Genomic DNA, 67040 nt, shown 5'->3' with positions numbered 1-67040 from the left:
AATCTGAGTGGAGTAATTTCCAGAAGAAGCATCGATCGGGGTTTGGAGGCTGAATCTTCTCTGCTGTAGATTCTTAGTACAGGCACTCTCTTGTATTTGTCTTTTGTTATCCAAGTGAATGGGAAATGTAGGTCACACACACACAAGGATTATGGTAACTTGTGCTTTTAGGTAGTGAAAAACCTTGAATCAGATATCTAATATTGATATTTGAATCAGATTTCTGTTATCTGATATCTGATATTGATTTGATGATTTCGAATTTGAATTGCAAAATATCCGGATATATGATTAACTAATCAAAATTCAAATTTAAAAACTGTTTTTACTAATCTGGTGGATAATCATAATCGAATTCAGATATGGATTAGGATAATCGTATTCGAATTCAGATAGTGCTATATTCAGTCTGTATTTGTTCTGTTTTCATCTCTTTACAAATTTTTCACAAGGATATTTCAGTATTTAAAGTCTTAAGGGAGAGTGATGGGTATAGATGGTGTGACAGATTGAAGGGGAGTGTTTGTAATTGAGCAATGCTATAGGACCATGGGGTCAATACTTACCCCCTGCACTTGCACATGTTATCCTAGTTTGGCAGTTTCATTACTTATTTATTGGAACCATTTCTTTTTTGGGGTAAAATTTACTGGAAACTTTTCCATGAAGATCAATCCAATGTGAGGATCCATGGTTTTAAAAATTGGATTAGAATCTGCCGATTCGCATTAGATGCCTGATTGTTAAAGCTCTTTTAGAATTAGTCGTGAATGCATTTAGATTTTTTTTAATGAAATTTGTATATTTTTTTGATATTGCCTTTTCTTTTAGGAAGTAAAATAGTGCAAATTTATTACATTTTTTTGAATAAAAATCTCTAAAAAAGCCAAAGACATGTACAAATTATAGCTTATTTCTTGGGTTTTGACCGAATATGATTCTAATCCAAATCAAAATCTATGGAAGCTAGTCACGTGCCTGATTTTAGGATTTTAAACGTTGTGAGGACCATCTTAATGTGGACCCGGCTCCTGTCTAGCCGTGGTAGGAGCTGGACGGTCCAACACCCCTTCATATAATTACATGTGGCACTAATAATATCCAACGGTCTGGAAAGATATGAAAATTTTTAAGCAAAAAAAAACCCAACAATAGCCTTCCCTTCCACCCGATTCAATTTTATTTCTCATTTCTCTTCCCCCTTTCGAACGGCTATACCCTGCCCATGGAAATCAAACAAAAACACTAGAAAAAAAGAAATACAACTTGGCAAATGTGGATTGCAAGTGTTGGACGAATATTGTAAGTAATGGAGCATTTGTTTGTAGCTTGTAGTTGAAATGTCAAGTGTTGGAGGAATACTGTAAGTACTCAGGGCAAACTATTAACATCAACAAAACAAAAGCTCATTTAAGTCCAAATGTGGATTCAAGGGTTAAAAGGCAAATGAGAGAGTTTTTCCAAATTAGCCCTTCTTCTTCAATCGATTTTTACCTTGAAATCCCTTCTGTTGGAGGAAAGTTATCCAAGAGCCATTGCTTGGACCTAATCTCTCGAGTCAATAAGAAGCTCCAACATTTGAAATCACAAATCCTGAGTCCGGCAGACAAATTAGTTTTGGTCCACTCAACTTTATTAGCAATGCCTCTTTACGTAATGTCTTGCTTCAAGATTCCGGCAGCGGTTCATAAGACGCTTGATGCCACGAGTAGGAAATTCTTCTGGTCCAATGGAAGCAACAGCATGATCTTGACAGTATCCTGGAGCACTATTTGTGAGCCATAGAGGTTTGGAGGTCTTAATGTAAAACAATCAGTTTCAATGAATCAAGCTCTACTAGCTAAGAAAGCTTGGGAACTTCTCACTTCACCTACTTCACTATGGGGTAGGTTGATGAAAAATAAATACTTTCCCGATACAACCTTTCTCAGTGCCAAGTGTCTGACAACAGTTTCCTGGGGATGGAAATCCATTTGTTCTGCAAGAGAGCTGATTCGGAAAGGCCTGTTCATGCAACTTGGTAATGGGCTCTCCATCGATCCATGGTTAGATTATTGGATACCCTCTTATCCTCCATTAGCTGCCCACTTTCCTTTGCAGTGAGAGGCTCCCAAGCTGGTGGCAGATTTTATAGATTTTCACTATGGCACTTGGACGAGAGAACTGATTTTCCAATGGTGGCCTCCAGATATTGCTAATAGAATCATTTCTATTCTAATTCCAATCTTTCTGGTTGGGGATAAATTCATTTGGGCAACAACTTCAAATGGTGTTTTCTCAGTGGCCTCAGCATACAACATATCCATCAACAGTTATATTCATTCATTTCAAAAGCATTAGGTCAAGTTATAGCATCTTCCTACTATTCCCAAGGCTCAACATCTTATTTGGAAGATGCTTCACAATAAACTTCCTCTCCCTGATCTTCTTCACATCAGAGGTCTGAACATAAGTCCGATCTGCCCCCTTTGCCAAAATCACATTAAATTTAAAGAATGAGTGAAGAGGTGGACTCCATTTAACCAGCCTTGTAGATTTTCTACTTATGAAGTAAAAGTGATTAACCACTTCCTTTGCACTGGTAATGGCTCTAAGAAAGATCTCCCTTGGGTTAAAATTCTGTTGTCTAAACATGAAATCCCAATAATTGATCCATATGTTCCAAAGAAGACTACAGCATAAGGCTATGAATAAGATATTTTCTCTGCTTGAATTGTTCTGCCCCATGATGAGATTGCATATACCCGATGAGAAAGATTGATTCATGAACATGTAAAGCAAACCAGCTTGCTTCCACACACTTGTTGAGTCCAACTGCAACCTACAAACAAATGCTCCATTGTCAAGAAGATTATAATTGAAAGCGACAATCTACTTTTTATTCGTTTCTTAAGCGGTGCTACGGATGCCTCCCCTTGGAGGATAAGACCGATCTTATTTAACTACTTTAGTTTGATCCCCTTTTTTGAGGAATACAGTTCTTGCTTGTATTCAGGGAAGCCGATTCTGTGGCTGACTCCTTGCTTCTTTGACTACTATTTCTCAACTTTCTCTCATTTGGGGCTCCTCTCCCTCTCTTTCTATCTCTGCCTTGTTGTTTGCTGATTTGGCTGAAACATTGTTCCCTCGTTAATAAATTGCTTTTATAAAAAAGAAAAAGTGTAAGGTCCTTGGGAAGTGCAGCATCTGAGAAGTGTCATTCCATATTTGGTGGATAGATTGGTTGAGTCTTTTTCTGCATGTTTGGTAACAGACGAATCAACCAATTGACTATATAGCTTCTATGGATTCAAGAATGGATGAAACTATTTTTTATTCTTCGTATTGGACAGTAGAGAATCTTTTCTCCTATTGGGCAGTAGAGAATCCGCTCTCCATTGATCACATGTCATATATCACCAACCTCACCTACCTCACCAACATTCCTTAATTGTGCATGGCTCATTTATCACATGTGATATCACTCAAGAGATATAGTTGGTAATCCTCCATATCACATGTGATATGAATCCAGCCTTGTATGGATCTTCCATATCACATGTGATATGAATCCAACCTTGTATGGCAACCTCATCCTCACCATTGATCACCTTCACCTTCCATTTATTGTAAGGGTCTATAAATACCCCATTGTACACTACATATCAATTAAAGATATACAATTCAAATTCAAATAATTTAATATGGTATCAGAGCCAAATGCTCCATTTAGCACTCAAAAATTCGATCCCTCCTACACTCCTCAAATTTGTCTCCTCCTTGCTCCATCACTATAAGCTTCATTTCTCATTATGGGTGACTCCATCATCGACAAGACCACTTCCCCTCTCACTCCCTCTTCTAATGTTCATCATGTCCTTTCCCTCAAACTCACTTCTCGCAACTATGTGTATTGGAAGACCCAAGTCCTGCCGTTTCTCAAAGGTCACAGATATTATGGCTATGTCAATGGTACGAAGCCTTGTCCTTCTGATTCTGCTCAGGCGGAGACTTGGATGGAACAAGATGCAGCAATTATGACCATTCTCATTTCTTCCCTTTCTGAAGAAGCCCTCCCTCTTGCGGTTGGCTGTGAAACAAGCAAAGAACTATGGGATGCTCTCCATAATGCCTACAGTTCAGCCTCCACCACACGCCTATTGTCTCTCAATGTGGCGCTACAGAATCTTTATCAAAATCCTGATGAATCTATCACCCTATTTCTTCAACGTGCCAAGGCACTATTTGATGAGCTTGCCGCAGCGGGCAAACCTTTGCCCCCGGTCGACTTCAACATTCACATTTTTAGAGCTTTACGCTCCAATTTTCAAGTTATGGTTCCCACACTTATGGGGTGTTCTGACGCCATTCCCTATTCGGAACTAATGAGTCTTCTATTAAGCCATGGACATTTACAGGCTTCTCGACAGGCCATTATTGATCCAACTACTACTGCGTTGGCTAATGTTGCTCAACAAGGCCGTGGCCAGCAACCTTCATCTGCTGGCTGTGCTTACTCAAGGGGGCGTGGACGTGGTGGAGTTGGTGGTCGTGGTCCCCCCACAAAGCCAAGTGGGTTTGGTCGATCCAATGCTTTCGCTCATAGTCCGTGCACCATTTGCAGCCGCACAAATCATCAAGCTGACACGCGCTATTAATAGAATCAAAATCAAGGACATAATTCCAAACCCCTACTACCCACCCCAACCCATAACCAGCCATACAACCGCCCAAATCAAACCCCTACCACTTATTACCCTTCCCCATCCACTCAACCACCTACCCCTCACGCCCATTATACAACTCCATCTTATCACCCACCTAATAACCCATCTCTTCCTCCTCATTGAATAGCCGATACAGGGGCTAGTCATCATGCTACACCCGATCTTCAAGCATTCTCTTCCTATGAGCCTTACAAAGGTAACAATGAACTCATGGTTGGCAATGGTAAATTCCTAGCCATCTCCCATATTGGTCAGTCTCTTATTTCATCCCCTTCCCATTCTCTTTCTTTATCTAATGTGTTACATGTACCAAGTCTTACAAACTCATTACTTTCCGTTCAAAAATTCGCCCGTGATAACGATGTCATTTTTGAATTTCATGCATCTTATTTCTGTGTGAAGGATCGGAAGTCCAAGCGCATTCTTCTTTCGGGGCAGAGTAAAAATGGTCTCTACTCCATTCAGTCATCTCAGTTGCTCTTTGGCACCATCGTTTGGGCCACCCACATGATCGGGTTCTCTAGCTTATCATGCGTGACATCAAGATTCCAAAATCACCATATTTGTGCCCAGCCTGTCAATTGGGCAAATCCTGTCGTCTTTCTTTACAGGAAACTCATTCTAGAAGCACTTCTCCTTTGCAATTAATTTTTAGTGATGTATGGGGTCCATCCCCCACATTCTCAACTTTAGAGCATCGTTATTTTGTGTTATTTGTGGATGATCATAGCAAGTTTATTTGGTTTTTTCTACTCAAGGCCAAATCGGACGTTTTCTCAATTTTTAAAAAATTTCAATTACTTGTGGAATGTCAATTTTCATGCAAAATAAAATCTGTTCAAACCGATTGGGGGGGGGGGGAGTATCGTCCTCTTGCTCCCTTCTTTGTCTCTCTTGGCATTCAACACCGGCTGTCATGCCCTCATACCCATGAGCAACAAGGTGCGGTCGAACGCCGCAACTGTCACATTACTGAAACAGGCCTCACCTTGCTTGCTCACGATTTTGTTCCACATGCATTTTGGGATTATGCCTTTGAGATTGCTGTCTACCTCATTAATAGGATGCCCTCCACAGTTACTAATGATAAGTCTCCCCTTGAAATCCTTTTCCAACGTCCTCCGGACTACTCCTTTCTAAAAACATTTGGTTGTCTATGTTTTCCATTCCTCTGGCCATACAACAACCATAAGATGGAATATCGCTCCACCCCCTGTGTTTTCTTGGGCTATAGCCCCCCTCATTTTGGCTATAGATGTCTGCACATTGAGACCAATAGGATTTACATTGCCTGCCATATGCGATTTGATGAGAATGTTTTTCCTTTTCGCAACACCAAGCCACCATGCCCTCCACAAGATCCAACACCATTCACCAACCCATGGGTTTCCTTCCCATTACAACCTGCCCCTTTACCCCCACAGGCTGCTCCCCCTCCCACCATACCTGAACCACCAAACCCGGTTAATCCCCCATCCGCTACCTCCACGGCCTCACCCTTAACACCCACCACTGGTTCCCACATTTCCACCCCACTACCGGCTCCCGCTCTCTCCCCAACACCTACACCGCCCACCAGCCTCCCACGTCGTACCCGGCTATTAACGGACATTTATGCCCTCTCCAAACCCCAACCCTCATCCCTTCAGGCCAGTTTATTACCTTCTATACCAGATGAACCCACCACCTACACCCAGGCCAGCTGTGACCCAAACTGGCACTTTGCCATGTCCGAGGAATTTAATGCCTTATTACATAATAACACGTGGTCCCTTGTTGCACGTACCCCTAACATGAATTTGATTGGTTGTAAGTGGATATACAGGATTAAGCGGAAAGCAGATGGCTCTCTTGAGCGTTATAAGGCGAGATTGGTGGCCAAGGGCTTCCATCAACAACATGGGATTGATTATGATGAGACCTTCAGTCCAGTCATCAAACCCACAACCATTCGGACAGTTCTTTCCTTTGCCATCTCCAATGGCTGGTCTGTTCACCAACTGGACATAAAAAATGCCTTCCTTCATGGCATACTAGATGAAGAAGTATACATGACACAACCACAGGGGTTTGAAGACCAATCTCAGCCTAATCATGTCTGTCACCTTCACAAGTCCTTATATGGCCTTAAACAAGCACTGCGTGCCTGGTTTCAGCGGTTATCTCAGTTCTTGATCTCCTCTGGCTTCACCCCATCTTAGACAGACACATCATTATTCATCTATAAACAGGGGTTGATGACTACTTATGTCCTTGTGTATGTGAACGACATCTTGGTCACCGGCAATGACCCTTCTCATGTGACTAGACTATTGTATGGCCTTGCATCTGAATTCTCCATCACTGATCTGGGCCGCTTAAGCTTCTTTTTGGGCGTTGAAGCTATATATACCACCACTAGGGTTATTCTCTCACAAACGAGATACATCAAGGATCTACTTCAAAAGGCCGGAATGAGTGATTGCAAACCGGTCCTCACTCCTATTGCCACCTTCGTCAAAGCATCCTCCACAGGGGGTGCCCAGTTCAGTGATCCCATCAAATACAGGTCCATTGTCAGAGTGTTGCAATACGTAACTTTGACCCGTCCGGATATTACATATTCCGTGAATCGTGCCTGTCAATACATGCATGCTCCAACTGATGACCACTGGTCCTTGGTCAAGCGCATATTATGGTATCTTCAACACACCAAGCACTATGGGCTGTCTATTAGCCGCTCCAGCTCATAAGACCTTCAGGCTTTCACTGATGCTGATTGGGCAGGTGATGATACTGATCGTAAGTCCACAGGTGGGTATGCCATTTATATGGACCCAAATCTCATTTCATGGACCTCCAAGAAGCAAAAGACCGTGGCCCGTTCATCCACTGAATCGGAATACTAGGCCTTGGCCGATGCTTGTGCCGAACTCACATGGTTGCAATCCCTATTCGGGGAACAGGGTATTCCCCTCACTCAGCCACCAGTGCTATGGTGCGACAACATTGGAGCCACATATCTGTCCTCAAATCCGGTATTTCATGCGCGTACAAAACATGTTGAAATTGACTTTCATTTTGTTCGCGACAAGGTCGCGAAAAAGGGACTACCGCTGATCAGGTCGCAGATATTATGACCAAAGGCCTCAGCTCAAACCGATTTGCATTTCTTCGTGACAAGCTGAAGATCCGACCCATCGAACCTCCACCTTGAGGGGGTGTATTGGACAGTAGAGAATCTTTTCTCCTATTGGACAGTAGAGAATCCGCTCTCCATTGATCACATGTCATATATCACCAACCTCACCTACCTCACCAACATTCCTTAATTGTGTATGGCTCATTTATCACATGGAATATCACTTAAGAGATATAGTTGGTAATCCTCCATATCACATGTGATATGAATCCAACCTTGTATGGCAACCTCATCCTCACCATTGATCACCTTCACCTTCCATTTATTGTAAGGGTCTATAAATACCCCATTGTACACTACATATCAATTAAGAATATATAATTCAAATTCAACTAATCTAATACTTCGGAGTTCCTTGAGGAACTGTGTATTATTGTAAAAACACAATGCTGATCAGTGTACTATCTATAGATTGTGATATATCTTTTTTTCAATAAATTATTTTTACCTATAAAAAAATTTGTAGGAATCAACATTAAACGGAATCAGGGTTATCTAATCCTTTGGATTCAGATATGATTTTTGAAACCATGGCTAAGCCAATATTGAGAACCAATTTGTGAGACTGCTTTACTGGTCTCCCGTGCCATAGGTGCAAAATAAATCTCAGGGTCTTACATGTAATAAATTAGCATACACAACTTATCTCTAAGCTCTTGACTACCAAAACTATCGGGTTAAATACACATACACCCCCTAAGTCATCCGAAAATTCCACTTGCACCCCCTGCTCTTCTGACAATTCCACGTGCACCCCTCATGGTTTATGTGCATTTTATTATTTGCCTCATCGGTAAGCTTAGAAGCCATGGAGATCAGATCTTGGAGAGAGAGAGAGAGAGAATCTTGCACCTTTAAGTTCTCCTTTATCTTTTGGAGTAGGAAGTAGAATATGTGCATTTATTATTTGCCTCATCGGTAAGCTTAAAAGCCATGGAGATCAGATTTTGGAGTGAGAGAGAGAGAATCTTGTGCCTTTAAGTTCTCCTTTGTCTTTCAGAGAAGGAGGAAGTAGAAGAAGGGGAGGAGGGATTTTCATCCTCTCAAGTGCAGTGCACTGTCCAGTACACCACACTTAAGAATCCAACAATTAAAACATGATTCAGATCCTCTACTGCCAAGAAGTTACCTGCCATCGTCCTGCCCAGGTCTATGAGAGTTACACGTGGCATTATTACAATCCAACAGTCAACTTTAAAATAATTCAAAATCACTTGCCTATCTGATTTATTCTCAGATCAAACCCACACCGACCGGCCACAATAGAGCAAACCCGACCGGTCAGCTTGGGTTTCAAAACAAACCATAACTTAGGTTTTGTTTTGAGAGGTGCGATGGAACAAAACCTAAGATAGTCGTCTTCCTCCTCTCGCCATCGTCTTCATCTCCTCAAGATTCAAGAGAGACAATATGGGAGAGAGCTTTTAAGATTTTATATTTGTAGTCACTGGAGTTGAAGTGCTTCTTTGGACCTTCCCAAGAGAGACAACACAGTTGCAGATATGTGCCTTGAAGAAAGACCTGCTTCTTGAATCTGATCTTGTGGGAATCCATGGTCAATGTATCTGTCAGGTAGCACCATTGATCTCAACTGCAAAGAAGCCCCATAGAATCAAGGTCCAGGGGAAAAAATTTGGAAAAAAAGAATAACATTTCTCAAGGAATTTGAAAGTTATGTGAAGGGAGATTGATTAACTTGAGATGCCCATCTAGAAGTCCATTCAAGCTTAGAAAGTGAGACACATGAGATCCAAGTCCTCCAATAGAACCTTCGTTCACTGTAATGAGGATCTCATGCTTATTAGCCAGATTTCTTATTAGCTCTGTATCAAGAGGTTTGCAGAACCTAGCATCAGCAACTGCGATGGTTACGTCGTGGGAGTTTAGTACATTTGCAGCTTCATTACATTCCTGAACTATGGAACCAATTCAAATCCTAGAATAGTCACTCTGTTTCCTTCCATTAGTATTCTACCTTTCCCAATCTGTTAAAAAAAATCCAAAGAATATGAATTTTTTTCTCCATAGTTCTTTTGCCCATTTCAAATTGGAAATTTTACAATTGTTGCTTGTGATGCTTACCTCAAGTGGAGTACCTTTGTTATTGGGAGGGAGTGCTACTCCAACTCCATTACCCCTTGAAAACCTAAAGCAGCTTGGCCTGTCATCAATGGCTGCTACTGTGGCAACCATATGCATCAGCTCAACTTCATTGGAGGGAGCCATGACAATCATATTTGGCTAGCAAGCCATGTATGTAAATATCAAATGCACCACAATGAGTAGGTCCATCAGCGCCAACCAAGCCAACTCCATCTAATGCGAATCGCACTGGTAGTTTCTGAAGATCCACATCGGGCACCACCTGAAATCCATTTAAAGAAGCGCCTTCAGAAATTTCAGGCACACAAAATAAATGACCAAATATAAATAAATTCGAATTTTAATTGTTCTTAATGGCTTGCCTAATCATATCCTTGTTGCGAAAATGATGAATAGATGGCACAAAACGGCTTGACACCTTCTGTTGCTAGACTTGCTGCAAATGTTACAGCATGTTGCTCTGCTATTCCAACATCAAAGCATCGATCTGGGAATCTCTTTTTGGAAGAAATTAAGACCAGTTCCACAATCCATAGCAGCAAAAACACCCTTGGTGAAGCTTTTAAAGGAAACATTACCAGTAGCTCTCACGGAGTGAACCTCAAAGTGAGCAAACTTCTTGAAGAGCCAGGAAAGGATATGCAACTGTTCCTGGCAGCAGTTCTCGGCGAACTGACGTCCATAGATGAGTCCCGGCAGTGCAGTCTGGTAAATCGTTGATCCGATGGAAACACTTCTTTATTGTGCTTTTTACTTCTAGGGTTTTGTTTATGATCCGGACTTTTTTTCCATCTTGTTCTTCTACAACTACAATGGATTTTGCATTCTGGAGACTTCCTGAAGTAATATGGAATAGCTTCAATAATGATATTGATCTGATGATCATGATATTATTAACAACAAGAACAATAGAGTGGTACTAGGAGATCAATGAAATTATAAATTAATATATTTGTTAGACTGGTAAAAGGATCTTCTAAATCAATGATACTGAAAACTTAGTAGTTCCTGAACCTATTACAAATTAATATATTTGTTAGACTGGTACTAGAAGATCAATGCAATTTGTCCAACATTAGAAAGTGATACCACATGATATAAACCCATATTCAAAGAAAACATAGATTCGTTCATGCGGACACTGGCTTAGCCTGGTGGTTTCTCCTTGCTGGTGATTTGCAAGGCCGAGGGCTTGGTCCCGATAATGAGTCTACCCTCCTACACATTGCAGTATTGGTTGTCACTGCCCCCTCCATTAGGTCCCACCCCCACAACCCTACCCCTTCACTCCTGTACCCCAAGCTGCCCCCTTGGGCACCACTCAATAGCCTACGGGCCTTTGAACCAGAAAAAAAAGACCAGTTCATGCTCTTTACTGGAAAATAAAAATCTGATAAAGGAAGCTAAAGAAGACATCCCTCAAAGCCTATTGACTGCACTACGATTAACATAAAACAATCCTAAAAAAATGAGGTTTTTTTTTTCTTTCTCAAAATCGATACTCATCATTGATTGTCTACAAGAATGTCAAGAGTTTTCAAGGTTCTTATATTTATGTAGACTTCAAGATTCAAGAGGAAAGAAAATAGAAGAGACTTATAATAAACAGGATGAGGGGGTCCATTTTAGTGACTTTATGCATTAAGTGTAAGAAAAAGGTTCTCTAGTCTGCAAAAATCACAAAACTTACCTGGTTTGCACACCTAGTTGGGCCAAGTGGAAGGAGATGACCTAGTTGGGCCAAGTGGAAGGAGATGTGGAGATTCTTGCAGTTGAATATTTAGGATATGATATGTATATGCCACCTATCAAATTTCAATATCCTCTCAAGTATGTACATGCATCCTTTTGGTAACCCAAGCAACCTCTTCGTAGTCTGAAATTTCTTAAAATTTATTTTACCATATGATAAACTCCATTTTAGTTGAAGCTTGACATGTGGGCAGGGGGCAATATTGGGGTCACCTATCCACTAAATTTCAGCCTCATATGATTATCACAATGCAAGAAATGAGTGCAGACTAGGGGAGATTACATGGTCTTCATGGACCAAAAAACCCTCACTCTTAAATGTGAGGAAAAACTTTATAAATGAAGTGCAAAATTTTAGTCTGTGTTGTAAATCTAATAATCAACCTTCAACATTTCTCAAAATGTTACACTGATGTGTTGGTTGCTGACTTTTTCCACTTTTCACTATAATAGCTTCACTCACAACTCTAACAATAGGGTTATAGGAATCAACAATTTTAAATAACATTTAACTCAACAGGATAAAATTATGAATTTGCTTAAGCTAGGATGTTATAGATTCAGGATATTTAAGCCATTTATAGGAGCCAATGTGATACATGAACTGATGGGTTAGATAAAAAAAAACCCATTGTGACTAGGGATGTGTAACCGGGTAGAAAAAGTAATGGACTCAGTCTTTGTGGCTTATAGATTGGGTTGTGATAAAGGAATAAATTCCTTAAAATGACTTTCAACATGATGGATAACTTTCACAGTTATTAAGTTATTACTAGTATAGTATTTATATGTTTGTACTTTGTACTACTATAATTGCCTATAGACCCTTTTATCTTTTATCAAGAAGCATATGTAAGTGAAGAAAAATTCTTAGGATATGAAACTTTAGCAAGTCATTGATACAATGGAAAATCAATAATAAAAAAATTAGGCTAGCGATGCAAATTGACAAATATTAAAAAGAAAGAACATACAGTTGAATCTGAACAATGTGATATACTAGTAAACAAATTATAGCAAAATGAGAAAGAAAAGGATAGCATTTGCCTAAAAAAATGTTGAACGAAAAATGATACACAAATAATAAGTCAAAAAATAACAAAAAAGACATAGGGTTATGAGAACGATTATTTTGGAGAACATAGATACATAACTTAATAAAAAGAAAGAACCAGAAGAAGAAGAATAGAGCAAGACTACAAAGGAGATCTTACCCCAAAACATTATCCATTACAATAGCAAGGAACTCTAGTTGTGAAATGAGAAAGGAGTATTATATAGAGGAATTGTCGATATTTTCCATAAAACGGTTGTAACGTATAGTAACGTATCTGCCTGTGTTTTTAATTGTTTTAATATGATGAGGAGGAAACGTCGATATTTTCCTTAATATGGTTGTAACGTATAGTAACGTATGCGCTTGTGTATTTAATTGTTTTAATATGATGAGTTGTATCCTAGCTAAATAAGAAAAATGTATTTATGAGATACAAAGCCAAAATCTAACAGTAGGCACCATATATATATATATATATATATATGTATATATATATAAAATAAATCGAATCCAAACTGATAAGAGGAAACCAAGATAAACCAAATTTAAATCAGACCAAAACCGACAGAAACCAAACGTTTCCTTATTGGTTTGGTTTCGGATTCACCCATTCCCACACTGAAACCAATTCAACCCAACAAAAACCATTCAACCTGAACAAAATCGAACTAAACCAAACCGAACCAATGATTGACATCCTTAGGTCTAGCCTCTAGTCTGTCCACATGAAGATGAGAAATAGATGGAACATAATTGATGACCTTTAATTAAAGATTTTGTTTTAACCGGTCACATATTCTACCTGGGCCACCAACCACAAAAGTAAGATAATGGGAACTAAGGGTGTCAAAATCTAGCCCGAATCGATAAGACTGGCCAAAAAAATCTAGACCGAATTGAACCATCAATATCGGGTGTTAGTGTAGCCAAGTATAGCCGAGAACATAAAGGAACTAGAACTAAAGGATTTGACAAAACTTTGCTCAACAATAGGCATGAGTGGAGTATTGGGTCACCGAATGTCCCCTCCGTTATTGGGTGTGAACAATAGGGATCCCATCAATGTTCCTATTTATTCTAAAGTTGAGTTTGATATTGGAGAACCGAAAGTGAAAGTCAGCATAGGACAAACCATGTAAGTAAAATGTAGTACAGATCCATGACATTTAACCCAAGACAATAGGAGTGTAGATACTAGATAAGGTACATAGAGATAGTTGGATCTTTCAATTTCTAGTGGTATATGTTCAAAGTTTGATTTTTATGGATCCTTCTGTATACTGAATTTTGGGTCTATTGAGCCCGGAATTGATATAGACTTGTGTAAAGATGGATATTATTAGAGGACGAATCAAGGTAGCTCAGTCCAAGCAGAATAGCTAAGGAGATTCGAGGTGGAAGATCCAAGAGTTTAAAGCAGATGAAAAGGTATTCCTAGGGGTTTCACCAACCAAGGGAGTATATATTTCTCTTTAACAAGAAGGGCAAGTTAAGCCTTAGATTCATTGGGTCATAGGAGATTCTGAGCAGAGTCAGAGTTGTGGCTTTTAGGTTGGCACTGCCCCAGCTTTGAAAGATGTTCAAAATGTAGTTCATTTATCGATGTTGAGTAATAAAGTAATGTGAGAGAGATTGAGGATTAGAGAGGAAGAGAAATGACACAAGGAGAATTAATGTGGTTCAGTCTAAGATAGACCTACATCCATAGTCAAGGAAATCTTTCTTATCTCTTCTTCCTTGTTTGACAATCCTTATAAAAGGATGCTGAAAAATTCTTTACAAAAATAGGATCTTTAATTAAGGAAACAACCTTGTTGTTATTCTCTTGATTATTCTTTTGATTGAGATCCCAATTGCTATGATTTATACCCTTGCTATATATATTCGTTGAGATGATTAACATGATTCTCTTGATTGATATTCTTGTCTAGTTGATTGATTTCTTTCCCATCTTTGGATGATATGATAATCTCATGGACCAGTTGGTTACTAGATGATGACTTGGAATCTCTATTTTTAACACGCCCCCTCGAACTTAAGGGGGGTGGCAACACCGAGGTTGACCATAAGAAGCTGAAATTGCTGAGCAGACAAGGCCTTTGTGAAGATGTCAGGCAGTTGGTCCTTGGTGGATATAAATTTGACTATCAAATGACCCTTAGCAACTTATCCCGAATGAAATGGAAGTTTATTTCAATTCGTTTGTACATGCAAGAAATGCTGGGTTGGCAGTCAAGTATGTTGCGCCAACATTGTCGCACCATGTGAGGATCCGTCCCCCTTGGCGCTTGGCGCGCACAGAGGGTTTTTAATTGCTCCTCTATTTTGGGAGGGAGAGAAGGAAATGCGTCTTTTCAAGAGTATGGTGTTAATTTATCGGGGGATGGGGGTCGTACAATAAAATAAAATGGAGTCGTCACCTAGGGTTAGGGCCTAGGACCCATTGGTGTAGCCTTAGAAGGGCTACGAGACTTCGGTTGATCTGGTCAGAGATTTGGGGTAAGTGGTCATGTTACGAGAGTGGGAAGGTGTTAGGCACCCACCTCGCCCGGATAAATCGATCTTTCTACTGGATGCTTGTTTTCAAATACTCTCCCTTTATGAATGTCCTATTCCGACATGTATGGCAAAATAATGATGCACAAACTATTTAATTAAATTAAACTATGTTACACTAACTATTGTGCACTACACGAGAGTACTTGAAAGGACTATATTGTACTAAAATTAAAATTAACGAAAGAAATGTATACCTGTACGCTTTAAATAAATGTAATTATGCAAAACAGACAGCATCCCCCATCTCAGGTGGAGGCAAAAGACTGACTTTGACCCTTCGTTGGATAGAGTAACGGCTTGCGGGTGTCGAATCTTACGACTTTGGACAGAATAATAGCGTTCCAAGGCTTTGGAAACTAGGGGCTCAAAGGCCGGACAAAGTGGCTACGCCATGGGAGGTTTCCCAGATTTAGGCAAGAAAGGGTTGAGGAAGCCGGACTCGGATAGTCTGAACTTCAGACAGAGGGGCGAGACTCGAAGGCTCGAAATAGGATTGGCTAAGAGTCTCGAAACAAGGAAAATAAGGAAAAACTGGAAAATTGGAGCTCTGAGGGTGTCTCCTCTCCCAAAAACTTCAATCCTTTAAATGAGGGGGGTGACCCCTTTTTATAGGCAAATTTTGGGTTCAGGGGTACTGCAGAAAATGTGCGGGGCCACGACAGAGCAAAAATGAAGAAAAATTCTAATTTTGGGCTCCCACAGGGCTGCACGACAGGGTTGAGTAGGCTATGGTGCTGTGTGGTAGGGCCTCGTAGGCCGCGACGCCTCGCGACAGGGCCTCATAGGCCGCGGTACAGTGCGACAGTCCCGCACAGGCTGTGGCACTGCGAGGTAGGGCCGTACAGGTAGCGGCGCCGCATGGCAGGTTTGCACAGGCTGCGACACCCCGTGGCGGGGCTGCACAGTGCAAGGCACTGCCTTACGGGACTGCGACCTTGATGTTGCCTTGTGGGGTTGTGTGGGCCGTCTGGGAGTGTCTAAGGGTGGGGGATCATGTGTACAATGTACGCTTTATGGGACGGGGGGAGATATTCTCTGATACTATGTTTGATTTTCAAGGACATTGTCAGGCTTCTGCATCAGATTGTTGTCATCATTGGGGGGTGATAAAATTCATTGTCTACAGTTTGCCCCTCTTTGGGTGAGGCTTGTGCCAATAGCTGAAGGGCTAAGATAAAAGATCACCTGATTTTGTCACTAGGAGCATGCATCACCGCCACTTTGCTCATAGGTGACAGAGTTGAATGATAAAACCTTGTTTCGAATAAACCATTCGATGAATGAAAACTACCGTCACTTTGCTCGTGGGCGACGGATTTTTGAACACTCCTTTGGCAAACCATTTGGTAAATCCTTTTTGAGATTTCAGACGGCATTACCTAAGCATGTACTTACCTGATGGGGCAACATTGATCAGCTGGGTTTCTCCCTGGCGTTCGAACATTTGCCTGCAGGGATTCTGATGTTTAAAAATTGCTCGATCGGATTTCCTCCTGGTGTTCGAACATTACTTGGCAGTAACCTGATCTTTGGGCGTTTCTTGGCCGAATTCCTCCTGGCGTTCGAAGATTGCTTGGTGGGAACCTGATCTTTGGGCATTGCTCGGCCGAATTTCTTCCTGGCGTTCGAACATTGCTTGGCGGGAACCTCATCTTTGGGCATTGCTCGAACGGATTTCCTCCTGGCGTTTGAACATTGCTTGGTGGGAACCTGATCTTTGGGCTTTGCTCTGCCGAATTTCCTACTGGCGTTCGAACATTTTCCTGTAGGGATTCTGATCTCTGAACATTGCTTGGCCGGATTTCATCCTGGCGTTCAAACATTGCTTACCTGTACTCTTGGTGATGTGATAGTATTGCAACAATGAGACGACATTGTGACTGAGTGATGATAGTGTAACGATGAGGCGGCATCGCGATCGAATTTTTGAAAATGCAACGATGAGACGACATCACGACCGAATTTTTGGAAGTGTAACGATGAGGCAGCATCGCGACTAGATTTTTGAAAGTGTAATGATGAGACGGCATCGCGATCAAAAATTTTGAAATTATGACGATGAGATGACATCACGACCAAAAATTTTGAAAGTGTAACGATGAGACGGCATCACGACCGAATATTTTGGAATTGTAACGATGAGACGACATCGTGACTGAATTTTTGAAGGTGTAATGATGAGACGGCACCACAATCGGATTTTTGAAAGTGTAACGATGAGATGGCATCGCGATCGAATTTTTGAAAAGTGACGATGAGATAGCATCACGTTCGGATTTTGAAATTATAACGAAGAGACGACATTGCGATTGAATTTCTGAAAGTGTAACGATGAGATAGCATTGTGACTGAATTTTTTGAAAAGTGTAACAATGAGACAGCATCGTGACCGAATCTTTTGAAAGTGTAACAATGAGACGGCATCATGCCCGAATTTTCAAAAGTGTAACAATGAGGCAGCATCGCGACCAAATTTCTGAAAGTGTAAAAATGAGACGGCAACGTGGCCGAATTTTGGAAAGTGCAACGATGAGACGGCATCACGACCAAATTTTTGAAAAGTGTAACAATGAGACTGCTTCGCGACCAAATTTTTTTAAAAGTGTAATGATGAGATGACATTGCGACCGAATTTTTGAAAAGATAGGATGTTTTCGAAAAGAATAGTTTAGGGTATGGCCACAAGGCCCAAGGGAACATGGCATGGAGGTCCCAATTTTTTTTTTTGAGACCTTACCTTCTTAAAATGAGACCAATCTAGAGTGGCCAGCTTTGTGATATGAGGGATTCTTGGGATTACCATGAGAACTACAGCCATAATCAAGCTGAGGAGAACAAACATCTCAGGAGGCAGTTTGGCATTTGTAGGAATCACCCCTGTCCCATTCGTGCCATATGATGATGAGGGTAATGCTGATGGTGATGACGATGAGGTGGTGTCGGATGCTGATCGACCTTATCCTCCAGTGATGAGAACTAGTCTCGTCTCCTTTCTTATATATTACATACATTTTCCTTAAATTTTATAAGTTTTTAAATATGGGAATGTTGGTGGAATGCTTGGACGATGTCCTTTTCTTTTATTTATTATGCTTATGGAATGGGAACAATATTTTAATCTACTTAAGACACTTGCTTTTTCCCTTGCAATGCACAATTCCAGATATTTTTATTTAATCCCTGATCATTACACGCATGGAAACTATAGAGGGATAAGAAAAACTAAAAAGGGTGGAGAATTGACACTTAGACCACAATGTCACCCTGCAATTACATATTTTCACCACAGTGTATCCAGTAGATTCACAATCTTCGGCGTCAATTCTTCTGGTGGCTGAATTTTCACCTCTATCATCTTGAACAGAGACTGGTACTATGTTGGCACTAGATGGGCAAGTAGAAAATAGTGTGAGTAAAACCCATCAACCTCACAACATTGTAGCCTGGAGTCTCGAGAACTGGGGTTTTCATGTCCCACCAATGGCAGTTCTATTGAACCTGTTCGTCTGTTCTTTCTTCCAAATACTTCTTCCAGTCCTTGATTGCACGAAATTCCTCCGTCTCTCTTTGAATTTGGAAATACTTTGGCTGAAATTTGGCATCTGCTATAGGTTTGACCAACCTTAGTCTCTCCATCAACCATATTTGTAAGATCGTGGGTGATCCACGCAATAATCTGTTCCATATCTTTGGGAAGCACTCATTTCATCCAGACCTTAAAAGTCTCCTCCAGTATGGTGGGGACGATGTCGCATCCATCCAAGAGCTACCAATTGATGTCTGCAACCATAGGAGGAACACCCCTTTTTGGAGCTCGTACCAAGTATCTTCCAATCATGCAAAAGAGATATGCTCTCCTTATGTTCTTTTGTTGAGTTCCTCTGGCTCCTGTTTGCCTAGAGAAAATCTCAGCCACCTTTAAAATATCTACCTTTTCATAATTCATGATTTCTTTGACTTCCCTCTTGGTCCATCCAAATAAATCCTGTAAAACTTCTTTGTAATTGCTGCGTAAGGGGGGGGGGGGGCAACAGAGTCTCTTTGGTGGTGGTGAGAGCATGCAAGCTCAAAATTCTTCAACTGTGGGTGTTGTTCTTACTTCTCCAAATTTTCAAACATGCAATTTTGGATCCCAACATTGGTGTGCTTGTCGGAGCATGTCATGATGAATCTCCATGCACATGATCCTTCTCAGGACTGGCAATCGGACGTCTTCCAAAAGAGTTGGATCATTAGAATTCATGTTAGCGGTCCATTTTTGCAAGATCTCATCGAGGGAGGTTGCTTTATGTGGATGACACATGTTACCTGCACTCAGTCAAAGAGTTTCCTTAATAAGCTGAAACAAGTCTCTTTTTTTTTTTCACTCAAGGATTAGTCAGCTCCTATTTGAAACACCTGGAAGGCTGTCAAATGGTGGTTTTTTTTTTTTAACAGACGAGAGTGCCAAGTGACAGAACTAGCGGAAATGGTTTTTAAATGACAAAGATGTCGGGTGGCAGAATTGGAAGAATGTCCCTGGTGGGGATTGGTTGTTGTGACCGCACTTGAGCATGCCAAGTTGCCTACATATCCTTAGGGAAGGAATCAGGTCAAACGTAGTTCATATAGACCAAATGGCTACACGAAATATCTTTTAAGTTGGTCCATATTGACAAGGCCCTTTGGATCCTCTCCATCTAAGTCAGTAAGACGAACTGCTTGCCCAGCCAAGATTTCCTTCACATAATAAAGTCTGCTCCAATTAGGCCTGAACTTGCCCCTTGGCTCATGAACTGGTGCTCTTTGTTCTTGAAGTACGAAATCTCTTTCTTTGATGTTGTGTGGGTGAACTCCTTTATTGAATGCCCTTGCCATCCTGAGTTAGTATTTCTTAAGGTGATCCATAGCTTTCATCATCTTTTCATCAAGGAGGTTAAACTCATCATGTCTTACTTGCATCCATTCTCCTTCAGGCAATTTGCTTTCCATCAATACTCTGAGAGACGACACTTGGATTTCTATGGGTAATACTACCTCCATCCCATAGACCAAGGAAAAAGGGGTTGCCCTAGTAGAGGTTCGATAGGCCCATAACGCATATGGGAGCTTTTTTGCCCAATCCTTATGGGTATCAGCCATTTTCTACAATATGACTTTGATAGTCTTGTTAGCTACTTCCACTGCCTCATTAGTCTGTGGTCTATAAGTCGTAGACCGATGCCTTTGGATACCAAACTTGGTGCAGAACTTATCTGCCTTTCCCCAAAAATGTGCCCCTTGAACGGATATGAGGGCATGTGGCACTCCATATATGCATATAATGTTATCTTTGATGAATTTTGCTACCTTCGCAGCTGTCAAGACAACATAAATGGCCAAAATTACAAAAATGCCCATAAAGGGCCAAAATATGTACAAAGGCATAAATCCACATTTAGATGCTACGAAAGATTAAAACATGATTAAAAATGATTAACAACATGCATGTGAATCAGTAAAATATATACAATGCTAAAAATCACGAAGTGGTGAAAATTACCAAAATGCCGATATTATGGAAAAAAATACAAATATACATGAAAATGCAAACTTATACTTAAAACATGCTAATGAAAGTTAAAACATGCAAATAAAGTGACAGAAACCTCTCAGGGGCCCTAAACTTGATTCGGTCACAAAATGACCAAAATACCCCTAGTGAAAAAGGCATACATGGACACACCTGCAAAATTAATTTAAGCATGAAAGACAGTGGATACTGAATCTAAAAATTTAAGCGTAATATAAAGAAGACTATTTTTTTTAATGATTTTTCTTGCATTTCTTTAATTTTTCATGCTTTTTAGAATGTAAAAACGGTCGATGAAACTCGGTATCAGGAGATGGAGTTGGGAGTTGCGAATGATCCAGGAGGAAGAGTAGGGCTTTCTGTGGTGGACTTAGGAGGATTCTTGGGCTTTCCAGCACTGGAGAAGGGGTCTAATAAGGTAGAAAAGCCATTATCATATGCTACTGTGGCGAAACCCCGTCTACCTGAGATTGACAGTCTACCATCGCCGGTTAGGGATGGGAATCTGACGAGGATTAAAATTCCTCAGGCGGCTTATGTGGAGCAGTTGGACAAGATGCAACACTCTCTGTTGGGGAGGGTTAATTTCAGGTTCACAACAATGGATAGGCTTCACGAGGCAACGCAACGTTGGCCACTGAAGGAAGGGGTCTCCCTGAGATCCATTGGCAAAGGTTTTGTGATTTTTACTTTCTCCAATGCAGATGACATGACTGTCATATGGAGAAGATGTCCCATCCGTGTTGATAATCAACTCTTGCGATTCCAGTTGTGGCGTAAAGAGTTTAGGGTTCAAGAACAGGCTATTACACACAGGCTGACTTGGATTCGATTCCCGAATCTACCTCAAGAGTACTGGCATGAAGCAATACTACTATCCATTGCCGAAGCAGTGGGACGTCCAATTGCCATTGATAGGCGTACTAAGCATTCTCATTACGGGCATTATGCAAGGGTATGCGTTGACATTGATTAATCGGTACCCAAGGTGGAAGAAGTATTTGTGGAGCGCGAACAAGGAGGGTCTTCAGAGATGTTTGTTTTCAAACAGCAAGTAGTTTTTGAAGAGCCCCCATCGAGATGCTCAGGTTGCCGTGGCTTTGGACATAGTTCTGCCGCTTGCCCAACTCGTAGGCATGCGGAGATGGGAGCGAATGAGACTTTACCAGTGGCTGAGCCGGAGATTGCACTAGGAAGATTGGCACGACAAAGAAGGGAATGGCGCCGGAGAGTTCCACCGGAAATGGCAGAGCAGCAGGTAGATAGAATCGTGGTGGATTCAACTTCTGAGCAGCCAGGGGAGGCTGTTCAAAATGCCGTTTTTTTTAGCAGATTTTCCAGGGCTGTGTGGCAACGTTAGAGCAGCAGATTCTCCTCAATTCTCGGTTTCCAGAGTTAGTGATTCACTACCACTTCAACCTGAAGTCTCTAATGATAATATTACCGTGGAGAAGGAGGTCTCTCCTCTTGGTGCTGAGGCAGCAGTGGGGCCCACGACTTCTAGTTCCCATGCACAACGGGATTCCTTAGAGCAACAGGAATTGCAATCCGATAAGGCTACCAACTTTGAAGATGGTTGCGGTGAGATCCCTTCGCCGATTTTGGTATTGTGTTACAACAGTGGTCGCATGGCTATAGTGGTCCATGACGAATCTGCCCCATGCCATGAAGATGATAAGGGCAGTAATGCTCCGTTTATCAAAGTGGGCAAGCGTAGGGGTGCGCGTGAAAAACACATTCTAAAATCAAATATTTTAGTAGGCTCTCGGTGCCGAGGTATGACAGAAATTAATATGGTTGATCAGGTGCTGCAAGAGGATCGTAGTGAGGATGCTCTGGAGGCGTCACGCCAACTCTAACTATTTTTCCAATGAAATGTATCTACTGGAACATCAGAGGTGTGGGTAATTCTCGTGCGAGAGCGCATTTAAGGAGAATTATGAAGGAGAATTCACCTGATTAATTTCCTTTGTTTAGCGGAACCCAAAATTGATAAAGGAAAATGCTTGTTGGGGTTTCTATCTGCAATGGGCATGACTACAGAGATAATTGTCAACAATCGGGAGGAGGGAATACCAAATCTTTAGTTTCTCTGGAGATTAGGTTTACCATGACCTACTGTGATTTTGGAATTATATCAACACATAACTTTACAAATCAAAGTTCAGGGAATCAAAAGCTTGATTACTGTGGTTCATGCCAACTGTTTTTGAGTTATGAGGCGTAATCTTTGGTGTGATCTGTTTTCTTTGGTGGGAATATCATGTCCGTGGTTAGTGCTAGGTGACTTTAATTCCTACCTTTATGCTGCGGACAAGAGAGGGCCTGGAAGATTCAATTTGGGATCAGCAAAGGAGTTTGAAGCTATGATTGACTCGGCATCACTATCTCTTCTTCCATCCATAGGCAACAGATTCACCTGGTCAAACAATCGTCGTGTGAGGAATGTTCGCACCACCTTGGACCGTAGTCTCTACAGTGATGGATGGTGGCAATGTTACTCTAATAGCGCCCAGCAGGTTCTGGTGAGAGGGCAGTCAGACCACGCTCCAATTCTGGTTTTCTGTGAGGATGTGCCTAGGCCTACAAATGCACCTTTACATCTTCAACGCTTCTGGACAGAGCACGAGCAATTCAGTAATTTTGTGCAAGCCTTGTGGGACGAGCCGGTTAGAGGATCTCCATTATTTGTGGTGTCAATAAAGCTTAAAAGATTAAAGGGCCCATTGAGAGTTTGGGAGAGAGAGAAGTTTCCTCATGTTGAGCTGGATGCTAGCAGAACTTAGTCGAACCTTGAAACAATTCTAAATCAGATTGAGTTAGAAGGTTTCTCGGAGGATCTATTTAACAAAGAAACCCAAGCAGGATTAAATTTTGATAAGGCTGTGGTGCTTCAAGAAAAATTATGGTGTGAGAAATCCAGAGATAAATGGATCCGATTGGGAGATAGATGTCCGAAGTACTTTCATTTATCTACCAAGATGAGAAGAGCCAAGAACGTCATTCAAATAATCATCAAGGAGGATGGTTCGATGCTTTCTGATGCAGGTTCAATTGGGGCACACTTTGTTTCTCACTTTGAAAATTTTTTCAAAAAAAGTGAGGCGATGAAGAAGGCTGCATTACTTGAGGTTATTCCTCCTTTGGTTTCTGCAGTTGACAATGAACTACTCACTAGAATTCCTTCTCATGAGGAGATCAGAGATGCTGTGTTCGACCTTGATCCATCCAGTGCTCCAGGACCAGATGGGTTCCCGGAAACCTTCTACAGAGTGTGTTGGAGTATAATTGGCAGAGATGTTTGTAGGGGTATCCAAAGTTTTTTCAGAGAAGGGGTCATCACTAAAGGGCTTAACAACAATTTTTTAAGCCTGGTCCCTAAGGTCGACAATGCTGATAAAGTGGGTCTGTTTCGACTGATTTGTGTTGGAAACTTCTTCTTTAAGCTGATCCCAAAAATTTTGGTGACCCGGTTGTCAGCAATCCTACATAAATTAATTTCACCGGAGCAAGGAGCTTTTCAGCAGGGCAAAGTCAACTTTGAAAATATTGGGGTGCCTTCAGAATTAACAAATTTATTGTCAAAGCGTTGCAGGGGTGGAGGTCTGGGATTGAAACTGGATATTCAAAAGGCATTTGACACCCTGGATTGGAGTTTTTTATTTGATGTGCTTCAGGCATTCGGCTTCTCAGGATTGTGGATTTCCTGGATACACCAGATCATGCTGTCTGCTAGGATCTCAGTGCTTATCAACGGAGGGCCACTGGGTTTCTTTGGCATGGAGAGAGGTCTGAAGCAAGGGGACCCTCTTTCTCCCTTACTCTTCATTATCGCAGAAAAAGTGCTATGCCGTGGGCTCTCTGCCCTTCGGTCCTCGGGTAGTCTTAAAACGCTGCCAGGTCCTCATCAGGTATCTACTCCATCCCACCTCTTGTACGCAGATGATCTCTTTATTTTCATGAAGGCCGAGCTGCAGGGAGTTAAAAAAGTGTTGAAGTTTTTAGATGACTATGGAGCTTATTCAGGGCAAAAAGTCAATCTGACAAAAAGCAAAGCTTTTTTGGAGAGAATCTCTGCTACACGCGGGCAATGATTGATTTCAATCCTTTAAATCCCTACCTGCTCTTTTCCTACAAGATATCTTGGGGTAGGCCTCTTAAAAGGGAGAGTAAGAAAGGAAATTGTTTTGCCTCTGATGGATCATTTCAAGAAGAGACTATCAGCCTGGAAGGGCCGCCTTCTTTCCATGGCAGGTAGGGTTGAATTAGTGAGATCAGTCTTGAGTAGTATTCCAATCCATAATTTTTCAATTTATCTCTGGCCTACTTCAATTGTTGAGCACATGGAACGTTGGATTTGAAACTTTATCTGGTCGGGAGATGCAGATAAATCTAAAGCCATCACAGTGAAATGGGATAGTCTTTGTAAGCCAAAGAGAGAAGGAGGTTTGGGCATTTGTCGCATGAGAGAAGTCAATTTGGCGCTTATTGCTAAGCTAGCATGGTTTATAAAGGCTGCAAATTCAGAATTTGCAAAGTTCTTGCATGGAAGACTAGTGAACAAGGATGGCTCTTTAAGAAAAGCATTGGGTACATCTTTGATTCCGCCTGGGCTCCGTAAGGTGTGGGTATTGGTTCAAACTGCAGAAAGATGGGTGGTGGGAGATGGAGCTAATATTAGTTTCTGGTATGATAAATGGGCTGGGAATCAATCCATTGAGGATCTTCTTCACCCTAACCGAATTCCAAGGAACTTAGCTACCACGGTTTTGGAGTTCCTAGAAGAAGATGGATGGAACTTACCTCAGGTGCAATCTCCTGCTCCCCAAGAGGTGATAAATTGTGTTCATAAAATGGAGATTCAATCAACAAATAGAAGAGATGCACGCATATGGACTCACACCAACTCGGGACAGTTCACAGTTAAATCTGCTTGGGAAGAGTTAAGGATTAAGGCGGCCCCTCCTACATGGGTCTGGGCAGTTTGGCTGCAAGGTTTGCACCCTCGCACCTCTCTCTTTGGCTGGCGTATGGTACACAATGCTCTCCCCACGGACTATAGAGTATGCCGCTGATCAGTCCCTCTGGTTTCTAGATGCGAGCTATGTCACTCTGAGATTGAATCTAGCATGCATATTTTTTTAAATTGCAGGTTCTCATGCTTCATATGGCAAGAAATCCTCTCCATGTTTAATGAAAACTGGAGTGGGTTCCCCTCAATGAAATTATTTTTCTCATGGTGGAGGAGGAAATCCAAAGTAGTACCACTGCCTAGTATTTGGAAGACACTATTACCAATTACCTGCCAACAAATCTGGTTGGAGCGAAACAAATGGCGATATGACAATCGGGTAAGTGCGCCAAAGCAAGTAGTGTTGAAATGCCTCAGAGAAGTCGCCAATTGTTCTCGAATATCAAATACCCACATCAAATCTGTTCAGGAATTGGTCTTAGCAAGATCACTTAAAGTATGCTTCTTCAGCTCTCCGGTCAAGCGAATTGTGGAAGTAATATGGAGGCAACCACCTCTTGGATGGTGGAAACTCAACGTTGATGGTTCGTTGCTAGGGAACCCAGGAGCTTCAGGGGCTGGGAGTCTAATATGCAACCATCTTGGTGCTGTGATTAAAGCTTTTGCTTCATATCAAGGAGTTGGAACTAATTACAATGCAGAACTTTTGGCCTTTTTTATAGGTATCAAGGAAGCTCAAGTGTTAAATGCAAACAAGCTATGGGTGGAGAGCGATTCTGCATCTGTGGTAACATCTATTCTCTCTGCAAATCTGCGATGGTACTTTTTACAGGAAGGGTGGAAGGCACAAAAATTCCTTCAAACCATCCAATGGCGCATCACTCATTGCTTCAGAGAAGGAAATGCACCGGCAGATTCCCTAGCAAATCATGGGCAAGAACAAAGTCTACTCATACCTGGAATGCCTTTCCAAGCTTCATAGTAAATGCCGTAAACTGGGAAGCGCTGGGTCGACCACATTACAGATTTTGTTAGGACCTTAAAGTCCCTAAATGCTTGTTTTTTGTGTTTCTGAGTTTCTTGAATGTTTGAGTAGCAGCCATGGGCTGTTGCCTTTATTGTAATATTATTTATTTATCCTCATCAATACATACATTGCTGACCTTTAGCAAAAAAAAAGAATGTAAAAACGGCGATTAGAACAAAGAAAATACAAAATATATATTACATATCCAAATCAAACAAAAAAAGAGCATTTATATACTAAAATAAATATGCTCTTCACAACCATGTCAGTGTCTAATCCCGAATCCTAATTTGTGGGCACCACTCTTGCAAAACCCCCAAAATATTCATAGGGGCAAAAGTGTAACAAAAAATTTGCTTGGAGATCAGGAAAATTAATAGACATAAAAAACAGTGGGAAACCTCTTCCCTAAATTTTTCAGAATTTTATCACTCTTATGCTATTTTTGAAGATATTTTTAACTTAAAAAAAAAAACTTATTTTATCTAATATAATCAAAGCAAATAGATATAGGTAATTAAAAATAAGGAAAATTACCCTTGTAGTGTGGAAATTCCTGGACTCAGTATTGGTAACCTTGTTTGGCTGTAAACCGTCGCCGAAAATCTCTGAGAGCCGTTCCAAGAATGGATGTTATAAATTGCAAGAGTGGTGAACAAGGGGTATTTTTGGAAATATTTATTGATATTGGAGCATAATATGGGGATGTTCAAAGTGTTTATTGAAAGAGGAGAGCGTAAACTTCATGAAGGTAATTTTCCATGAATTTTATGGGTCTCTAACCTCTCCAAAACACATCCTATTTATAGGCAAAAATGTGTTCAAAGAAATGACTGAATGAGCCCTGGGGCATTGATGGCAAGAAACAAGAGGTTGGTGGGCAAGTTGACAAGTACGACACACAAGTCTGGGCAAGGCCTGCTGGCTACTGGGTATAGGCCAGTGGCTAGTCATGGTCGGTGCAGGCTTGACTTTGGCACATGCACAAGTGGGCATGATCTCATGCAAGTGAGGGGAATGGTTGGCCTTGTGGCCTGCCAACAGGCCCAGCAGAGCTGGGTCAGGCCGGGTTGGACTGGTTGGGTCAATCCGGTCTGACTTGGGTCAGTCAACTTTTTAAAAAAAAATATCTTTTATTCCCTTTTAAGGGTCTACACAAGCATCAATACCTATCAATTTGTGGAAGATTACACACTGTTATAGAAAGACAAATCACATTACTGACTACGTGGCGAAGGATGCTGCAAAATCAAGGAATTCAGATTTAATGGCTCATTTTCCAAGACACACCAATGAGGAGCTTGGCATTGATGCAATGTCAAGATCAGGATTTAGATTCTCTTAGATTGAGGGGAGGGCGACAACACCTGCTGATCTTTTTGCCTTGTAATTTTAATTTTTTTTTTTTTTTTTTTGTTCCCTTATCAATGAAAACTTTTAGTGAAAAAACAAAAAAACATGATAGGGTTACGGATATCGTAGTTGATAAGGATATACTTCTTGGAATGCATTTTTATACTATCCTTGATGAAATTGTAACACCGTTATATGGTATAAGCAATATTAAGTGCTATTATTGGCTCTCACTCCCCTTAATCAATCCTTGTAATTTTGGTTTCCACAACTTGGTATTTAAGCAAATAAAGTTTAAGGAATATTATTTCATATATAATAGAGGGAAATATTTCAACATTAATTTTTTGAAGGATATTTAAACATAACTTAGGTTTTGTTTTGAGAGGTGCGATGGAACAAAACCAAAGGCAGTCGTCTTCTTCCTCTCGCCGTCTTCTTCATCTCCTCAAGATAGCCAACACGGGAGAGAGCTTTTAAGAATTTATATTTGTAGTCACTGGAGCTGAAGTGTTTCTTTGGCCCTTCTAAAGAGAGACAACACGGTTGCAGATATGTGCCTTGAAGTAAGCCTTGCTTCTTGAATCTGAACGTGTGGGAATCCATAGTCAATGTATCTGTCAGGTAGCACCATTGATCTCAACTGCAAAGAAGCTCCATAGAATCAAGGTCCAGGGAAAAAAATTTGGAAAAAAAGAAGAGCATTTCTCAAGGAATTTGGAAGTTCTGTGAAGGAAGATTGATTACCTTGAGATGCTCATCTAGAAGTCCATTCAAGCTTAGAAAGTGAGACACGTGAGATCCAAATCCTCCAATAGAACCTTCCCCACTGTAATTAAGAGGTTTGCAGAACCTAGCATCAGCAACTGTGACGGTTATGTCGCGGGAGTTTAGTACATTTGCAACTTCAATACATTCTTGAACTATGGAACCAAATCCAAGAATAGCCACTATGTTTCCTTCCATCAGTATTCTACCTTTTCAATCTGTTAAAAAAAAATCCAAAGAAATAAGAATTTTTTTTCTCCATAGTTCTCTTGCCCATTTCAAATTGGAAATTTTACAATTGTTGCCTGTGATGCTTACCTCAAGTGGAGTGCCTTTGTCATTGGAGGGAGCCATGACAATCATATTTGGCAAGCAAGCCATGTATGTAAATATCGAATGCACCACAATGAGTAGGTCCATCAGGGCCGACCAAGCCAGCTCGATCTAATGCGAACTGCACCGGTAGTTTCTGAAGATCCACATCATGCACCACCTGAAATCCATTTAAAGAAGCACCTTCAGAAATTTCAGACACACAAAATAAAGGTCTGAAATTTCATGGTCAAGCATCACTTATGCACTTTTTGGGCCTTCTGGCATGTTTCGAAGGTGAGACAATCCGTCCAAGAATCACCACAGCAGTTTCTGGATTAGAATTGAGACCAGGGTTCCCCAATAACACTATGGTCTCCGTACTCAGCTGGAGTAGAGTGGTTTCCAGACCAACTCGCGAGAAAAACTGGTTCTCTTCCTCGCTTATCTTTGACAGACCAACTTGGAAGAAAAACCCTATTTTTCTTTCTGTTGTTATCCTGCTCGTTTTGAGACATTGGATCGAGCAAAATAGAGATTGAAATACTGAAAAGAAGAATAAAGGATCAAATTAAGCAATAAGACAGAGAAAGATATCAAAGATTAAAGGAAGAATGATTTGAGTAACTCACTCACTAACTCATCTTGCCTTCTTTGAACATGTGGAGACAAGCAGTTATTGCTCTGTCAACAGCTTCCAAGGCCTTGACCTTGAAAATAACTGCCTTGTCATGACCAGCAGGATCTATAGCCTGTGACAGTCCCATCAAAACTCAAAAGAATTAACAGAAGTCGTTTGGATTCGTGAATTAAGTATTATTCTTGAAATCAATGATTACATGAATCATACAGCTTGCAAATAAACAAAAGAAAAAAGTTGTTGTAGAAGTCTTAATTTTCATGAATTTCTAGATCTCTAGTTTTTGTTGGATTAGTGCTAGAAGGGGGATTCATATGTTTTCAAAAAGTTGTTGTAAACAAGGTAAAAGAAGAGCAGATAAAATGCCAATGTTGGTTGCAAAATCAGAACAGAAAAAATGCCCCTAAATCTAAGGTTTGGCCTTTTCTCTCTAGTTTAGAACCAGAAGTGTTAAGCAAACAAGTAGAGGCACCATGCCATGAAAACAGAGGACATTGAGGATAAGGGATGAACAAGGAAAAAAATAAATAGTAAGGCAACCCAATTATGAACTCCTCTTTCTTTGCTGGTAGGCAATTATGAGCCCATTTATATCCAATTATTACGTAATTAAAAACCAGGAAAAATAATAGAGAGAGAGAGAGAGAAGGGGTTGTTTACAACTTAGAATCCAGAAATTCTGCCCAAACAGGAAATGGAAAAGAATGGCACATAATGGGCTGCAATTTGGTTTCTTTTCTGGTCTGGTCACCCCCACAATTAAAGAAGAAGAAGAAGAAAAAGATGATACTTCCCAGCAGTACTCTTCATTTTGGATCATAAAACAAAGTATAAATATAGTTATCTTGATTGTATCTAATGTTCATAGCTGTTTAAAAATTGATTTTAATACTAGAGCATTGAGGACTCCAACCCAATCCCAATCCCTAAATCAAAGTTGTTTCAAATAAACAAATAGGGGCCTTCTTAGCATCTACTTAACAGTTCCATTAATTCCTTATTTCTTCAGACTATATTAAAACTTAATTGGGCAATGCATGGTGCTTCTATTGAAGGTTCAAGACAAACCAGATTAGGAATTGAGCTTAATGTACCAATACCCTAAATACTCAAAGTAAAAGAGAAAGAAGCGAAGAAAGTGCAAGAACAAAAGAAATCTGGTAGAAAAGAACATACAGTGCAGTCTGGTAAATCGTTGATCCGATGGAAACACTTCTTTATTGTGCTTTTTGCTTCTAGGGTTTTGTTTTTCATCCGGACTTTTCTTCCATCTTGTTCTTCTACAAAAACAATGGATTTTGCATTCTGGGGACTTCCTGAAGTAATATGGAATAGCTTCAATAATGATAGCGATCTGATGATAATGACATTATTAGCAATAAGAACAATATATGAGTGGTACTAGAAGATCAATGCAATTACAAATTAATATATTTGTTAGACTGTAAAAGCATCTTCTAAATCAATGATAGTGAAAACTTAGTAGTTCTTGAACCTATTACAAAATTAATATATTTGTTAGACTGGTACTAGAAGATCAATGCAATTACAAGTTCAATTTGTCCAACATTAAAAAGTGATACCACATGATGTAAACCCACATTCCAAGAAAACCATAGATTGGTTCATGCGGACACTGGCTTAGCCTAGTGGTTTCTCCTTATTGGTGATTAGCAAGGTCGATGGCTTGGCTCGGTATCTTGCCACCCCCTCCTACACATTGCAGTATTGGTTGTCACTGACCCCCCATTGGGTCCCACCCCCAAACCTACCCCTTCACTTCTGCACCCCAAGCTGCCCCCTTGGGCACCACTCAATGGCCTACGGGCCTTTGCACCAGGAAAAAAAAAGAAGATCAATTCATGTTCTTTACTGGGAAATAAAAATCCAATAAAGGAAGCTAAAGAAGACACCCCTCAAAGCCTATTGACTGCACTACGATTAACATAAAACAATCCTAAAAAAATGAGGTTTTTTTTTTCTATCTCAAAATCGATACTCATCATTGATTGTCTACAAGAATGTCAAGAGTTTTCAAGGTTCTTATATTTATGTAGACTCCAAGATTCAAGAGGAAAGAAAATAGAAGAGACTTATAATAAACAGGATGAGGGGGTCCATTTTAGTGGCTTTATGCATTAAGTGTAGGAGAAAGGTTCTCGATCTAGTCTGCAAAAATCATAAAGCTTACTTGGCCGGCACACCTAGTTGTGCCAAGTGGAAGGATATGTGGAAATTCTTGCAGTTGGATATTTAGGATACGATGTGTATCTGCCACATATCAAATTTCAATATCCTCCCAAGTATGTATGTGCATCCTTTCGGTAACCCAAGCACCCTCTTCGTAGTCTGGAATTTCTTACACTTTATTTTACCATGTGGTAAACTCCATTTTGGTTGAAACTTGACATGTGGTCACCTATCCACTAAATTTCAGCCGCATATGATTTATCAAGTGGCATGCAATGAGTGCACTAGGGGCGATAACATGGTCTTCGTGGACCAATAAATTCTCACTCTTAAATGTGAGGAAAAGCTTTATACATGAAGTGCAAAATTTTAGTCTGTGTTGTAAATCTAATAATCAATCTTCAACATTTCTCAAAATGTTACACTATGATGTGCTAGTCGCTGACTCACTCCTTTTCTCTCTATAATGGCTTCACTCACAACTCTAACAATAGGGTTATATGGATCAACAATTTTAAACAACATTTAACTCAACAGGATGAAATTATGAATTTTCTTAAACTAGGATGTTATAAATTTAGGATATTGAAGCCATTTATAGGAGCCAATGTGATACAAGAGCTGTGGGTTGGATAAAAAACATCATTGTGACTAGCGATGTGTAACCGAGTAGAAAAAGTAATGGACTCAGTCCTTGTGGCGTATAGATTGGGTTGTGATAAAGGAATAAATTCCATAAAATGATTTTCTTTTTTATGGAAAGACATAAAATGACTTTCAACATGATGAATAACTTTCAAAGTTATTAAGTTAATACTAGTATAGTCTGTATATGTTTGTACTGCTATAGTTGCCTATAGACCCTTTTATCTTTTAACGATGTTTTGCAGTTAATCGAGAAGCATATCTAAGTGAAGAAAAATTCTAAGGATATGAAAACATTAGCAAGTCTTTGATACAATGGAAAATCAGAAAAAAAATAAAAAAAATTAGACTAGTGATGCAAATTGACAAAAATGAAGAAGAAAGAACATACAATTGAATCTGAACAATGAGATATGCTATTAAACAAATTATAGCAAAATGAAAAAGAGAAGGATAACATTTGCCTAAACAAATGTTGAACGAAAAATGATACACAAATAATTAAGCAAAAAACAACAGAAAAAGCATAGCGTTATGACAACGATTATATTGGAGAACATAGATACATAACTTGATAAAAAAAAGAATAAGAAGAAGAATAGAACAAGATTACAAAGGAGATCTTACCCCGAAAAATTCTCCATTAGAACCTCAAGGAATTCTGATTGTGAAATGAGAAGGGAGTATTATATAGAGGAAATGTCGATATTTTCCATAAAACAGTTGTAACGTATAGTAACGTATGCGCTTGTGTATTTAATTGTTTTAATACGATAAGGAGGAATCATCGATATTTTCCATAAAACGATTGTAACGTACAGTAACGTATGCGCTTGTGTATTTAATTGTTTCAATATGATGAGTTGTATCCTAGCTAAATAATGAAAAAGTATTTATGAGATACAAAGCCAAAATCTAAAAAGATGTACCCTATTTGTATATATATATATAGGGAAGCAGTTTTCTATCTGGGAGTGTGGCCTACGCCAGCACTCCCATGTGTCTATCTCTCTCCTCCTTAAAACAAGGGGGTAGAGGTGTCTTTTCAAATAGGGAGGAGAGAGATAGACTCATGGGAGTGCTGGCCTAGGCCACACTCCCGGACAGAGAACTTTCTCCCATATATATATATATATATAACAACATTCCTAAAAAAAAAAGATCTCTACTTGGTGGTGTTTCCCACACCCTCTCACACAAGGCACAGTGAGATGATGTGCCCCCTGGGTAGATACCTAGGTAGGCTCACCCATTGGCCTAGACGCATGTGTAGAGACCATGCAACCAAGTAGAGATCTCTTGCCCTATATATAATAATAATAATAATAATAATAATAAATTGAATCCAAATTGGATCGAACCTGAATTCTAACTGATAAGAGAAAACCGTGATAAACCAAATTAAAATCAAACCGAAACCCAACCTTTCTTTATTGGTTTGGTTTCAGATTCACCCATTCCCACACCGAAACCGATTCAACCCAACAAAAACCCAATCAACTTGATCAAAACCGAACTGAACCAAACCGAACCGACGATTGACACCCCTAGTCCCGGCCTCCAGTCTCTATCCACACAAAGATGAGAAATAGATGGAACATAATTGATGACCTTTAATTAATGATGTCGTTTTAACCGGTCACATGTTCTACCTGAGCCACCAACAGAAAAAGTAAGATAATGGGAACTAAGGGTGTCAAAATTTAGCCCAAACCAATAAGACAGAACGAAAAACCTTGACTGAACCGAACAAAACTAATCCTTATCAAATTTATTTTGGATTGGGGTTTGATGGAACTGACTGAAAACTGGACCACATTGAACCGATCGATATCCAAACCAAAAACCTAACCGAATGAAACCAATAAAAAAAATCATTGAGTATAAGGTTATGAATAGGTGGATTGAATATCCATTGATTTCAATATTAGTGAGAAAATTTCTTATTGTAACGGGAATTGTTACAAATCAATGAGTATGAGGTTATTAATAAGGAAATTGATTTGTAATAATGCTTCCATTGATCTCATTGTTTAACTCACTATATTAGTTGGATAGTTGTAGGTACAGTGGAAAAAAGTCGCTGGCGTGTATCCGGGGGAAAGAAGGAAAATGGGAGTCGCCACCTAGATTTCGGGTCTAGGACCCATGAATGGTGCCTCTCCTTCGGAAAAAGGGCGCTAAATTAACTCCAATGACTCAATGGATGGTCTGCCCTAGATCTCTGGGTAAGTGTCAAGTTACGGGCTGGGAAGGTGTTAGGGACCTAGCAATCGCTCGGCCAATGGCTGGTCTTCCTAGACCAAACTTTGTTGATTACTGTTGTGTTATACATATTTTGCACCTGATTAAACTAATTTTTTGTGTTTTACTTAAATTAGGAAACCTAACTCTATGGGTAAAACAAGGTAAACTGTACAAAGGTGATCAAGATCCTAATCCTATGATTCTATCATGAAGAAGGAAATTATTTGATAAAAAAATGGCTTAAGATCCGAAATGGCCAAAATTACGAAAATGCCCGTAAAGGGCCAAAATATGTACAAAGGCATAAAATCACATTTAGATGCTATGAAAGATTAAAACATGATTAAAAATGATTAACAACATGCATGTGAATAATTAAAATATATACAATAATAAAAAGCACGAAGTGGTGCAAATTACCAAAATGCCCATATTATGGCAAAAATACAAATATGCATGAAAATGCAAACTTATACTTAAAACAAGCTTATGAAAGTTAAAACATGCACATAAAGTGATGGAAACCTCTCCAGGGCCCTAAACTTGATTCGGTCACAAAATGACAAAAATACCCCTAGTGAAAAAGGCATACATGGACACACCTGCAAAATTAATTTAAGCATGAAAGACAGTGGATACTGAATCTACAAATTTAAGCGTAATATAAAGAAGACTGTATTTTTTTTAATGATTTTTCTTGCATTTCTTTAATTTTTCATGCTTTTTAGAATGTAAAAACGGTGATTATAACAAAGAAAATACAAAATATGTATTACAAATCCAAATCAGACAGAAAAAATAGCATTTATATACTAAGATAAATATGCTCTTCACAACCATGTCAGTGGCGAATCTCGAATCCTATTTTGTGGGCACCACTCTTGCAAAACCCCAAAATATTCATAGGGGCAAAAGTGTAACAAAAAACATGTTTTGGAGATCAGGAAAATTAATGGACATAAAAAACAATGGGAAACCTCTTCCCTAAATTTTTCAGAATTTTATCACTCATGCTATTTTTGAAGATATTTTTAACTAAAAAAAAAACTTATTTTATCTAATATAATCAAAGCAAATAGATAAAGGTAATTAAAAATAAGGAAAATTACCCTTGTAGTGTGGAAATTCCTGGACTCATATTGGTAACCTTGTTTGGCCGTAAACCATCGCCGAAAACCTCCGAGAGTCGTTCCAAGAATGGATGTTACAAATGGCAACAGTGGTGAACAAGGGGTATTTTTGGAAATATTTATGGATATTGGAGCATAATATGGGGATGATCAGAATATTTATTGAAAGAGAAGAGCGTAAACTTCATGAAGGTAATTTTCCATGAATTTTATGGGTCTCTAACCTCTCCAAAACACATCCTATTTATAGGCAAAAATGTGTTCGAAGAAATGACTGAATGAGCCTTGGGGCATTGATGGCAAGAAACAAGAGGCTGGTGGGCAGGCTGACAAGCACGACTTGTGTGTCTGGGCAAGGCCTGCTGACTACTGGGCATAGGCCGGTGGCTAGTCATGGTCGATACAGGCTTGACTTTGGCACATGCACAAGTTGGCATGACCTCATGCATGTGAGGGGAATGGTGGGCCTTGTGGCCTGCCAACAGGCCCAGCAGAGCTGGGTTAGGCCGGGTTGGACCGGTTGGGTCAATCCGGTCTGACTTGGGTCGGTCAACTTTTAAAAAAAAAAAAATCTTTTGTTCCTTTTTAAGGGTCTACACAAGCATCAATACCTATCAATTTGTGTGGCCGATTTCGATGCGCCATATGTCGCCGCGAAGATGTTGACACATTCTTTCCATCTGTACAACTGATGTGGCGGATTTTTCTGAAAAGTGGCACGGATATTGAGAATAAGGCTATCTTAGGGGTTTTGGCTCTACTTGGGACGGTTTGATTACAATAAGTGGGGTAGGGGTAATTTGGTAATTCTTGCCATTCAGTCACCACACAAGTTACGACCTCGACCAACATTGCCAAGACACACTTCCAAGGTGTCAAAATGTGGCGTCTACAATAGTAAATGAATGATTTAATAGTAGGGTTCATTTTGGATTTCAATATTAATTATCTTCTCAGTGACTAGTTATTCATTGATTTCTTTTTTTTGCTAAAGATCAGCATTGTATTGATATATAAGAGTAAAAGAATGTGTTACAAAAAAAGAACAGGAGTCCAGCCCTCACAAAGGCTATACCTTGTGCTTTCGACAAAAGCCCTCAGCAAGAGGTCTAACCCCGAAGATCAATTACACAATAACTACAGAAGTGGGGAACCCCACGACTTAAGGAGCCTGCTAGGAGAATCTATAGTGAGGCCGGCCGAGAGCCTCCCAAATTACAATATGAGCAATAAAGGTAGGGGGGTATGATGCCAAGTGTATGAGAGCTTTCTTCTTGCTTCATGGTTTGCTAGGGCATCCGCTGCGGCATTAGCTTCCCTATAGCAGTGAGAGATTCTCCACTCAATAGAGTCGAGGAATGGAGAAATGGACCACTAGCATTGCATGAACCACCACGGTATCTTATAGGAGAGAATGGCCAGGACCGTGGCTGCAGAGTCACTTTCTATCCAAAGCTTGGTGATATGAAGATCCCGAGCTTCTTTAAATCCCTTCATGAACGCCGCCATTTCTGCCATGAAATTAGTTCTAACCCCCTGATAAGAGGCAAAACACCTAATTAGGGAGCCGAGATGGTTTCTGAAGATCGCACCTACGCCTGCTGATCCTGGATTTCCCAATACGGAGCCATCTATATTCAGTTTCCACCAACTTGAAGGAGGATGCTTCCACTTCACCTCTAAAATGTCTTTGGCTGGTGATTTGGAGATGGGAACCCACAGCTGCCTTGTAAGGATCAGCTCGTTCATTGAGTTGATCTTCACCCCTATAGATTTGATACAGTCCTTGACTTCCCTGAGACACAACTTCACCACTTGGGAATGAGTTCATTTCAGATTGTCGTAGCGCCATCTGTTATGCTCCAACCATATTTGGTGACATGTGATAACTAACAGGGGACCCCAAGCTTTGGGCAAGGGGACGGACTGTAGCTTTCTTCTCCACCAAGAAAATAAGAGCTGGATTGATGGGAACCCGCTCTAGCTTTCAATGAAGAAAGATAAAACTTCTCTCCATTTATTGCACAAGAATGTGCAGTTGAGAAACATGTGGCTGCTGGTTTCAGAATCAGCCTCGCAGACCTCACATCTTGAGACTAGATTGACCGCTCTTCGGCGCACATTATCATCGGTTGGAATGGCGCCATGCATCAAACACCATCCAAATACTGAAACACGGGGCTGTAGACTTTTTTGCCAGATCATCCTACTCCAAGCTGTTGGTGGTGCCTTGGTTCTTAGAGCATCCTAGGCAGACGCCACCGTGAAGGCGCCAGTGCTGGAGTGAGCCTAAGCACGGTGATCTCCCTTGCAGGTAATTAATATATCCACCTTCTAAAGAAGAGCAAAAGCATTCTGTAGGGATGGGACTGTGGTCATAGGCAGGTCTCATGCACCCTCCACCATAAAGTCAGATACCGTTGCCATGAGGGAGAGTGGGATCAAGTGAGGTTGCAGAAGGTCTTCCACGCTGTGGTTCCCAACCCATTTGTCGTACTAAAAATTGATGGAGTGTCCATCTCCCACCACCCAACATTCAACCGAGCCGACAAAGCCCCAAGCCTTATGAAGCCTAGGGAGAATAGATGAGGTACCTACGGCTTTTTTTAGCCTCACATGAATGCAGCAAAGACTGAGTTATCAGACTTGATGGACCATGCAAGCTTAGAAAGCATTCAGCCGAGCCAACAAAGCCCCAAGCCTTACGAAGCCCAGGGAGAATAGATGAGGTACCTACGGCTTTTTTTAGGGAGCCATCCGCCTTTACTAATCTCCCTCGCATGAATGCAGTGAAGACTGAGTTATCAGACTTGATGGACCATGCAAGCTTAGAAAGCAGCGCAAGATTGGGATCCCTTAGTTGACGGATCCCAAGTCCCCCTTCTTTTTTTGGTTTGCAAAGACTGTCCCACCTGACTGTAATGGCTTTAGCACTATCGGCCTCACTGGACCAAATGAAGTTGCGGATCCATCGCTCCATAATATCCACAATTGTAGCCGGCCACAGGTAGACAGAGAAATTGTGTATCGAAATATTACCCATTACTGACCGTACCAGTTCCACACGCCCTGCCATAGATAGAAGGCCACCACTCCAAGCTGTCAACCTATTCTTGAATTGATCTAAAAGGGGCAAAATCATCTCATGGTTCACCCTGCCTTTGTTGAGTTGGATCCCCAAGTATCTCGTTGGGAAGGCACAAACAGGGATTTGCAGCTCCAAAAGCAGGCGATGACATCTGGCTGCAGAGATTCTTCCCATGAAGACTTTGCTCTTTGCAAGGTTGATTTTTTGACCCGAGTACGAACCATAATTATCAAGGAAGCGCTTCACCCTGACTCCCTTCAAGTTTGCTTTCATGAATATAAATAAATCATCAGCATAAAGAAGGTGGGAGGACCCGCGGCAGGTGACTCCCATTGTCCATAATAATTTTCTTCCTTGTTTCCCCCCCCCCCCCCGGTGTGTGCACCGTCAGGATTTCATCCAACACACCCACATTAATGATGTATATATTATCTTTATAATAAAAAATATGGTACCAAAAGTACCATTAGCTTGTGTTATATATAACCAAAGATAAGAGAACTACCCTAATGTAGGGATACGGGAAATGGTTGTGGTTCTAAAAAACCGTGGCGACAGACCCTAATCCCTGTGGGATTTGCAAACTGCGGCTGTAGACCAATTTTCAAATAATCAAATGAAACCTAGATACAGATTTTCTTAGTTTTCTCTGATTTTGTTGGTTGCCTTGCTTTTCTAGTAATTCAACGGTCTGTATCCTCTATATCTTTATGCTTTCTTTAATACAATTCATTTGCTGACCATTAGCAAAAAAAATTGTACTTAACCTCAATAAATTGTTGATCTTTCCTTCATAGTGTAATGAAAAAAGAAAGAAGCACACATCTCTGCAATATATTGAAAAAATATTTATAGGGTATCACTGTAAATTGTTCTCGGCTATACATAGGAGTTTTACTCTACCATTATTGTTTGAGACAATGAAACATCAAGGCAGCATATAAGTTCTTTCCATATACATTACTGGGATCTGCTTTTATCTGATTAGCTCTTCCAATTCTTCCTCATACAGGTTATGCGAGGGCCTGTAATGAGTTCCACACACTATATAGCTTTCCATCTGAGAACCAAATAAACAAGGGTCAGGGTTACTTGCAAAGTTTCAAATTTTAAGCAAAAATTCAGGGAGATGGCTACCAGTTTCCAATAGCTAAACTAATAATTCTTTCTTACGTTGTTTCCAATAGCTTTTTGCTGATCATCTGAAAATACAGCGGGGTTTATGCTGTATTCATACATAATCCAGTTGGTTTTGATTATTTCATTTTGTATTGACCAGGAAAAAACAAACTCTTCCTTGAATCCTATCATTTGGTCCTTATTGAAGATCTTCTTAGGCAAAGCAAAAGCCCTCCAGAAACCATCTTTTATAGTTCGGTTCTCTTGTTTGTAAATGAAGAAAAATGCATTATTGTCATGTTTAAAGTCTTCACCTACAGCAAATCATCACAAGCATTTAATTTTCACAAATGAAATGGGTGACAAACCCTTACAATTGAGAGAGAGAGAGAACGAACCTTTGGGAAGTTGGACAGGGTCGTAAGTGTAGGGATTAATATTGTCTGGGATAAGACCAGCAGGAAGTTGAAGACGATCCAAAAGCTTGTCCTTGAGAAAATAGATCAGATCGCTATCAGTGGGAATGAATCTAAATCCACTTGGCAAATTTGGATTCGACATTTCTCTTCCTTATCTTGAAAGATTGAATTGAAGAACATGAAATGACATGTTAAGAAATAGTTAGAACACATAAATAAGTATAGGTACAATAATAAGAAGGCAAGAAATGGACGAAGAATGAATTCATGATAAATACATGTTAAGAAAGAAAATAATTAATAGCCAAAACAATGAGAAACAAGAAATGGATGGGGTGTGTTTGATTGTTGCCCCTAAAGTATGAATTATGATTTAAGAAGTGGGGCTTCAATATATCTACGCTGCAAAAAGGGATCAGGCTTACTAAAATCTTATAGGGTTCTATTACACTCTTGAATCCCACATCGGTTGTCTTGGTGACTTGATGTGTGCTTATAAGATTTTGGGTTGGGCTCTCCTAAAGACTCGTAACATTGGTGCTTTCATTGACCCCATCTTCTATGGTTAACAACTCGGGAGGGGTGACCTAGGGGGGAGTCTACGGTTGCCTTGTTGACTGGATGTGTGCTTATAAGACTTTGGGCTCTCCTGAAGTCTTGTAACATGTTCATACCCTAGGGTGGTATAGTGAATCTTCACAACATTGTGAAGGAAAACTTTCACCATTTTTTTATACTGCCATGATTAATATCAACCAAGAGATCCTCTCTCTCCCTATTTTCTCTCCACCTACCATGCAGTTACCATCCTCTCCATTATCACATGTGCAATATCTTGGACAAGAAGACTTACCATTCTCAACATTATCACATGTGGCAATATCTTGGACAAGAAGACTTACCATTCTCAGCATTATCACATGTGGTAATATCTTATGTAATCCCTAGTTTCCTATTGCATATCAATCTCTAGGATCCCGTAAGATCAAGTGTAATCTCTTGTATATAATCTCTACTATTATTGTAGAGAGAATTAAGGTTAATGAAATATTTACAAGTTCTATCATGGTAATCAGAGCCATATGCTCCACCGAGCGTCCCTTCCCAAACTAATTCTCCTTTTTTTTTTCTCCCCTCCAACGAATGGACACCATGGCCGATTAAAGCAGCCCCATTGTGCCCTCCACCGCCCCTCCTCCAACCTCCACTGCACCTCCAACACCTGGTTCTGGTGCTCATCATTTTCTCTCTATCAAGTTGAACTCCACCAATTACATCTATTGGAAAACACAGGTTGTTCCTTACCTGATCGGACAACGCATCTATGACTATGTCACTGGTGATAAATCGTGCCCTGATGATCTCGAGAAAGCAGCGGAATGGCGTGTTCAAGATGCCGCCCTCATGAGTCTCCTTTTCACTTCTCTTGACAAGGATGCTCTGCCCTTGACTGTTGGTCGTCAAACCAACAAAGAAAGCTGGAACGCCCTCACTGCAGCCTTCAACAATCTTAACACCCCGTGGCTGCTCGCCCTCAATTTTGCACTGCAAAACTTGGTGCATAAACATGATGAAACGATTTCTCAATTTCTCTATCAAGCAAAGGAACTTTCCGATGAACTTGCTGCCGCCGGAAAGTCGCTCCCCATAGAGGACTTCAATATTCACATTTTCCGATCTCTTCGTGAAGAGTATCAATCAGTTGTTCCTACAATGATGTATCGCCAGCCGCCACTGTCTTACTCTGAACTTCATGGGCTCTTGATGAGTCATGAATCTCTTATCACCTTACGTTGTGCAACAATTGATTCGTCAGTAGCCCCATCAGCCAACCTCACTCATCATAGCCGAGGATCGGGCTCTCTCTCTCTGTTGGCTGTGGCACCCCTACAGGCTGCGGTCGTGGCCGTGGTTGTGGTCGATCAAATTCTTATGCCCACAACCCCTGCACTATATGAGGCCACACCAATCATCAAGCATCTTCATGTTATTACCGCCAACAATCCTCCAACAACAATCACCAACCACCACTTCTCCCTACCCGTTCGCCCTCTCCACATTACCCTCACCCACCACCCCATTCCACGCCTATTACACTCATAACCCCCAACCATACATCCAAAACACTCTCCCCACCACCGTCCCACCACAATAGCCCCACGCCCCTATCCCTTGGATTCCAGATACAGGTGCCACTCACCACGCTACACCTGATCTCCAATCATTCTCTACATATGATCCATACGTAGGTACCAATCAGCTCCATGTAGGTAATGGTAATGGTCTACCCATCTTAAACACTGGTTCTGTATCTCTTTCCTCTCCTAATCGCTCTTTTTTGCTATCTAATGTTCTCCATGTCCCCTCCCTCACTAACTCTTTACTTTCTAGTCAACAATTTTGTCGTGATAACCATGTTCATTTTGAGTTTCACTCCTCCTTTTTCTTGTGAAGGATCTGGTCACCAAGGAGACTCTCTTTTCCGGACCCAGTAAAGATGGTTTATATACCATGTCCACTGCCTCCCCTCCTCCTGCAAAATTGGCATCTGCTTCTTCCTATGATCGTTGGCACCATCGTTTGGGACACCCACATGATCGTGTTCTTTGTCTCATCATTATGGATCAGAGTCTTCCATGGACTCCTGATCTTTGTTCTTCTTGTCAAATGGGCAAGGCCCATCGTTTATCTTTACCTGCAACTGATTCCCGTAGTAATTTACCATTAGATTTAATTTTCAGTGATGTATGGGGACCTCATCCAACTGCCTCTTCTGAAGGCCATCCTTACTTTTTAATTTTTGTTGATGATTTTAGCAAGTTCATTTGGTTTTACCCCTTAAAATTAAAATCGGATGTATTGTCTACTTTCCTTAAATTTAAAGCCTTAGTGGAAAGACAATTTTCATGACCCATCAAGGCTATCCAAACTGATTGGGGCGGTGAATTCCGTTCCCTCTCCTCATTTTTTACCACCCATGGCATCCAACATCGCGTTTCCTGCCCGCACACTCATGAACAGCAGGGCTCCGTTGAAAGATACCACCAGCATATTGCCAAAACTGGCCTCACCCTCCTCTCTCATGGATCTGTTCCCCCTATTTATTGGGATTATGCTTTTGAGACTGCGGTTTACTTAATCAATCGCATGCCCTCTCCTGTTACTGGGAATGTTTCTCCCTATCAAGTGGTGACCCAACATGTACCTGACTACTCTTTTCTCCGTGTCTTTGGTTGCCTTTGATTTCCATGGCTTAGACCTTACCATGCCAATAAGATGGACCCTAGATCTTCTCCATGCGTTTTTCTAGAATACAGTCCATCCCATGTTGGTTACCGCTGTATGGATCTCCTCACCCATCGCATCTACATCTCCCGCCATGTCCGTTTTAATGAGAATGTCCTCCCATTTTCTCAACAAGCCTCCCCCCACCCCACTCCCCCACAACCACCCCTATCCCTTGGGCTATGGCACCCAACATTACTAGCCCAACAATTCCCCCACCTCCACCTCCCAACCACGACCTTCCCCCACCTGCACAACCCCCCTCACACCTCTTCTCCAATCCCCTAACCCTACCGCTCCCCCCATGGCTCCCTTGGTCCCCACAAAGCCCTCCCATAAAAACCCGATCCCTCCTTGGTCTCTATGCTGATTCCACCTCCTTACCCCAACCTAACGTCCTTCACACTAACCCTACCACCGTTGACCTTACCATTGAACCCACCTACTTTTCGCAGGCAAATAAGCTTCCTCACTGGCGTCAGGCAATGGCTGATGAGTTTAATGCTTTGTTAAGAAATGGTACTTGGTCACTTGTGCCCTATCATCCATGAATTTAGTTGGCTGTAAATGGGTCTATAGGGTCAAACGCAAGGCTGATGGCTCGATTGAGCGACATAAAGCCCATCTTGTTGCAAAGGGCTTCCATCAACAACATGGATTGGACTATACTGATACTTTTAGCTCTGTCATCAAACCGACCACCATTCGCACCATTTTATCCCTAGCGGTTTCTAATGGATGGTCGGTCCGACAGCTGGATGTTCAGAATGCCTTTTTACATGGTGTACTTGATGAAGTGGTTTACATGTCTCAACCACAGGGTTTCACTGATACGACCCTCCCCAATCATGTGTGTCGCCTTCACAAATCTCTTTATGGACTTAAGCAGTCCCCGCGGGCTTGGTTCCAAAGGCTATCGGAGTTCCTTGTTTCCTCTGGTTTTCGGTCTTCCCAAACCGACCCTTCCCTATTTATTTATATGCAAGGGGCCACTACCACTTATGTATTGGTTTATGTTGATGACATTTTGGTTACAGGTAACCAGGGCACACATGTAACGGCTCTTCTCTCTAAGCTGGCCACCGAATTCTCAATCAAAGATCTCGGCCCTCTCAGCTTCTTCCTTGGTGTCAAGACTATATATAAACCGGGTGGTGTTTTGCTATCACAGGCCCGGTATATTTCTGACCTATTGCAGCTCACTGGCATGGCAGATTGCAAACCCGTCTCTACTCCCATGACCACAACACCCTCGGCATCTGATTCAGGGGGTGCTCTCATGACTGACCCCACTTTGTATCGGTCTATCGTTGGTGCTTTACAGTATATCACCCTCACACACCCAGATGTCTCTTTCTCTGTCAATCGGGTTTGTCAATATATGCACGCTCCTTCTGAGGACCATTAGACTATGGTGAAACGTATCTTACGGTATCTCAAGGGTACTCATGATCATGGCCTATTTTTTACTAAATCCAGTAGTGACCAATTGCAGGCGTTCTGTGATGCTGATTGGGCTAGTGATAGCTCTGATTGGAAATCAACGGGCGGATATGCTATTTATATGGGTCCAAATTTGATCTCTTGGACCTCCAAGAAATAGAAGATTATGGCCCAGTCCTCAACTGAATCTGAGTACAAAGCCATGGCTGATGCATGTGCCAAGCTCACCTGGCTCCGTTCCTTATTTGGTGAACTTGGAATTCCTGTTACATTGGCTCCCATCCTATGGTGCGACAACATCGGGGCCACCTATTTATCGGTGAATCCTATCTTCCACACTCGCACGAAGCACGTGGAGATTGACTTTCACTTAGTCTGTGACAAAGTCGCTGCCCTTGAACTCTAGGTCCAGTTCATCTCGACCAACGATCAGATCGCCGCTGTATTTACTAAAGCACTTAGCACCGCCCGATTCAATTTTCTCCGTGACAAGCTACGGATTCGGCCAATCAAATCCCCACCTTGAGGGGGTGTATCAACCGAGAGATCCTCTCTCTCCCTATTTTCTCTCCACCTCCCATGTAGTTACCATTTTCTTCATTATCACATGTGCAATATCTGGGACAAGAAGACTTACCATTCTCAGCATTATCACATGTGGCAATATCTTATGTAATCCCTAGTTTCCTATTGCATATCAATCTCTAGGATCTCATAAGATCAAGTGTAATCTCTTGTATATAATCTCTACTATTATTGTAGAGAGAATTAAAGGTTAATGAAATATTTACAAGTTCTATCAATTAAGAACCAATATTTTTCCAAGAATCACAATCTCATATTTCAGATGCTGCAAATTTTTTTCTTTTTTTTGTTTGATACATCATAAGATCAAATTTATTCAAAGGGAATAAGGAAACTGTACATGCAAGAGGACCTTGACCCTAAGACAGGGAGAAAACCAGAATGAAAAAAAACCCTAGATGCATTAGATCTTTGGTGGGTTGAACGTTTGAACATATTTTCCTTATAAAACAAAGGTGATGACTCGATTCCCTGTAATATAATTTATCAGAATTGAGTTAGTGAACAAGAAGATACATACTTGAAAAAAGGAATAAGTTTGGCTTTCCCAAGTCCTCCTTCACCAGCACAGTGAAACGAAAGGTCCCTTCAAACTCTCCGCCAAAAGGCCCTTTGCAGCGTCTCCTCTTCTCACTAAAGGGGTTGGTTTTGGGTTTAAGTTTTCTGGCATGCACCAATAAGTACCATGTTTGGGTTACGCTCTTATGTACTTGTGGTGCATATTTGATTTCTCCATGTAGCCCACGTCGCTTCCCTCTTGTTGTAGGTTAAATCGTATTAGACTCTTTGGCCAATTACAAAATATATATACATTGCATGCTTGAGACCCCTAGTCAGTTACTCAAGGAGATTGAATATAAATGAGATTGCATGTGTCAATAAGAAAGAAGATAAGTGATAATAGGAAACCCGATTTAGTGTTTCCATAAAGAGGAAATCCTATATACGGTCAATAGGAATGTTCATGAGAGGCATAGTTAAGCTATAGTGTGCCCCATGCCTTATATAGTCAAATTTTTTACTGCACAAATTGAAGTTTGAAAGCTAGAAATAAGCAACTAGGAGCTTAAGGGTGTCAATTTAGAATTGGAATTGGTGAAAAAAAAAATCAATCTGTTATTATTTTTTTTTTTTTATATTTATTTTTGAGAATGAAATTTTTGGTTCAGTTGCATCCATGATGCAAAGATACAGGTCTTTCCATTCTCTTCCCAAAATCTCCTTCCCTATGGCTCTGTTTGGTTGCAAGGGGAATTAAAGGAAAGGGAAGCGAAATTTTCATACTTAAAAAAAGAATTTTTTTAATCATTACCCCATGTGACAGCATGTGACAATATATCTAACTCCAAATCATTCCATATTTGGTTATTAAATTTCACTTTACTTTGCATCCATTTCCCTTTGGTTTAAAATGTAAAATAAATATTGCATGTAAAATGTATCTTTACTAGATATGGTAAGAAATTTAAGTAGTTTATACAATCACATGGGGTAATGATTACAAAAGTTTCTTTTTTACGTTTGAAAATTTTCTCTTTCTTTCCCTTTAATTCCCCTTGCAACCAAATGGAGCCTATATTTTTATGTGTTTTTTATCAGCTTTTTCTTTTGAGCTGCGTCATTTGGAGCCCATTTAAAGAACATCTAGTTAAACAGGCCCATAGCCTGGTTAAGGCCTGATTATAGTACCCGATTATAAAACGAGATCGATTGAGCCTATCCAAGCTCGGACCGCTTAGCTAAACGGGCAGTTACAGTGTAGGGTTTGAAATTGGTTAAGCCCGGTTAGGCCCGACCAATTGACACCCTGTTTGGGGGAATAAAAAGAAAATTTACATAGATGAAAGGAGGTAAGAATCAAATTACTTTAATTCTAATTGGATATTTCAAAATGGACATATTTTTTATGATCAGACACATTTGAAGATGGTTTGGATTGTTTCCTTGGTCTATATTCCCTACCAGCTCTGGATGGAACGCAATCGGAGACAGTTTGATAATTACAATAGGGACCCCACTTTGATTGTTAAGGCCGTTGTAAATGACCTTCATGATTTCTCTCTAACTTTGCCAGTTAAGATTAAATCGATGAAGGAGTTGCTGATTTCTAGTTCTCTATGTCTTGTGAGATATGTTGTTTCCTCCCAAAAAATAACAGAAATTTTTTGGATTCGCCCAGTGGAGAGGTATATTAAGAACAATATTGATAGATGTTCTTTGGTCAACCTCGGTAACTTTGGAGCAGGAGGGATTTTCTGTGGATCATCTGGGTAGGTCAATGCAATGTTTTTCCTCTTTTCAAGGTATTGCATCTAACTTTTGGACTGAGTTTGCAGCGTTTTTTGAAGTTATACGAATTTCAATGTCATTAAATCTGTCGTGGATCCGAGTAGAGTGTGACTCTCAATCAGTATGGTGTATCAAAAGGGGTTAATCTGTTTGTAACCGAAGTGCTTACAACAAATTTTGTAACTTCTCTTTTTTAATCTTGCCTCCCTGATTTGAATAACTTAAAAATAGGGACAATATAGGTAATCTCACTTTTAGCTTAGCTCAGGCTTAGCTCGGTTAAAAGCTCTACTTAGAGCCAAAGCCACGAGAACATGGGTGGGTGGCTTAATTAAAGCCAAAACTTCATCGTCATCTGCTCTACATACGATATCTGACAAGACATGGCACCACTTTTAGGTGTTGTGAAACGAACCATGCAGGCAGAAATCAAACCGTAAAAAATTGAGGTGTTGTGCTATCTCTCCAAACCCTTCGTCTCAGAGGGAATACAAGCCCCCCGTAATTCTGAATCTCGTGTGGTGATAGTCGGGTTTTTTATGTTATTGAATCGTAACAGCAATCTTGATTTCAGGCAAGTTCAGTTTGAGATTTAGAAGGTTTCGTTTCAAGTCTACATGGTTTCAGTCGCCCCAGAAGAATATCCATCGTTTCCACAGCGAAAGCCGTTGGCTCCTGTGAAGTGGTGGTTGACTCCCCTCCGGCGTTTGCCAACCCTGAAATCTCATTCGCTCTCACTCCTCTATGTCTCCACACTGCTCAACACCCGTCAGTTTGCTGTAATTGATCGGCCAGAGACAACAATCCTGTTGTTTGTTCTTTGGATATCGTATTGATTGAGGCAATACGAGGGAATCTGCTAAAGAGCAACGCTGGTCGCAGAGCAAACCTAGTTTAAGCTCATGACGATCAATTCACAGAGAAAAACCTCAGCTCGAAGAGGAAACCCAAACCCCTGTTTACCAATGAGAAAAACCCTGGTCACTCGTAACAGCAAAATCGTTTGATGAAAGACTATCTTTCTTGCCAATGGCAAACAAAGTAAAAATCCCAAGATAGAGATATGAATGGCACGCATGAAACTATTGAATAAACCTAAGATCACAGCTACTATAGACAACACGTTTTGAGAAAGGAAGATCGAATTTCGCCATTTTAGAAGATAAGGAATTTATAAGAACCTAGAGTTTGCTCTTCGAGACGATATGGCCTTGGGAACAAAGCAGCTCTCAAGCAATGAAAAAGAATTGAGTAGAAAACATAGAAATTCATCTCAGAGATCAATCCAACAACGTTGTTCATTCTTGAACCTTCAACGATTTAAGAAATACAACTAAGATGAAGGAAGAAGAGGTAGCAGTGATATGGGAGAAAAAATTGTTAGGTCCCTCCGCAAAGATTCCAAGTAGCTTTGAGGGTTTTGAGCATCAAAGCAGCTCCACCTCCAGGATGAACCATTCTCGTTGCTCAATGCTCGGTATGAACTCTGGTGATGGCTATGACGAAACCCACAGGGCCACAGGCGGTTGGAGTCAGCGTAGCGGAGCCGAGGGGTCAGCTTACAAAGAAGGAGCAGCGGGTGAGGATATCGAGGGCGAAGCCGCGAAGAAGTTGGAAATGACAAAATTTGAAGGAGCATCATGATAGTTGTGAATTTACATATTTAGACACTTTAATTAATTGACACCTCAGAATTATATGGACAAATAAGTATGGTTCCAAAATCTGGTTACAAACAGACTTACCCATTAAAAAAGCCATTATTCCTTGGTGTTTTAGTCAGCAATGGTAATTGTTTTGTAAGAGCTATCTGCATAGAATCTCTTAGCAAATATCTCATTGCTATCGTGAAGTTAACTCTGTGGCGGACTTTCTCTTTAAACATGCAGCTGCTTCAAGGGCTTCGTCTTCTTGGTTTCTTCCTCCTTTATCAAAAATGAAATAAGTTGGGATGGTTTAGATAAACCTCGTTTCAGGTTTAGTTGAGGTGCTTTCTCCTACTTTGATTGGTCTCTTCATCTACTAATGAAATTGCTGGAAAAAAAAAAAGCATCAAGATTGGTACATCATCTGGATTAGTCTTCCTGAATATGACACACTTTTTTGATAAAAGCCGGATTTACTGAAAGTAAATATGTGTTCAACCAATAGCTTCATTCAAATAGAGATCATGAAGCAACGGAATGGAAAGTGGCCAATCTGTCTTACACATAAGAGACAGGGTCTTTAATGCAACCTGGTTGGAAGACACGGATCGGGAGATTCAAATACACGAACACAAGAAGAAAGAAACACAATGGGTTTAATGTGACTTTTCAAGGACACGAGAAAATTGCAACTCTTCAAGGATGCAACGTAACTGTCCAAGGTTACGGGGGAGAACACTTCAAGGTTCAAAATACTCAATAGAGTAACCTTTCATTGATCAATTCTTCACTTCCGAATGAGCATAGCTCTTACATATTTAAAGAGAAAATAAACCTAATTCTAATCTCTAAGACTGCTAAATCCTACGACTAAGATTAATTGCAAATTACATCAAAAGAAAATTAAATATCAAAGTAAATCCTAATTAGAGTTAGAAATCTTAATAATTAAAAAATACTGAAACTAAATTAAGAAACCATCTCTCTCTCTTCTTTCTTCAAATTCGTCCAAGGCTATTCATGTGGCATAAGTGTTTAAATTGTGTTTCCTTGTGAAATTTGTCCAAGCATGGCCTTGTGTATATTCCATTCCTAAAATATAGGAGAAGTGTTCCAACTTCTTGTTCCACGGTTATCCTCTTTCTAGAATTAGATTTCCAAAATAATAGAAATCTCCTCCTTTAAAATAGGAAACTGTAACCGTAGGGATTGATATTGTCAGGGATGAAACCAGAAGTAAGTTGATGAGAGAGAGAGAGAGTTACCTTTGGGAAGTCTAATAGGGTTGTAACCGTAGGGATTGATATTGTCAGGGATGAAACCAGAAGTAAGTTGATCAAGATGACCCAAAGGCTTGTCTTTGAGAAATTGGAGGAGCTCGGTATGAGTGGGAATGAATTCAAATCCTGGTTCCAAATGTGGAATCGACATTTCTCTTTTTTATTTTGACAATGAAAAGACATGTTAATTAAGAAACATAACACATAAATCCTGATAATGAAAAGACATGTTGATATAGATGAAGAATAAATGTAACACCCAAACAAATCTACACTGTCAAGAAATTTTGTTGGGAACTTCCAGGAGACCATAATACCTAAACCTCAAACAATGAAATCTAAACTTGAAACTAGGGATTAGTCACCTCTATTAATAAATTTCTTAGAAAATCCAGCAAGAAATTAAGGGAATATGTAATTGTACTAGTACTGTAACCATTCAATCACTAAATTTGGTATAATTTAAAACCCTAACATTTGATTCAAATAATATGAAATCATCTACCAACTCGATCCAATCATTCATATTCCAAAGATACTTAGAGTTAATCAGTTCCTTCATTCTCGGGTAACACTTGTATTTTAACGACACATTTAGTGATGGTTATTAGCGGCGGTAATTTTTACCGCCACTAAATTCATACATACAATATATTTAACCGCGATTAATAATTATTGCCTCTAAATAAAGACTTTTAGTAGCGGTAATTTTTTACCGACCCTAAATAATAATTTTTAGACGCAGTTTATCTGACCACTATTAAAAATTTACAAACCGCCACTTAACACCCTGTTTATAATTGAAAAACAGTTCTTAGTGAAAATTTTTAGCAGCGGTAAAAAAATACTGCCATTAAATATATCATTTTGAAACATAAATATTTCACCACCTCTAATAACATGTTTTGGCAAAATATTTCTGTATGATTGTACATGGTATACGATCGTTCTTGAAACGTTTTGATGGGGATAAACCACCCTTTAAAATACTACAACCCTTCCTCCCCCTTATTAACGAAGGGTCTGATTTCCAAACGCCAAATCCCTGTACGAATAGCCATATATACTGACGCTTTATTAATTCCACCACCAAAGGTATATATTTGTGGTCACTGAATCTCTATCTGAACTTATAAAAACCCGCTCTCTATTTCCCTTCTTGCTCACTCTCCATCTCCTACTCTCTCTCTCCTTGACTGCTGCCTTCACCACCAAAAGGAGGATGAAGCCCACTGAATTACTCATTTCTTCTATGGACTTATCCCCCTTTTTCTCTTCCCAATAAGCATCTTTGGTCGCCGTCGATAAACCAACTTTTCATGGGATCCTATCAATGATTTCCCTGCTAGGGTTCTATTCAATATTGATTACCCTTCCTCTAATTCCCTCTCATTGCCTCGCTCCCAATTCTCAAGCGAGATTGCTGCATTCACAAGCATCCCTTTCTGTCAAAGTTGATATTATTTCATATGTAAGAATTGATCCTCAGAGAGGATTTATATAAGAGATTACAGGATACCCTAGTGGGCTAATATGGAAGGATTACAAGAGATTCACAACAAAAAATAAACACCTAATATTCAGGGAAAGATTGCGCTACCAAGCATAGACTTCAACAATACAAGGAAAGATTGCGCTGAAGATAGGCTGAATATTGTGTTCCATTAAAGTTGGAAATTCTATATTCTCTCAATACACGCCCTCAAGTGGAAGGGCTGTGTAAGAGATTATTGAACTTGTCCCTCATAAACTGAAATCATGTCGTATGAAGCGCCTTGGTCAATATGTCGGCAATCTGACCCTTGGTTGCGATGAACTGCACATGTAGTTGCATTTGACGAGCCGATCACGAACAAAGTGGAAATTATTTTCCACATGTTTGGTGCGTGCATGGAAGATAGGCCGAATATTGAGTTCCATTAAATACGAAAACTTTATATTCAGTCAATACTTTCTATAGGAGCAAGTCTCTAGGAGCTCATGTCTTCAAGGTTGATATTCCAGGGCTAAAAAATGATGAAGTGAAGGTAGATGTTGAAGATGACGGTGTTCTAAAGATCAGTGGGGAGAGGAGAATGAGCATGCGTATCGACTTGAGAACAACAGCGGTAAGTTTCATCTCAAGTACAGGTTGCCTTAGAATGCCAAGATGGATCACATGAAATCTTCTATAGAGAATGGAGTTTTCACTGTCACTGTGTCTAAGTGATGAGGAATACCTTAGTTCAAGCCTGCTCTATTCTTTTTTCTGTTGCATCTCTTAGTTAGTACTCATTATTGCTGGTATTCATATATTTTTCTTCAACCAATACTTTGGATGCAGCTGAAATAGCCTAACATGTAAAAGTTTTCTTTCTCTAACTACATATGCTATTTTGCTTCATTGAGAAAAAACTTTATGTAGATCAATTCTTATTATTGATTTTGTATCTTTGGCTATTGTCCTTTTTCTTTTGTTGTCACAACAAGAAAGATAAAAAATCAATAGATAACAACTTTAAAAACAATATCCAAGAAAGAGAGAGAAAGAGAGAGAGCCATGGTGTGAAAAAGCAGATCCTTGGTGGCTCTAGCTCTAGGCAACTTTCACTTTGGAGGTAACTCATAACCATTTCCATGAAAATCCAGTATGCTCAAAGGTCTTTGACTGAGTATCAAGTAGTCCGTCTTTTGTAGTGCTCCTCACTCTATTCCAAGTAGTCTACTCCTAGAAGGTCCTTTCCATCCATCGAATGTGTCTGATACCAGTTTGGCCTGATTTAGTAGTCATACCTCAAATCGAGGGCCACATGCACTAACAAGAAAATGCAAATCTTTCTAGGATTGAGATTTCCCTATTCGCCGTCGGGCTTCAGATGCATGTGGAAGGGTATTTTGGAGAACTTACTAAACTCCCATAGGATTCGAACCCTAGGATGGTATGGTAAATCTTCACAGTATTGTACAGGAAAACTTTCACTAAGACAGAGGGAAAGAAGCCTCCAAGAGTAACAAAGAAAAATGTAAAATATCCCAATTATCACCTCCTCATAGAAAACCAGGAAAAAAAATCCTAGATGGACAAGAATTGAACCTATTTTCCTTATAAAGCAAAGGTGATGGCACGATCCCCTATAATATATAATTCAGAATTGATTTGGTGAACAAGATACATACTTGAAAAAAAAAGGAATACCTTTGGCTTTCCCAAGTCCTCCTCCTTCTTGGAATTTGCATCAGCAGCACAGTGAAAGGATGTCAATGCCTGGTCTTAGGAAAGGTCCCTTCAAACTCTCCTCCAAAAGCCCCCTTCTTTCTCACAAAAGGGGTTGATTTTGGGTTTAAGTATACTGGCATGCACCAACAGGAGAATGTTTGGGTTACGCTCCTAGGTAATTGTGGCGCATATTAGATTTCTTTGCCAGCGAAGGTGATGTGGATGGACGTTCCAATGGACGGTGTGAGATCGAAGGAAAGGATAATACCCACATGGGGAGCGGATCCAGATACCTCATGCAACTATGGTGCATATTAGATCTCATGCAACTACGGTGCATATTAGTACCATATGCTAGTAAAGGTCATGCAACTACGCTTGACCAAAGAAGTACGTTCTTCCTCTCATGATGGCTCTCCCCCAATCTCTCCATGTTGCCCACGTGGCACTCTAACCCTTCCCTCTAGTTGTACGTTTTTTCATGTAACACCCTCCCTCTGGTTGTATGTTTTTTCATGTAGCCCATGTGGCACTGTAACCCCCTCCCTCAAGTTATACGGTTTTTTTTAAGTCTAGCCTGGCAATATTCATCAAAGAGACACTGTAACCCCCATGCCTTGTATAGTCGCATTTTTTACTTCACAAAATGAAGTTTAAAAGGTAAAAATAAGATAGCAGGAGCTTTAAGGGTGTCAATTAAGAATTGGAAGCGGGGAGAAAAATAGATGTGGGTTTTTTTTCTTAGATGAAATTTTTGGCTCAGTTGCGGTTTTAGTCTGGAAATTGTTGGCTTGAATCGAACGAATTATAAACCGTAAAAACTAAATCCGTATCAAACTTAAATCATTTTTTTTCTGCTAAAAGTCAAATTATATTAAAAAGAAAAAATTGCAAGTGTTTAACGTCCAAACATACCCAAATGAATATAAGATATCAAGGAATAGGGGAGATATCCACCTACTAAAAAAAGAGAAAAGGTAAAGAACTACCCCACAAGAAATAAAAACCCATTCCCTAGCTCTTTTAATATCATGAATAACAGCTTCAAACTCTGCAACATAATTGGTTTTAACGCGAAGGGACATACTGAAAGCCGAGATGATATCACATACATTATCCCTTAAGATACCACCCACCCCAGCTCTGCCTGGATTGCCTAATGAACAACCATCAACATTAAGTTTTGTCCAGCCCTTAGGCGGTCTACACCAAAATACTTCCCTTATAATCTGACCCGGTTTAGGAATAACCGGAATCTACAATTTCCTTGTACGATTCAGGTCCTACACGTTGCAAACTGGAGATTTGAAAAGATGAGCACTTTTCTTCAAAATTGAAATGAAAACATTGAAAGTAAATCGGAATCCTTTGATCTGCCATCATATTTTCTCTTGTTCCACTCCGACCAAAGAACATACAGAATCAGCACTACACCTGCAAGCCAGGCTTCAAACAAACAAACCACCCTAGCTTTCCTTTTCCACCATAACATCAACTCATGGTAAGAATCAGGGGTGGGCCATTGAAAACCAAAAATATCAAGGAAACATCCCCAAATACATATAGCATAATCACAATTCAGAAATAAATGGGAAATTGACTCTAAATCTTGGAAGCATTACTCATAACGAGATGCACCCTGAATTCCTTGCCGCCTCACAGTCTTATCACATGGGATTTTTCCATAAAATAATCTCCAAGCAAATATGGAGTACCGAGGGAGCAGCACCTTACTCCAAATAATACTCAACCAAGGTGATACGATCCTGGATCTCAGCCCACAAAACCGGTTCAGTAGGTGAGGGTGCCCAAGATTATATTAGTCCACACCAGAGTTCATTACTCTCAAGTGGGACAGCAGGATCGTAACATTCCACCACTCCTCCGGACTGACGTCCCCGATGGTCCACTCCATGGCGGCTTTCACTCCGGACCCCTCGAGCACCAGGTAGCCCTTTCCATAGGTCGCCCTCTGCAATTCTACAGTTTTGCTCATTTTGGAGGGCTTAAATGCTTCGGTAACTATTGATCAACTATGAAGTATTTTGAATGCCACATCGGTGCTTCCCTCCCCCCATGTTGGGTGCGCCCTTCTCATGTGCTACCACCTCAGCCACATGTAGTTGCAGGTTCTAGTCCTACAAACCCCTCCCTTCGATCATCCCCTTGACAACTTGCTCCTCTAAGGTCACTGAGCTGGTTGTTGACTTGGGAAATTCCTAAATTGTTGTGACAACAATTGATGCTGCTGTCCAAAGTGAATCTTTGGACGAGCCTCCCTAGCCTTACAGTGATGCTTGGTATGTGTTTGCCAAGGGCACGTTGGATGGCTCCCCTAGTAGTGATGATGAGCCATCCCCCCCCCTCTTTCAGGAGCAGGGGGGTCTTCCGAAACCATCTCGGCACCCCAATCAGATGTTTCTCTGCTTACATAGGAGTTGGGACAAATTTCAATGCGGAGCTGTCAGCCTTCTTTGAGGGAATAAAGGAAGCTAAGGAATTGCATATAACCCATCTTTGGGTAGAATGTGACTCTGCAGCGGTGGTGTCATCTATATTGTCTGCCAATCTGCCCTGGAACTACTTACAGCTTTGGTGGACGGTAGTAGGATACCTGGACTCCATACAGTGGCGAATGACACAATGTTTTAGGGAAGTTAACACTATAGCTGATGTGCTAGCAAAAAAGGCAGCAAGGCGTCAAGAATCACAATTCTAGTCAACAGCACCGAATTGTATAGCTCAGTCCATTGTATGGGAGGCACTGTGCCGCCCATATTATAGATTTTAACCACTACAAGGCAGTGGATGCTTGTGACTATCACTATATTTCGCTGAACTAGTAGGGATAGTCACCGTGATTCTTGTATCATTTTCATTCATATTAATACTATATACCTTGCTGATCTTTAGCAAAAAAAAAAAACAGAGAGCTAACTTCCCAATATCACCAATAGAACCAAATCCTCTTCATAAGTAGTGATAAAAGAAACAAGCACACATGTCTGTAAATTGATATCGGCTCTCCTATACATAGGAGTTTTAATTACATGCATGGAGATGCCCCTTACTCTACCATTATTAAAAGGGTATGAGGTTGAGACAAAGAAACTTCAAGGCAGCATATCAGTCGTCTGCCATTAGCTCTTCCAATTCTTCCTCAGACATGTAAACCGAGGGCTTGTACTGAATTCTACATGCAATATAGCTCTCGATCTGTGAACAAAATAAACAAGGATTAGGGTTACTTGCAAAGTTGCATTCAACATTACAATGAGTCTCAAATTTTAATCAAATATTCAAGAAGAGGGTTAACTGTTTCCAATAGCTAAACTAAATCTTTCTTACCCTGTTTCCATTAGCTTTGCGCTCATCTTCAGAAAATATAGCCGGGATTACACTGAACTCATGCATAATCCAGCAGGTATTGACTGTTTCACTTTGTAGTGACCAGAAAAAATGGAACTCCTCCTTGAACCCTAGCATTTGGCCATTATCGAAGATCTTCTCAGGCGAAGTAGAAGCCCTCCAGAAACCATCTTTCACATTACGGTTCTCTGGTTTGTTGGTGAAGTAAAATGCTTCACTGTAATCATTAAAGTCTTCACCTACAGCAAATCATCACAGACATTTCAATTCAGTTTTCTTAAGGTCTCAACTATAAATTCTCTATGTATTGTATTTATACATCCTACATATATAAGTTTGACACATTTCTCTTTACCTGGACTGGAATCTAGTGGCATTAACTTTCTCAAATTCTTCTAATTTTTGAGTCACTTCTCCTATTTTATCAGGGTTAAAATTCGACAAATGAGATGGGTTTGGATCCTCTATCACATTGATCCACCTCTTTATGCCATGCGACAAGACTGGGTAATATGCTAATTTTCACAAACTTTGATGCTCAGTGTAGACCGAGATATTGGTTACCTAATTTGTAATTATGGTTGTTACATGCCCTCTCCTCTGCTGATAGCTATGCCGTAGGTGGGGTTTGGAGGGTCCTAGCATTTTGTTTTTGTTCAGCTCTGGTCCTTTGGTAATTCTTTTGTTCTTTTAATACAAATAACCTTTTAGTGGAAAAAACAGCAAATCTCAGAGAGAGAGAGAGAGAACCTTTGGGAAGTTCAACAGGGTCGTAACTGTAGGGATTGATATTGTCTGAGAAATAACCATCAGGAACACCAGCAGGAAGTTGAAGTCGACCCAAAATCTTGTCCTTGAGATAATAGAGCATCTGGGTATCGTTGGGATTGAATCTAACTGCCGCTGGCAAACTTGGAATCGACATTTCTCTTTCTTTATCTTGACAGATTTGAAAAAACATGAAAAGACATGAGAAGAATGAAACAGCTAGAACACATAAATAAACAAGAAATGGATGAAGAATGAATCATGAGAAAGACATGTTAAAGACAGAAAATAATAGCCACACCAATGAAAAACAAGAAATGGATGGGGAGTATTTTATTATTGCTCATTATTGAGGATAATACAGTCTTTCTCTCCCTCTTGCGATTTGGGATTTTCCAAGTATGAAAACCGTATTGATGGTTGCTCAAGAAATCCTCACATGTGATACCAAGTCCATGAAATCCTCACATGTGATATCAAATCCATCAAGGAATGGCAACTTCCTTATTGGCTGAGTTTCCTTCTTAGCTATTGCCATATTCATTGTAATCTCTTATTATTCTCTTACCTTGTAAACACCAACACATCTACTCTTTATATATTCTCTTCATTGCAGAGAATTCTAACTTCTAAACTCTAATATGGTATCCAGAGCATATCCAGCTCCACTGAGCTTCTCCTAGACCTGGGCGAAATTTTTTTTTCCCCTCTCCATGGCTGAGGAATCCGCCAACTCTTTGGCTTCCCTTACTGTCATTTCTCCCTCTACTGGAGGCTCTCCTCCCATGTCTTCTCTTCCCAATCCCCACCACTATATTTCCTTGAAGTTAACCTCTAAAAATTACCTGTTTTGGCTGACTCAGATTGAGCTGTTCCTTGATGGTCAAGGTCTCTTTGGACATGTTGATGGCTCCACACCGTGCCCTGCTGTTGTGGATGACGCTTCTATTTGGCGTCAACAGGACTCTCTTATTCGCAGCTTCCTTATTGCTTCCTTGTCTGAGGAAGTTTTTCCACTAATTGTTGGAAAGAAGACAAGCCAGGCTATCTGGCAGACCCTCTCCACTGCCTTCTCTACCCCATTTGAGAGTCGCATCATGTCGTTACATATGACTCTTCTGGATCTTAACCAGAAAATCGATGAAAGTGTCTCTACCTTCTTACAGCATACACAGTCTGTATCTGCTGAGCTCAAGGCTGCCGGCGAAAATATTCGACTGAGCACCTTCAACATGCATATTTTTCGTGGTTTAAAGCCCGAGTTCCAAGCCATGGTCTCCTCTTTTCTTACTCGCACTGATGCGATTGAGTATGATGACTTGCACGCCATGTTACTTAGCCATGAATTTCTTCATGGTACCTCACTGACCAAGCTTATTCTCACGGACTAGCCTGCTTCTGCCCCATCTCCTTCTACAAACATGGTTCAGCATAGCAACCCCTCCACCGATGGGTCTCACACATCTACTAGGGGTTGGCGTGGGGGTCGCGGCGGTCACGGGCATAGAGGTCATGGCCGTGGCGGCTTCTATCGTCCATCTCAAGGATGTTTTTGGTGTCACATCTGTAGGCAGACGAATCATAGCACTGATTGGTGCTAATATCGCCAGCAATCCAATACTTCTTCACCACCATACTCTTCCCAAGGCCAATTCCCCACCGCTCACTATACCAACCCAACCTCCCCCTCCTACTATGGTCACCCTGATCCACCGATTTTACCTACACCACCTCCATCACATGCACTTACTTGGTCACCCTGATACGGGCGCAGCTCACCATGTCACACCAGATCTGAACTCCCTTTTGCAGTAGGATGAGTATAATGGTAATGACCAACTTCATGTTGGGAATGGTAAGGGTCTGTCTATTTCACATCTCGGTTACACTTCTCTCCCCTCTCTTTCTAATCATTCTTTCCATTTGAATAATGTGCTCCATGTTCCTACTATCTCTAAACCTTTACTTTCAGTTAATCAATTTATCCATGATAATAATGTCTTTTATGAATTTCACCCCTCTCATTTTCTTGTGAAGGATCAAACCACCAAGTCTACTCTGCTGTCTGGATCGAGTAAAGGGGACCTCTATGAGCTTCATTCTTCTTCACCGTCTGTCCACACTGTCGTTCGTACTTCTCCTGACTTATGGCATCATCGTCTTGGTCATTCTCATGCCCGTCTCCTTCGCCAAATGCTTCAGTATAATAATTTACCATGTCATTCTTCTAGTATTAGTTCTATGTGTTCGGCTTGTCAATTAGGGAAAGCAAGTCACTTATCTCTTCCTATTACTGGTAGTAAAAGTCTTTTTCCTTTGGATCTTATTCATAGTGATGTGTGGGGTCCTTCCCCCACTCCTTCTTGTACTGGACATCGATATTATATTATTTTTGTGGATGATAATACTAAGTTTATTTGGTTTTATCCCCTTTTGCGCAAATCAGATGTTTTTAATACTTTTATTGCGTTTCAGGCCTATGTTGAACGCTTGTTTGAACGTAAAATCAAAGCACTTCAAACCGATTGGGGTGGGGAGTTTCACTCCTTACCAACTTTTTTTTCTAAGCATGGGATATCTCATCGCCTTTTGGCGCCTCATATGCATGAGCAACAAGGGTCTGTTGAGCATCACCACCGTCACATTGTGGAGACTGGTCTCACCCTTCTTGCTCAATCGTCTATTCCTCAAATTTATTGGCACTTTGCTTTTGAGACTGTAGTTTTTCTTATTAACTGTATGCCCTCTGCGATTTCTAATAGTGTTTCTCCTTTTCAATTGGTGTTTCACAAATTGCGGGATTACTCTTTTTTTTCATGTTTTTGGTTGTCTTTGCTTTCCGCATCTTCGTCCTTATAATAAGCATAAAATGGATTTCCGTTCTTCTCCTTGTGTCTTTCTCAGTTATAGTTCTTCACATATAGGGTATAGATGTTTTGATCCTTCACGAAACCGGTTCATTATAGCTCGCCATGTGCGTTTTGATGAGCAATCTTTTCCATTCTCTAGATCGATTTTAGGACTTCCACTAGCCCCTACCCCCACTTTGCCGGTTCCTTGGGCAAGGACACCCTTGCGTATTCCCACCCAACCCAACACCCATATTGGCATGCCCCTGCCATCCTCGTCTCAACGCTCATCTCCTGCTCGCACACCTATATCAGCCCTCATTCCCTCCCCTATTCCACTGGCGAACCTATGTCCTTACCACCTGCACCTACCTCTTCCCCGCCTGGCCGTACTCGCTATGTCAGTGAGTTATATGCACACCCTGCAGATATTCCTCCCACCCACACCATGACACTTCGACCACATCCTACCTGCCCTAGTGCTTTACTTGTTACTAATACTACTGATGTTTCTGTTGAGCCTACATATTTTTCACAAGCTTCAAAAAGTCCAGAATGGCGTTCTGCGATGTCTGATGAGTTTACTGCTCTACTACGGAATGGAACTTGGTCTCTTGTACCTAAATCCCCTTCCATGAACTTGATTGGTTGCAAGTGGGTGTTTCGTATCAAGCGCAAGGCTGATGGCAACTTTGAGCACTATAAAGTGCACCTTGTTGCCAAGGGATTCCATCAATAGCATGGCCTTGATTAAAGTGGGACCTTTAGCCCTGTAGTTAAACCCACCACTATTCGCAGTGTTCTCTTTATTGTGGTTTCCCAGGGCTAGCCTATCCGCCAGTTAGATGTTCGCAATGCTTTCCTCCACGGCCAGTTGTAGGAAGAAGTCTATATGACACAGCCCCCTGGGTTCGTTGACTTTACTCACCCAGACCATGTTTGTAAGCTGCATCATTCTCTTTATGGCCTCAAACAAGTCCCTAAGGCTTGGTTTCATTGTCTTTTGGAATTTCTTATTCATTTGGGTTTTTGTGGTTCTCGCACGGATACAACTCTTTTTATTCGACGCCATGGCTCACATTTTAGTTATATTTTGGTTTGCGTTGACAATATACTTGTTACCAGCAGTGATCAGTCTTATGTGGCAGCTCTTCTTCAATATTTGTCTAGGGAATTCTCTATTAAGGACCTCGATGACTTGCATTTCTTTCTGGGTATTGAGGCTTTAAAGCACTCCAAAGGCATCCTTCTTTCTCAGTCTCTTTACATCAAGGATTTACTTCATCGGGCCGCCATGACTGACTGTAAATCCGTCAGTACTCCAATGGCGACCACTATGAAGCCTACTGATCAAGGGGTTGATCCAATGTCGAATCTGACTGAGTATCATTCCATTGTGGGTACTCTACAGTATGTCACCCTGACGCATCGTGACATCTCTTTTGCTGTTAATAAAGCATGTCAGTTCATGCATGCGCCCACCATTGACCACTGGAAACTGGTCAAGCGCATTCTTCGTTATCTAAAAGGCACACACACCCATGGTCTATTGTTTGAGCGTTCTTCCTCCCGGTCATTACAAGCCTTCTCTGATGTGGACTGGGCTGGTGATTCCAGTGATCAAAAATCCACGGGCGGCTTTGCTATTTTTCTTGTACCAAGTCTTGTGTCTTGGACCTTCGGAAGTAGCGCACTATTGCATGCTCTTCCACTGAAGCTGAGTACAAGGCTCTTACGGATGCCTCTGCTGAGTTAATTTGGATGAATCACTTTTTCTGGAATTGGGTTTTCCACTTTCTGATCCGTCGATACTGTGGTGCGACAACATTAGGGCTACATACCTCTCCGCCAATCCGGTCTTCCATGCTTGTACTAAGCATGTGGAAATTGATTTTCAATTTGCCCGTGATCGTGTCGTCAAGAAATAGTCACAGGTGCAGTTTATCTCCATCAAAGATCAGTTGGCTGATACATTTACAAAGCCACTCGGTACAGATAGTTTCCAATTCTTGCGAGACAAGTTGAAGATTCGCATTCTGGAATCTCCACCTTGAGGGGGTGTATTGAGGATAATACAGTCTTTCTCTCCCTCTTGCGATTTGGGATTTTCCAAGTATGGAAACCGTATTGATGGTTGCTCAAGAAATCCTCAAATCTGATATCAAGTCCATGAAATACTCACATGTGATATCAAATCCATCAAGGAATGGCAACTTCCTTGTTGGCTAAGTTTACTTCTCAGCTATTGCCATATTCATTGTAATCTCTTATTATTCTCTTACCTTGTAAACACCAACACATGTACTTTTTATATATTCTCTTCATTGGAGAGAATTCAATCAATGCAAAATATTATAACTTCTAAGCTCTAATACTCATAAAGCATGAATTATGTTGTATTTTTTCTATCCATAGTTTCTTTTCTATCCCATGCTTATTTTGGTTTCCATTTTCTGATGGTGTGCTTTTTGTATGTTGTAGAAACTTGAAACTACCATGACGAATATTAGAATAAAAAGAAAATTTATAATAATAATAGTTCAGATCAATCGAAACTGACCAGTTCAGCTGGGGCTGAACCGACTATTTCTCGGTTTGGTTTCCGGTTGGCGTTTAACGAAATCGGTAGACCAAACCCAACCGGACTGACCAAATGCACTGAGTGAAACCATAAAATGGACTGGACCCCATAAAAAAAAAAAAAGGTTTTTCATTAATTTTTTTGTGTATACATGTAAATCCAAAACTTGGGAGGTGCCTCTTACTTTTGCCTTATTTGACATCAATTGGGATGTTCAAATGAGACCACGATATAGACTTTTAGTTGACCAGGTTACCAATTTGTTGATGGCCATGTCAAAGGTGGATAGGTAGTCTGGCTTTTATTATGGATATACGCATTTCTGGTTTTTATTATGGACATATGTATTTCTAATTAAGAGAGAAAAATTCAAGCAAAAAGAATCCAAAACCAGTTGAATGGAATAGATGTTGTACATTGGTGGCAATTACTTACATTGATCAAGAATCAATATATAACTAATTTTCTAAGAAAACAATATCCAAAATTTTAAAAATTTGCATGGTCTTGAAATCTATAGAGTGGATGAGTTTTTTTGTGAGAGAGAGATGGTGTGAAAAAACAGATCCATAAGCTTTAAGATTTTAACATAGTGGCAAGTAGTCCTTTCCTAGTGACCATCACTCTATTTCAAGTAGTCTTCTCCTAAAAGGTCCTTTATTTCCGTTCCTACTCGAATGTTAGAAGTCAAGCCCTTTAGCTAATCTTTTTGAAGTCTCGTCTTAGATTCCCTCTTGTCCTATTTCGATTGAAGAGGATCTCAGATTGGATGTGCAAGACCAAGATTTAGGTCTTTTTAGTTTAATTTTTTTTCTGGCTTTGGTGTTTCGTTTGTATGGGTGTCTGCTAGTGCCCCCCTTGCTTTTGTCTCTTGCTTAGGTGGGGGACTTATCTTTGCGGTTTCTTGTTTGTTTCAGGATTTCCCAGTCCTATTGTATCATTTTTTTTATTCTTAATATACATGACCTTTTTTAGCAAAAAAAAAAAAAAAAAGCCACAAACATAAAAACAAATTCTGCACTGTACTTTCTCCATCAAACTATAGGGTAGTTCCTTTGATTTCTTCCGACCATCCCGTGGTCTACGACAAGGATGCCCTCTCAGCCCTTATCTCTTCCTCCTTACCAGGGAATGCTTTTCTCGACTGTTACAAACCTATAGGCACATGAACCTCTTCAAGGGCATCAAAATTTCGAGAACTAGTCCTGAAATCACACACCTATTCTTTGCTGATGATACCCTCTTATTCTGTCAAGCAACCCTTGAAGACGTAACATACTCTTAAAGCTATTTTGAACCTTTTTGAATCCCTTTCAGGGCAACAACTCAATCTGGCTAAGAGTAGCATCCTCTTTAGTAAAAATACACCCAATGGCCTGAAAAAGGAGATTTGTAAAGCACTTGATATGAAGGAGATGAGTTTGGAGTCCAAATACCTGGGTACCACCTTGTTTCCTACTCGCTCTAAAACCAGAAGTCTTGCTCCTATTCTTACACGCGTCAATGATAAATTATCTGATTGGAAAGGCAAATTTCTTTCCTAAGCTGGTAGACTTACACTCATCAAGTCTGTCCTCCACTCAATACCCACCTACCATATGTCATGTTTTCTTTTCCCTAAAACTGTTTGCTCCAAGCTTGATTCTATTAGCTCCACTTTCTGGAGAGGTGGGTCCTTACAAGGTAGGGGTCCTTCCCTTATCTCATGGACTTCCATCTGCCAACATATCTGGGGGGGTCTAGGTATACGCTCCCATTGGGATCATAATCGGGCCCTTATTCTTAAATTAACCTAGTGGTTGATCACCGAACCCAACACCCTGTGGGCCAAGTTGCTTAAGGGTAAATACTTCTCCAAACTTTCCCTCCTCAACCCTAGGGCCACTTTGCGGCAAGGCTCATGGACCTAGAATAGTATCCAGACTGTACTTCCTAATTTTTGGAAAATGATTCGCTGGCAAATTGGTGATGGTTCTAATATACATATTTGGGATGATCCCTGGATCCCTTCAACATAATTTATTTCCCTAAATCAGGTTGTCCCCAGAAACCCTCTTTTTCAAACTGTAAGTGAGCTTATGACCGGTAGAGCTTGGAACAAACCATTAATTACATCCCTTTTCTCTCAATCTATTTGTAATGAGATCCTCTCCATACCTATTTTAGTAAACCCTTTCCATGATCACCTTTTCTCCCCCCTATCCAAAACTGGCAAACTCACTACTAAGAAAATAGCATCCATTCTAGCATACCGACCTCAATCACCCACATCCCCGCCATTCACAGCTCTGTGGAAACAAATCTGGAGGCTGAAGATCCCCCCAAAATTTATACTTTTTTTTATGGAAACTCCTTCACAATGGTATCCCCGTGAAATCCAAACTCTTTTGGCAAGACCAAAGCCATAATTGGTGCCCCTTTTGTAAGGATGACCCTGAATCTCCTTGGCACCTATTCTTCTCCTGTGGTTTCACGAAAAGGATTTAGGCAGCAGGCCCTCTCGGTATCCGTACTGAAAATCTACCACGGAATTCAATTATGAAAGCCTTGTATAATCTCTTGCACAGTACATCCAGATCTGTTGAAAATTACATCCTAAGTATCTTCAACATCACATTGTACTTCATATGGATTCATAGGAACCAAGCTAGTTTTGAAAAACAACCTATCAATCCCAACAATATTATGCACAATGTCAATTGATGGATACATGAGTTAAACCTCTCTCCATCCATGGCTCAAGAACCGTCAATCCACCATGTGGTATCCCCAAGCCCATGCCCACCATCATCCCCTAAACTTCTCCAATCCTTTTACCAGAATTTGGGAACAGAGGATACCTGTATCATTATCTCGGATGGCAGTTACTCTCGTTTGACCTCCTTTGGTGGATGGGGTTTCTTGATCATTCATAACCAAAATTTGTATGC

The 67040-nt window shown here is 40.5% G+C and overlaps 3 protein-coding genes and 1 pseudogene across 3 annotated transcripts; 1 reads left to right on the top strand and 3 right to left on the bottom strand.

The window, feature by feature from the left end:
* Nucleotides 1–9314: 9314 nt before the first annotated feature.
* On the bottom strand, nucleotides 9315–17181 carry LOC122672434 (annotated as a pseudogene).
* Nucleotides 17182–18159: 978 nt separating this feature from the next.
* Nucleotides 18160–21885, top strand: LOC122672433. The gene is made up of 2 exons (XM_043869910.1): nucleotides 18160–18324; nucleotides 21187–21885. Exons 1-2 carry the CDS (start codon nucleotides 18160–18162, stop codon nucleotides 21883–21885), a joined length of 864 nt encoding a protein of 287 aa, XP_043725845.1.
* An 18372-nt stretch (nucleotides 21886–40257) lies between these two features.
* Nucleotides 40258–40981, bottom strand: LOC122672432 (NAC domain-containing protein 1-like). Its single transcript, XM_043869909.1, has 3 exons — nucleotides 40799–40981; nucleotides 40455–40714; nucleotides 40258–40341 (listed from the first exon to the last, which is right to left on the bottom strand). The coding sequence occupies exons 1-3, from the start codon at nucleotides 40959–40961 to the stop codon at nucleotides 40258–40260; spliced, it is 507 nt and encodes a 168-aa protein (XP_043725844.1). The 5' UTR covers nucleotides 40962–40981.
* Nucleotides 40982–57669: 16688 nt separating this feature from the next.
* Nucleotides 57670–58837, bottom strand: LOC122672431 (NAC domain-containing protein 1-like). Its single transcript, XM_043869907.1, has 3 exons — nucleotides 58663–58837; nucleotides 57892–58151; nucleotides 57670–57759 (listed from the first exon to the last, which is right to left on the bottom strand). The coding sequence occupies exons 1-3, from the start codon at nucleotides 58835–58837 to the stop codon at nucleotides 57670–57672; spliced, it is 525 nt and encodes a 174-aa protein (XP_043725842.1).
* Nucleotides 58838–67040: the final 8203 nt, after the last annotated feature.

The sequence above is a fragment of the Telopea speciosissima genome, chromosome 8 (genome assembly GCF_018873765.1).
Source record: "Telopea speciosissima isolate NSW1024214 ecotype Mountain lineage chromosome 8, Tspe_v1, whole genome shotgun sequence".
Lineage (NCBI taxonomy): Eukaryota > Viridiplantae > Streptophyta > Magnoliopsida > Proteales > Proteaceae > Telopea > Telopea speciosissima.
The sequence above is the reverse complement of the archived record's forward strand: the minus strand, read 5'-3'. Positions and strand labels throughout refer to the sequence as shown.

What these genes read in the sequence shown, in the direction of transcription:
- LOC122672431 (XM_043869907.1), bottom strand. Translation starts at nt 58,837, where the DNA reads ATGTCGATTCCAAGTTTGCCAGCGGCAGTTAGATTCAATCCCAACGAT. An exon ending in CCCTGTTGAACTTCCCAAAG is followed by an intron (nt 58,152 to 58,662) that starts GTTCTCTCTCTC and finishes GATTTGCTGTAG; the next exon opens with GTGAAGACTTTAATGATTAC. An exon ending in GCAAAGCTAATGGAAACAGG is followed by an intron (nt 57,760 to 57,891) that starts GTAAGAAAGATT and finishes TTTTGTTCACAG; the next exon opens with ATCGAGAGCTATATTGCATG.
- LOC122672432 (XM_043869909.1), bottom strand. Translation starts at nt 40,961, where the DNA reads ATGTCGAATCCAAATTTGCCAAGTGGATTTAGATTCATTCCCACTGAT. An exon ending in CCCTGTCCAACTTCCCAAAG is followed by an intron (nt 40,715 to 40,798) that starts GTTCGTTCTCTC and finishes GATTTGCTGTAG; the next exon opens with GTGAAGACTTTAAACATGAC. An exon ending in AAAAAGCTATTGGAAACAAC is followed by an intron (nt 40,342 to 40,454) that starts GTAAGAAAGAAT and finishes TTTGGTTCTCAG; the next exon opens with ATGGAAAGCTATATAGTGTG.
- LOC122672433 (XM_043869910.1), top strand. Translation starts at nt 18,160, where the DNA reads ATGAGAACTACAGCCATAATCAAGCTGAGGAGAACAAACATCTCAGGA. An exon ending in CTGATCGACCTTATCCTCCA is followed by an intron (nt 18,325 to 21,186) that starts GTGATGAGAACT and finishes CATGCTTTTTAG; the next exon opens with AATGTAAAAACGGTCGATGA.